The sequence below is a fragment of the Gossypium hirsutum genome, chromosome D06 (genome assembly GCF_007990345.1).
Source record: "Gossypium hirsutum isolate 1008001.06 chromosome D06, Gossypium_hirsutum_v2.1, whole genome shotgun sequence".
In the NCBI taxonomy this organism is placed as follows: Eukaryota; Viridiplantae; Streptophyta; class Magnoliopsida; order Malvales; family Malvaceae; genus Gossypium; species Gossypium hirsutum.
This window is the reverse complement of record NC_053442.1, coordinates 30,794,936-30,867,024: the sequence shown is the minus strand read 5'-3', so window position 1 is coordinate 30,867,024 and position 72,089 is coordinate 30,794,936. Positions and strand designations below refer to the sequence as shown.

At 33.4% G+C, this 72,089-nt stretch overlaps 5 protein-coding genes, 1 long non-coding RNA gene and 1 other non-coding gene across 9 annotated transcripts; 2 read left to right on the top strand and 5 right to left on the bottom strand.

Annotated features, from left to right (window-relative positions):
• Positions 1-16,352: 16,352 nt before the first annotated feature.
• LOC107889638 (uncharacterized) lies at positions 16,353-18,502 on the bottom strand. Its single transcript, XR_001681800.2, has 2 exons — positions 18,068-18,502; positions 16,353-16,946 (listed from the first exon to the last, which is right to left on the bottom strand). It is a non-coding gene; the product is annotated as an uncharacterized lncRNA (long non-coding RNA).
• A 334-nt stretch (positions 18,503-18,836) lies between these two features.
• LOC107904683 (probable serine/threonine-protein kinase At1g54610) lies at positions 18,837-23,296 on the top strand. Its single transcript, XM_016831136.2, has 7 exons — positions 18,837-19,481; positions 19,927-20,211; positions 20,302-20,619; positions 20,706-20,927; positions 21,619-21,704; positions 22,499-22,601; positions 22,750-23,296. Exons 1-7 carry the CDS (start codon positions 19,107-19,109, stop codon positions 23,092-23,094), a joined length of 1,734 nt encoding a protein of 577 aa, XP_016686625.1. The 5' UTR covers positions 18,837-19,106; the 3' UTR covers positions 23,095-23,296.
• A 7,947-nt stretch (positions 23,297-31,243) lies between these two features.
• LOC107889645 (peroxidase 12) lies at positions 31,244-34,690 on the bottom strand. Its single transcript, XM_016814148.2, has 3 exons — positions 34,297-34,690; positions 33,825-34,013; positions 31,244-32,066 (listed from the first exon to the last, which is right to left on the bottom strand). Exons 1-3 carry the CDS (start codon positions 34,540-34,542, stop codon positions 31,452-31,454), a joined length of 1,050 nt encoding a protein of 349 aa, XP_016669637.1. The 5' UTR covers positions 34,543-34,690; the 3' UTR covers positions 31,244-31,451.
• Positions 34,691-42,092: 7,402 nt separating this feature from the next.
• Positions 42,093-42,896, bottom strand: LOC107956146 (uncharacterized). The gene has a single exon (XM_016891882.1). It carries the CDS (start codon positions 42,894-42,896, stop codon positions 42,093-42,095), a length of 804 nt encoding a protein of 267 aa, XP_016747371.1.
• Positions 42,897-49,834: 6,938 nt separating this feature from the next.
• Positions 49,835-62,582, bottom strand: LOC107889653 (putative serine/threonine-protein kinase). Of its 3 annotated transcripts, none has more exons than XR_001681803.2 (3): positions 60,708-62,582; positions 60,334-60,456; positions 49,835-50,101 (listed from the first exon to the last, which is right to left on the bottom strand). XR_001681803.2 is itself a non-coding variant. In XM_016814161.2 (2 exons), exon 1 carries the CDS (start codon positions 61,840-61,842, stop codon positions 60,739-60,741), a length of 1,104 nt encoding a protein of 367 aa, XP_016669650.1. In that variant the 5' UTR covers positions 61,843-62,582; the 3' UTR covers positions 60,015-60,456; positions 60,708-60,738. The 3 variants fall into 3 exon arrangements, 1 of the variants encoding a protein (XP_016669650.1); XR_005914918.1 differs by lacking the exon at positions 49,835-50,101 and adding an exon at positions 60,015-60,205; XM_016814161.2 differs by lacking the exon at positions 49,835-50,101 and having other exon boundaries at positions 60,015-60,456.
• On the bottom strand, positions 52,102-52,208 carry LOC121218870 (small nucleolar RNA R71). The gene has a single exon (XR_005915350.1). It is a non-coding gene; the product is annotated as a small nucleolar RNA R71 (small nucleolar RNA).
• Positions 62,583-63,729: 1,147 nt separating the features above from the next.
• Positions 63,730-64,919, top strand: LOC121218538 (protein MAIN-LIKE 2-like). The gene is made up of 3 exons (XM_041095855.1): positions 63,730-64,423; positions 64,500-64,581; positions 64,665-64,919. The coding sequence occupies exons 1-3, from the start codon at positions 63,870-63,872 to the stop codon at positions 64,782-64,784; spliced, it is 756 nt and encodes a 251-aa protein (XP_040951789.1). The 5' UTR covers positions 63,730-63,869; the 3' UTR covers positions 64,785-64,919.
• The last annotated feature ends 7,170 nt before the right edge of the window (positions 64,920-72,089 follow it).

Here is a 72,089-nt window from a genome sequence, read left to right as displayed (position 1 = left end):
TTATTCTCACTGAATTTTTTGTATACATAATCATCAACAATAATCATCTCAAAATCAAATGAGACAATTACTTGATGAAAATTGTAGTACCATTGACGATAAGTTTGTTTGAGTCCATAATTGAATTTTGTTAATTTGCAACCATATTCTTTGGGTCTCCTGACCCAAAATTTTCTGGTTGTACCATATAAATTGTTTCTTTATTGTCGCCATTGAAAAACACGGTCTTAACATCCATCTAATCTAACTCAAGATCAAAATGAGCAATAAGCACCATGATTGTCTTGAAAGAGTCTTTCGATGAAACTCAAGAGAAAGTATCTGTAAAATCAAATCCTTCTTTCTGAGAATATCCTTTAGCTACAAGATGCACCTTATACCTCTCCACATTACCACTTGCATCCCTCTTGGTTTTAAATATCCATTTACAACCAATTGATTTTGCACCTTCAGGTAATGGGACAAGTTTCCAAACTTTATTGCCTTGCATAGACTTAGGATTAGAATTTTTCATGGTCTAACGAAAGTTGATTGGACCATCTTCCATCATCCCATTGTCATTCTCATATCCTTAGAGAAATACAATATAATCATCTAAAATAACATTTCTCCTCTCTTTCATGGACATCTTTAATGACACTTGTTCTTGAGATTGTTGAGTTTGTTCTTCTGGAATAATTACTTCATCTTGAATAAGGAGTTGTTCAAATATTGTATTGTTGAGGTTCTGGATTTACTTCTTGATCAATGGTAGGTATGAGAACTTAAACATCGTCAAAAGTGATAGCAAGAACTAAGTTAAAATCCAATTCCTCCTCAAAAGCTATGTCTCTAACCTTATTTCTCCCTCCAAACTCAACATCCTCAAAAAAGGTTAGAGTTCCCGTCTCAAAAATATTCCTAATAGTGCGATCATAAAACTTGTATCCCCTAGATCACTCAGAAGAACTAGTAAAGTAGCTGCTCACTATTTTGGAGTCCAATTTTTTTCCATGTGGCCAAGGCCTTGCCTTAATTGGACATCCCAAATTTGAAAGTGCTTTAAACTAGGCTTTTGACCTGTCCAAAGCTCATAAGGTGTTTTTGCAACTGTTTTACTGGGTACTCTATTTAGAATGTAAGTTGTTGTCTTTAGAGGCACTGGCCAAATGTGCACTTTCAGACTTATCATGTTTCAACCTTTCTTTCTCTTGTACACAATGAGAAATGAGCTCATTTAGAGTTCATTTCTCCTTTTGATAGTTGTAACTAATTTTAAATTGGTTAAACTCTACAGGAAGTGATACCAAAACCATAAGAATAAGCAATTCCTCAGAAAGCTTGATCTTAAGTGCCTTAAGTCTTGAAGCAACATGAAACATCTCCATAATATACTCTCTCATGTTTCCTTGACCCTTATACTTCATAGACATCAAAGAAGTCAGAAGTGATGCCATCTCAACCTTATAGTTTTTTGCAAAACATTTCTCAATTTCGTTAAGGGAACCCTTGACCTGAGTAATTTCTTCAAATTCTATGTCCCTAAAGGCTTTTAGACTGCTATGTTAATGATCATTAGACTCATACAGTTTGAACAATCTCACCTCTCAAAATTCCTTTTAGCATCAAGGGTGTTTGCTACAGTGAAAGGTGTGGGTTGTTCTTCTTTTAGTGTAAGGTCTATGTCCCTAAAGCCAAGCACCAGAAGTACTGCATTTTATTCATTGAAATTAGTCCCATTAAGCATAAGTATAGAATTTATATTAGCGGATATTGTGATAACAGAAGATGAACTAGCCGAATATAGAACAAAATAGATAAAAACAAGTTCACATCAATATTCATAAGTAAACAATAAATTCAAAATAATGGCTAATCTCATCTCAAGATACCAAACACAACAATAATATCAAGTCTTTGGACAGTAATATTAACAATAACAATACTCTTATTGTAGCAATCAAACATTGACAATAAATTATTATGCCAAACAATGAATCAATCTTTGGACTAACTTATTGCTCACATAAAGTACCTTATAATTGTCACACATTTATCACCACAGATGTTGAAATTCTTTTAAATATTAACTTACCTTTGGGTCAATTAATAATGGCATGAATCACAAAAACATATAATCATCTTGATATTTTAAATAAACAAATGTACGCAAAATAAATCACTTTGGTAGTATTTTGTTTCAACTAATCTATTTAAAATATTAGCCATCCTTAATCAAAACTCAAAGCCAAAATATGAATTTATTTGTTTCAAAATATTTCAAATTTAAACCAAAATAATTTGAATAAAGGTAAATCTCATCTCAAGATATCAAACACTCCATTAATATTTCATCTTTGGACAAAAATATTAACTTGTAAGTGATATCTTATTGTAGTAATAAAAAACTGACAATAAAAACATGTTGAACAATAAATCTTCCATTGGGTCGATTTATTGCTCACATGTAAAACTAAATAATTGTCACATGTTTATTAGCACAGTTGCACATGTAATTTAGTAAAATATTAACCTCCCTTTGGGTCGATCAATATTAACGTAACTTAAGTTACGTGCACACAACATTTTATATTTTAAAACAAAATAATTTCAATAACAAATATTACTTTGACAACTTATTATTTCAATTAAGTTATTTTAAAAAATATATAAACATACCCATATTCAAATTTAAATTGTTCATAACAATAATTCAAAATAAAATTATCTCATTGGTGAATGAGAAATTAAATACCTTAATCTTTGACAAATTAAAAGCAACCATTAAATTGAACCAAACTTAAAACCAAATTCATATATCATAATTAACATGAGTTTGTATCAAAACATCTAAAAACTGAATAAATATTCATAGCATAAAATTAACAACTTCAACGAATATTCATTAAACTAATTTGGTAAAATATTATAATTTAACTAAATATTTGAAATCATAATAGGTCAAAATCAAATACTCATAAAAATAACCTAAATTCATCCTTAAAATACTACGACCATATATATTTAAAAAAAAAAGCCAAAGCAATATCACTGCCTTCACCTATATTGAATCCCTCCAACAATGCACTAAATCCCAAAGCAATTCTTATGAACTAAAGCAATTGTGCGAAAATCTCATATCAATTCGAATGCTGCCAAATTTGCAGAGCATTTGTGTGAAAAAAAATAAACTATTAGAGAATTTACAAAGTAACTGATGGAAAATTTTAAAATTTAAAGATAATTGCTTTTGTTTTCTCTATCCAACGAGAGATCAAACCAAATAAAATATTCCTTAATCGCATATAAATCAATGGTGATTGACTTGATAAGCGCATTCTTCCAACTTTTTTTAACACATAATAAAATTATAAGATTTATATCGCATAAATACATCCATATAAAACAAACTGATGCACTAACTTAAACCTAAATCCACCACCATCATCTTTCACTTAAAAAGCGTTCATCTATAATACCAATAAACACGGCAGAAATCAGTCAATTTATATTGCTATAAAACCCTAAAAGTTTTAAATCTAAAAGATTTATTAGGTGTATCATGTATGATCAAAACACCAAATTCAGAACAAATTAATTCAAAAAAAACATAGAAAAATCAATTCTTTTTCAATGATTTGACATGATGAGGCTCGGATGCCACTTGTCAAAACCGAAAATAAAATCTAATATAGAACTTTATTAACCAGGATCTATCATGTTAAATCATCAAAAACAAAACAAAATGCGAAAACATACTTGAATTTATTGATTTTTTGGAATCTTCGATCTTGTCGTTTTGATATTCCAAATTAACACACAAGTAATTAAAAGAATATGACTTTCTGTTTTCTAAAGATGATATATTAGAAAAGTTACGTATATGTGTAATTTGGAGACTATAACCTTAATATATATAGCTTTTGCACTAACTCTAATTTCTAATAAACATATCATCAATTAGAAATTAGTTACTAAGATACTGACACATACTTTATTTAATAGCTAAATCTTAATACAACCAAGCTGGATTAGTTTTAATTTAGGCTAATCTTTTATGATAGTAAATAATAATATGTGTACGAGCCCATTTTGCCCGGGCCCATACCAACAAAATAACCCAAAATTTAAACCCAAACAAATTAAAACCCTAAAAGCCCAATCAGCCCACAACCTTAACTAATTTTCAGCAAACAAAAAAAACTAGCCGCTCCTCCCTCTGTCCCCAAGATTCAGTCGCCCCATGCTACCTCTGCCCTTGGCCATCACGTGCACCACCCATACCCGACACACCTGCAACAGAGACAAAAACAACAGCAAAAGGAAGCATGCGAGGGATGGGGGAAAGAATAAACAAAAGAACGAAAACAAAAAATAGGAAATGAATATTTTATAGATCGGCTTTAAAAAAGCCAAAATCGATCACAAAAAGGGGGGGATTTTCTTTGTAAAAGAACCCACATCAGAAATCAAAAAGAATAGAAATTTTAAAGGGTTAAATCCTTGTTATTTACTCTTCGTTTTTTTCTATTTATTTATTTGTTTGTTTTATTCTTTTTTCTTTTCTTTTGCAAATCTATTTTAAATAACTATAAAATCAAAAGCAAAAAAAATAAGGGGAGGAGAAACTCACAGGAGTTGGCCGTGACCGTGCCGCCGGGGGGTCTCTCCTTCATCGTCGGCCGTCGATCTTTGTGGCTGTGGCGGTGGCGCTCCAGGTGTTAAGAAACCCAAGAGTTGGGTGTTTGAAAAAAAGGGGTTTTAAAAAAAAGGGGAGAGACTCTTTCAATTTTTGCTAGAAAAGTAAAAAAAAAAACATTTTGGGTTTTATTAACCATTAATGCGCCGTTTGGTGGGGGATATTGTGCATGCTTTGCCCTAATGGGTAATTTATGCATTTAGTCCCTCCATCTTGCGTGAAGGTGCAATATAACTCTTTATTTCTTTTAGATTTGGGCTGCAAATATGGCGTCTGTTTCAATCTGGTCCTTGGACCATGCGCAGACTCTCACTGCGTTTTGGGATGGGGAATATCTCCCTAAAGGTCCCCCATGTCCTCGGTGCCTTTTATTTCAGTCCCTTTACCACATATTTCATATATTTACAGTTTGGACCCCCGGATTTTGATTTGATTTTAATTTCATCCTTTAGTTCATTTAATTATTTTTTTTAGAAAAGGGGAGTTCCTCTATTATTTATTTTAAGTTATATATATATATATTTATTATTTACCTAATATCTTTCTTTTTATTTGTATTATTTGATTTAAGTCATTATATATGCACATACATATTCTTTTTATAATTTATATACATGTACATATTCTTTATTTATTTTAAATATATATTTTTATATTTCGTATTTTCTACATGCATATATATATACTTATATATTTACATATTTTAATTCATATACTTATAAATGTATGTACACACTTACGTTATTTTATTTTTATAATATACATATTTATATCTTTTTTTGTCTTTATGTAATATATATACACACATGCGCATGTTCTTTATATATATGTAATTATGTTTTCATATTTTATAATTCTTATACATACACATATATATACGTATAGACATACATATTTTCATTATATATATACCTACATAGTTTTTTTTTTGTATTTTAAATTTTTTAAAATTCATACATACATTTTTAAAATGTTTATAATTTTATTCATTTCTTTATTATTATTGTTTTACTTTATGTTTATTTATTTATTTATGTGTCCATTATTATTTTTAAAAAAATGTTTTCATTTTTTATTTTGTTTATTTACTTGTTATTGTATATAATTGATTCTTTTATATATTTATTTTTGTTATTTTCGCTCGTATTATTTTTGCTCGCATTATCGTAATTGTTATTCCGTCACATCAATTTTTACCCAAATTCGTAAAAAAGGAAAATTTTGGAAATAAAGGCAATACTCGATACTTGGGATCTTCGAGAGAATTGGGCCCTAACGTGCCGGGTTCTAATTTTCTGTTGAATCTAAATACTCGAGAATGCTCTTTAATAAACAACATAAATAAAAAAACTCATTATCGGGATTTCAATATGTTGTGTCCTAACGCATTGGATATGACACGTGGTTTTCTCGATATGAGGATTTTTCGAAAGTAAAGGCAATATTCCGTATTTAGAAAGTTCGAGAAAATCGTGCCCTAACTTACTGAGCTTCGATTTTTCTCGTTGATTCTAAGTAATCGAATATCCTTTTAAAATTAAAATAAATGAGGTTTAAATAAAGAAAATGAAAGGCAAGTTTACTCTCAAAAATATGAGGTGTCGTGTCCTAACTTACTGGATATAACATCTTGTTACTTCGAGATAAGGAGGCATTTTCCATTTTGATTTATTCGAGTATTTTTAAAATAACACGATATAAGGAGGGATCATATTTTTAAAATTCTTTTCGAGTTTTTAATTTTCGACATTAAGACACTAACTAATTAACTAGGTACCAATTTTGGGCGTATCGAGGGTGCTAATCCTTCCTCGTGCGTAACCGACTCCCGAACTCATTTTTCTGAATTTCGTAGACCAAACTCATTGTTTTAATAAAATTAAATTGTTTATTAAAAACAACTGCTTTTAAAGGTGACCCGATCACACCTCATCAAAAAAGATTGGTGGCGACTCCCATTTTCGTTTCATTTTTAAAATCCAAGTCGACCCCGTTTTCATCCAAAAAATGGTGTCAACAGCTTGGCGACTCCACTGGGGACAATAAGAGAGTCAAGCCACGTGTTGATTATTTCTTGTCTTTTTGTCAAAAGTTGAAAATTCGATTTAAATTTACGATCCTCTCATTGCATCTCTTTTGTTTTGAGTTATATTTTTTTATCGTGTTCTGTATTTTATTTTATACCTCTGCACATTACATTGCATGACCGCTGGTCATACCCTTTTAAGTGGGAGTGAGAAACTACGCCTTCGTGAGGTTTTCACCTCCGCATGGGATAGTGAATCGCTTTCGGGATACATCCGTACCTATGTCTTCGTGAGATTTTCATCTCCGCATGGCCATAGGGAAATGTATTCCCTTGAACTGAACTCAGTCCGTATGAGCCTATAATGGGTGAGGATCGAGGAATCTGCTGGTTCAGGTACCCTTACTTTAGAACTAAACCTCATGTAGTGAACCTTAGGAGCCCACCCTAGGTAGAACCACCTCGAACCCCTAGTATTCACCCAAATAGGTGTTCTATTTATTCTTGCTTGCTTTTGCTTTGTACTAACATGTTTTCTTTTTGTTATGATTGCATTGCATTTTCATCATAAAAAGAGGTGTTGATTCACGTTCGGTTTTCTTGTCTTTTAGTCGAAAGTTGAAAATTCGATTTAAATTTACGATCCTCTCATTGCATCTCTTTTGTTTTGAGTTATATTTTTTTATCGTGTTCTGTATTTTATTTTATACCTCTGCACATTACATTGCATGACCGCTGGTCATACCCTTTTAAGTGGGAGTGAGAAACTACGCCTTCGTGAGGTTTTCACCTCCGCATGGGATAGTGAATCGCTTTCGGGATACATCCGTACCTATGTCTTCGTGAGATTTTCATCTCCGCATGGCCATAGGGAAATGTATTCCCCTGAACTGAACTCAGTCCGTATGAGCCTATAATGGGTGAGGATCGAGGAATCTGCTGGTTCAGGTACCCTTACTTTAGAACTAAACCTCATGTAGTGAACCTTAGGAGCCCACCCTAGGTAGAACCACCTCGAACCCCTAGTATTCACCCAAATAGGTGTTCTATTTATTCTTACTTGCTTTTGCTTTGTACTAACATGTTTTCTTTTTGTTATGATTGCATTGCATTTTCATCATAAAAAGAGGTGTTGATTCATGTTCGGTTGTTAAATAGAGAGCTTGTCATAAGGAAATGAGTTTCTTGATAAAGTGGATAATAATACGGTTGTCCGAATATGGTCTAAGAAAACATGATAAGAGAAGGATGGTAATTTAATGGAGGACTACACAACCATTGCTCCGTTGCCTGAGAATTCAAGATGACAAAGATTATTTGAGAGCTGCTGAACTTTCTTAAAAAGAGAAGCCAACGAGGATCACGAGATTGAGTGAGCAACGAGTCACGGCCCGAATCAAGTAAAACGGAGATAGAAGCGACGTCCCTTTTGAAGAATTCGTGAGACTTACCTTAACGCTCGATTGAAGAAGAGGATCGAAGGACTCCGCCTACGAGGGCAAAACTGTATATATCCATTTTATGTAAAGAGATTTATTTTCTAGTAAAGTTGTTCTAATAGAATTGAATCAAGAATCAGCGTCTCTTTTTGCATCCATGCATCTGCATTACATTTCATTGCATGCATCTTTTCATTCATTAACATTACATTTCATTGCACACAATAAATTTCCTAAAATCCAAAAGTGCTTTGAGTTCAGAACTCTAGTACAGAGCCAGATGGAGGAAAAAGAATTAGAATTCTTTGGAGATATCTATGGTATGGAAAGGAAAGATGTTCGCGCCTTTGAAGAAAGAACTTAAAAAACCTATTAGGGATTTGTTTCTACATCCCTAGAGGTGTTCTAAACAACCGGACTGTGAAGGATATTCTTGTAATTTTTAGGACCATTTTAGAGTAATATTCATAACACTCTTATTGCTCTAAGCCTGGGAGCAATAGAAAATCCTTTTGTGAAAAAGGCACGTGTCCATTATTCTTTATTTCAATGAAATGCATCTTTGTGTCTTGTTTTGGAAAACATTCTTTTTGTTCATTCTATTTCATTCATATTCATACCACACAGAAAATTACCCTTTGATTCATTTGTTCTTTGAGTCTTCTTTCATTCCTATAACAGGTCTCTAGATATCAATGATATGAGCGACACTGCTATTGACTAAGAATCTCCTTTTGAGCAAGATATGTGTCTAGAGGTACCTCAGGACTTTGAAGACGACCGAGATTATGGTTTATCTCCTGATTTGTTAAGGATGGTAGAACAAGTCGAAACAGACCCTGCCTTAAAAAAAATTAGTTTGAAATTATGAGCTTAGGAGAAGAGAAAAAGGTGAAAATCAGAGCTTGTATCACCGCAGAGACAAAGCAGGACATAATTGAGTTACTCTGAGAATTCAAAGATATTTTCGTATGATCAAGATATGCCTGAGCTACCAAGACATGTGGATGCTATTGAGGCTAAGAAAGTATTAGAAAATATCCATAAGGGTATCCGAGGAACCCATGCATTGATTTTGCAATGGCCAAGTGAATCATGAGATATGGGTACAGCTGGCCCACCATGAAAGAGGATTGCATCAGTTATACCAAGAAACGCCACAAGGGCCAAATTTACGGGGACAAAATTCAGGTACCTCCATCTATTCATGTTATGACTTTTCCATGACCTTTCTCTATGTGGGGGCATGGAGGTCATTGGGCTAATCTCGCCAAAAGCTTCTAGCGGTCATCGAGTCATCTTTGTAGTCATCGATTATTTCGTAAAGTGGGTAGAGGTTGTTTCATATGCCAATATCACAAAGCTGACAATCAGCAAATTTCTTGAAGAATCATATGTCAATATGGAATGCCAAAAATGCTCATATCAGACAATGCATTGAATTTGAACAACGACACGACATCAGAAGTTTGCAGTCTATTAACACCATGCCGCCCAAAATGAACAGTTCAGTGGAGGCAAAAAAATAAAAAAAATAAAAAGCAAAAAAAAACAAAAAAACCAAATAAAAGAAAAACCTCTACTGGAGCAACTCAGTTCTCACTAGTATATGGAATAGAGGTAGTTTTACCAATCAAAGTTGATATTTCTACCCTTTAAGTCTTGTCAGAGCTGAATCTGGATGAAGCAAATCCAAGCCCGATATGATCAGTTAAATTTGATTGAAGAGGAAAGATTCAAGGTTATCCGTCTTGGTCAAAAGTACCAAAAATAAAATACGCGAGCTCACCAAAAAAGGTTCGCCCCAGAGAATTCCAAGAAGGAGACCTGATATCGAAGAATATTCTTGCCATACAAAAGGACTTCAGAAGAAAATGGATGCCGAACTGGAAAGGACCTTATGTGGAAGGCCTTATCTGAAAAAGCGTTGATATTGACAGGATGGATGGCAAGAACCTGCCTAATCTCGAGAATTCTGATTCAAGAAATAAATACTTCACTTGAAAAAAAACGAAAAGAAAAATGAAAAAATGAAAAAGAAAAGAAAAAAGAAAAAGAAAAAGGAGAGGCCAATGTGAAAACCCGCAAAGGGCGCCTTGAGACCAAAGGGTTTTGAATTGAAAACCCATGAATGGGCAGTTCAAATTTTGTTCAAAGGTGGGGCATGCGGTAGTCTTGCCCTTTCTGAATTAATAAGAAGGAGAGATGCTACATCTTGGGGCATCAACAAAGCCTTCTAGGACTTCTAAACACATATCAAGTTCAAAAGGGTCCTTAAGAAGTTTGGGGCAGAGAAGCTCATGCTGCGATATCTGGGGCACCTGTTTTTATCTTATTTACATCTTAGCAAAATTTACTATCTGAGCTCTGCTCTCAATAAAGTTCCATCTTATTCATTGTAATAATCTTTTTCATCATATCTCAGCAAAAGTTGCTATTTTGATTGATTTATTCATTTCGAGCTTTGCTCTCAGCAAAATTTTATTTTGTCCATTTTGATAATCTTTTTAAGCATTTTTCATTGAAATAATGATTAATGGATTGACAATACACATGCAGAAGGAGTTCTGCATATTACTCTGAAAGTTTCTAAATAATACGAGGACCTGAAACAGGACTATTGTTTAGAACTAACCAAACCTAAGGGTTGGAAACATTTGAGAAATGATAGTCTAAATAGCGTCTATTTCTTTGGGTTTTCTGTCAAACTGGCTGAACAAGAAGGCATCAGTGATAGAACCTTGATGAACAATAAGGAATGACAACCTAAGCATTAAAAATGGATCATTCTCATGACATTCTACAAATATAATACATACACATCTAGTTAGGAGCATTTGATTCATTCTGATCATGTCATCCTAAACACTAGGCATAAATAGGTCCATGAAATGGATTTTGCAGGTCATGTTCCCCAGAGAACAGATCAAAGAAACAAATTCTATACCCCTGAAGTTACAGTGGGATGGATTGAAGTCATTAAAGCAGATCTTGCCTTCATGTATTGGCGTGAAGTAGATCGAAGGAAGCAGATTCTGTCTTCCTATATTGGTAGGAAGTAGATCGAAGATACAGATTCTGTCTTCCTGTATTGGTAGGAAGTAGATCGAAGAAAGCAGATCTTGTCTTCATGTATTGACGTGAAGTAGATCAAAGATAACAGGTCCGGTCTTCCTATATTGGTAGGAAGTGGATCGACGATGCAGATCTTGTCTTCCCATACTGGTGGCGAAGTAGATCGAAGAAAGCAGATTTTACCTTCATGTATTGGCGTGAAGTAGATCGAAGATGCAGATCTTGTCTTTCCATATTGGTGGCGAAGTAGATCGAAGAAATCAGATCTTGTCTTCATGTATTGGCGTGAAGTAGATCAAAGATAACAGGTCCGGTCTTCCTATATTGGTAGGAAGTGGATCGACGATGCAGATCTTGTCTTCCCATACTGGTGGCGAAGTAGATCGAAGAAAGCAGATCTTATCTTCATGTATTAGCGTGAAGTAGATCAAAGATAGTAGGTCTTGTCTTCCTATATTGGTAGGAAGTGGATCGAAGATGCAGATCTTGTCTTCCTATATTGGTAGGAAGTAGATCGAAGAAAGCAGATATTGTCTTCATGTATTGGCGTGAAGTAGATCAAATATAGTAGGTCTTGTCTTCCTATATTGGTAGGAAGTGGATCGAAGATGCAGATCTTGTCTTCCTATATTGGTAGGAAGTAGATCGAAGAAAGCAGATATTGTCTTCATGTATTAGCGTGAAGTAGATCAAAGATAACAGGTCCTGTCTTCCTATATTGGTAGGAAGTGGATCGACGATGCAGACCTTGTCTTCCCATATTGGTAGCGAAGTAGATCGAAGAAAGTGGATCTTATCTTCATGTATTGGCGTGAAGTAGATCAAAGATAACAGGTCCTATCTTCCTATATTGGTAGGAAATGGATCGAAGAACCAGACCTTGTCTTCCCATATTGGTGGCGAAGTAGATCTAAGAAAATGAATCTTATCTTCATGTATTGGCGTGAAGTAGATCAAAGATAACAGGTCCTATCTTCCTATATTGGTAGGAAATGGATCGAAGATGCAGATCTTGTCTTCCTATATTGGTAGGAAGTAGATCGAAGAAAGCAAATCTTGTCTTCATGTATTGGCGTGAAGTAGATCAAAGATAACAGGTCCTATCTTCCTATATTGGTAGGAAGTGGATCGATGATGCAGATCTTGTCTTCCCATATTGGTGGCGAAGTAGATCGTAGAAAGCAGATCTTGTCTTCATTTATTGGCGTGAAGTAGATCGAAGATAGCAGGTCCTATTTTCCTATATTGGTAGGAAGTGGATCGAAGATACAGATCTTGTCTTCCCATACTGGTGGTGAAGTAGATCGAAGAAAGCAGATCTTATCTTCATGTATTGGCGTGAAGTAGATTGAAGATTGCAGATCTTGCCTTCCTGTATTTGGCAGCGAAGCAGATCGAAGATGGCAGATTTTACCTCCCTGACTACAGTGGAGTACATTGAAGCCGATAACTCTATCTCCCTGTATTTGGCAGTGGAATAGATTGAAGATTGCAGATCTTGCCTTCCTGTATTTGGCAGCGAAGCAGATCGAAGATGGCAGATTTTACCTCCCTGACTAAAGTGGAGTACATTGAAGCCGATAATTCTATCTCCCTGTATTTGGCAGTGGAATAGATTGAAGATCGCAGATCTTGCCTTCCTGTATTTGGCAGCGAAGCAGATCGAAGATGGCAGATTTTACCTCCCTGACTACAATGGAGTACATTGAAGCCGATAATTCTATCTCCCTGTATTTGGCAGTGGAATAGATTGAAGATTGCAGATCTTGCCTTCCTGTATTTGGCAGCGAAGCAGATCAAAGATGGCAGATTTTACCTCCCTGACTACAGTGGAGTACATTGAAGCCGATAACTCTATCTCCCTGTATTTGGCAGTGGAATAGATTGAAGATTGCAGATCTTGCCTTCTTGTATTTGGCAGAGAAGCAGATCGAAGATGGCAGATTTTACCTCCCTGACTACAGTGGAGTACATTAAAGCCGATAACTCTATCTCCCTGTATTTGGCAGTGGAATAGATTGAAGATTGCAGATCTTGCCTTCCTGTATTTGGTAAAGAAGCAGATTGATGATGGCAGATTTTACCTCACTGATTACAGTGGAGTACATTGAAGCCAGTAATCTTACTTCCCTGGGCAACAGTGGAATAGAGTGAAGATTACAGATCTTATCTCCCTAAGCAATAGTGGAGCAGATCGCATCAAGTCTTATCTCCCTAAGCAGTAGTGGAGCAGACTAAAAACACAGATCTCATCCCCATGGAGTCGTAACAAAGTAGATTGAAGCTACAAGGCGTATCTGAAGTTGCCGTGAAGTGGATCAAAGCAAGAAGACGCAGTGGACTGAAATGAGGTTACTTGAAGAAGATAAGCACCATAAAATCAAGACTCGGTGAGACCCGGCAAAATTGGCCTTCTTAGTCTTTGCTCTGTTCTCGTTACACGACAACAAGCAAAGAGGGGCAGCTGTACGAGCCCATTTTGCCCGGGCCCATACCAACAAAATAACCCAAAATTTAAACCCAAACAAATTAAAACCCTAAAAGCCCAATCAGCCCACAACCTTAACTAATTTTCAGCAAACAAAAAAAACTAGCCGCTCCTCCCTCTGTCCCCAAGATTCAGTCGCCCCATGCTACCTCTGCCCTTGGCCATCACGTGCACCACCCATACCCGACACACCTGCAACAGAGACAAAAACAACAGCAAAAGGAAGCATGCGAGGGATGGGGGAAAGAATAAACAAAAGAACGAAAACAAAAAATAGGAAATGAATATTTTATAGATCGGCTTTAAAAAAGCCAAAATCGATCACAAAAAGGGGGGGATTTTCTTTGTAAAAGAACCCACATCAGAAATAAAAAAGAATAGAAATTTTAAAGGGTTAAATCCTTGTTATTTACTCTTCGTTTTTTTCTATTTATTTATTTGTTTGTTTTATTCTTTTTTCTTTTCTTTTGCAAATCTATTTTAAATAACTATAAAATCAAAAGCAAAAAAAATAAGGGGAGGAGAAACTCACAGGAGTTGGCCGTGACCGTGCCGCCGGGGGGTCTCTCCTTCATCGTCGGCCGTCGATCTTTGTGGCTGTGGCGGTGGCGCTCCAGGTGTTAAGAAACCCAAGAGTTGGGTGTTTGAAAAAAAGGGGTTTTAAAAAAAAGGGGAGAGACTCTTTCAATTTTTGCTAGAAAAGTAAAAAAAAAAACATTTTGGGTTTTATTAACCATTAATGCGCCGTTTGGTGGGGGATATTGTGCATGCTTTGCCCTAATGGGTAATTTATGCATTTAGTCCCTCCATCTTGCGTGAAGGTGCAATATAACTCTTTATTTCTTTTAGATTTGGGCTGCAAATATGGCGTCTGTTTCAATCTGGTCCTTGGACCATGCGCAGACTCTCACTGCGTTTTGGGATGGGGAATATCTCCCTAAAGGTCCCCCATGTCCTCGGTGCCTTTTATTTCAGTCCCTTTACCACATATTTCATATATTTACAGTTTGGACCCCCGGATTTTGATTTGATTTTAATTTCATCCTTTAGTTCATTTAATTATTTTTTTTAGAAAAGGGGAGTTCCTCTATTATTTATTTTAAGTTATATATATATATATATTTATTATTTACCTAATATCTTTCTTTTTATTTGTATTATTTGATTTAAGTCATTATATATGCACATACATATTCTTTTTATAATTTATATACATGTACATATTCTTTATTTATTTTAAATATATATTTTTATATTTCGTATTTTCTACATGCATATATATATACTTATATATTTACATATTTTAATTCATATACTTATAAATGTATGTACACACTTACGTTATTTTATTTTTATAATATACATATTTATATCTTTTTTTGTCTTTATGTAATATATATACACACATGCGCATGTTCTTTATATATATGTAATTATGTTTTCATATTTTATAATTCTTATACATACACATATATATACGTATAGACATACATATTTTCATTATATATATACCTACATAGTTTTTTTTTTGTATTTTAAATTTTTTAAAATTCATACATACATTTTTAAAATGTTTATAATTTTATTCATTTCTTTATTATTATTGTTTTACTTTATGTTTATTTATTTATTTATGTGTCCATTATTATTTTTAAAAAATGTTTTCATTTTTTATTTTGTTTATTTACTTGTTATTGTATATAATTGATTCTTTTATATATTTATTTTTGTTATTTTCGCTCGTATTATTTTTGCTCGCATTATCGTAATTGTTATTCCGTCACATCAATTTTTACCCAAATTCGTAAAAAAGGAAAATTTTGGAAATAAAGGCAATACTCGATACTTGGGATCTTCGAGAGAATTGGGCCCTAACGTGCCGGGTTCTAATTTTCTGTTGAATCTAAATACTCGAGAATGCTCTTTAATAAACAACATAAATAAAAAAACTCATTATCGGGATTTCAATATGTTGTGTCCTAACGCATTGGATATGACACGTGGTTTTCTCGATATGAGGATTTTTCGAAAGTAAAGGCAATATTCCGTATTTAGAAAGTTCGAGAAAATCGTGCCCTAACTTACTGAGCTTCGATTTTTCTCGTTGATTCTAAGTAATCGAATATCCTTTTAAAATTAAAATAAATGAGGTTTAAATAAAGAAAATGAAAGGCAAGTTTACTCTCAAAAATATGAGGTGTCGTGTCCTAACTTACTGGATATAACATCTTGTTACTTCGAGATAAGGAGGCATTTTCCATTTTGATTTATTCGAGTATTTTTAAAATAACACGATATAAGGAGGGATCATATTTTTAAAATTCTTTTCGAGTTTTTAATTTTCGACATTAAGACACTAACTAATTAACTAGGTACCAATTTTGGGCGTATCGAGGGTGCTAATCCTTCCTCGTGCGTAACCGACTCCCGAACTCATTTTTCTGAATTTCGTAGACCAAACTCATTGTTTTAATAAAATTAAATTGTTTATTAAAAACAACTGCTTTTAAAGGTGACCCGATCACACCTCATCAAAAAAGATTGGTGGCGACTCCCATTTTCGTTTCATTTTTAAAATCCAAGTCGACCCCGTTTTCATCCAAAAAATGGTGTCAACAATATGTAATTATTCTTACAATATATATGTGATGAACATATATTCTAACAATTGCTTAAATAATTGTTTTGACAAAAAGGATTTCATACTAGAAAATGGAAAAAGGAGAAAAATTGGAAAATCATAGTGATGATATATCATAAAGACCAACAAAACATGGTTGTGACAATCATCTGTAGACAGACAAAGAACAACAAGTTGACAAAATTTAAGTAGCTTGTTTCCTCCTTGTTAGCTTCTGTTTGACTTCTGCAGTGCAAAAATCGCGTCACATGAGATGGCGAGCTAAGTCCACATCTAAGTAGAGCTGTACAACATTACAGCTTCAACAGTTTTATCATCCCTCACATTCATTTCCATATGGCATATGCAAGAGTAACCAAAAACAGCAAAGATATGATCCGCAGTGCCTTCTGCTGATAAAACATCCTTGTTTCAAGACCGTCAAGTCGAACCTCAATCCTTGCTATCCGTGCCTCTAACATTGCTATTCTGGTTTCCCATGGATGCCATCCAGTTGCCACAGTGTTTGTGACATTTCTGGTCCTTGGTTCACGATCTTCACTTGAAGGTGAATCATCTTCCCATGGTTGATAATTACACATCTTAAGTAACTCAGCTTGCTGCAGTAACAAGCAAAATTCTAACATAGTGGTAAAACAATATAAAAAGTTCACCAAATTAAGTTTCTCGAATAGCTCAATATTCCATAATTCATGTTGCATGTAGAAGATTATAAGGTAAAGATCAAGGTTGAATCCTTTATTTGTTGATGTCTATCCAATAAGGTTAGCCCAGGGTTAGGTTACTGTCACTCAGACTTCTCTTTGCCTGCATTGATTAACTCACAAATGCAAATTCAAACATTGATACCTCAAATTCTGTCATAAAGATCAGATATACTTCTTGAGCCTTAAAAATCTATCCTACTGAAACACCTTATTTTAGGAAAAAGTGAAGTGTATGAATGTATATGAGACACCTTAGTTTTGACAAGGGACTATAGGATTAGGATAGTAACAGAAGCTTCCTGAGCTGACATATAATCGCCAAAAGATAAGATAGAATAACCAGCTTGAGTTATAGAAATGGTATTTGCTGCAGATATCAGCTTCTTCAACTGACACCAGGAAATGCATATAAGCTCATAATACTCAAGTTCTAGCATCTGGCTCTGATGGAGTCAAGGGTGGTATGAAACACAAGGAATGTAAATGCCAGACATTTCCAGAATTGGTTTTAACAAGAGCAAACCATCAAACTGCTTTTCAACAAGGAAATTCGCTTGGGAAATCAGATACGTACTCAACCTAAACATTACTAATATATCACATGCATTTTCATGATTACTTTTTAACTTTTAAGTAACAATAATTCAGGACAGCTCACACTTATTTTCAGTGCTTCTACTGTTGTTGCACTATTAAGGAGGCTGTTCAACTAAGGATTTGCATCTCCCCTCAGCTAGCTATCTATACTAGGAGCAATAGTCTCTGTTGTTCTTAGAGTCTTACTGGATAAGTTCTGTTGTTTTGATGTTGGATGTTGATGATTTTCTATTTTCTATATTTTGGAACTGGCTGATGTTGTTGTTGCTGCTATTCCACTAGAAAGAAGAGATAAAGAATCATCCTTAATTATTGTTCCACTAATTCATTTATTAGAACCAACAAAACCTATTATTATCATGAACTCCCTTTTACACTGCTGCAAATATCTCAGCCAAGCCAATAAAGAACCTAACCTAAGAATCTTGGATTGGACCCATATGATTCTTTCCCTTGTTTGACGCAGCCGAAGGAAAAAGCTTTAAAATGATACCCTAAAAGTTAAATAAACCAAGCAAACAAATTCAAGTGCTCAATTTTTGGCTAAAACAAAGAAAATGCTCAGAACCCAAAACCATTAAAAAGAAAATAAAGGAAAAAAAGACGTGCCTGGAAGAAAGAAAAGTCGTTGTCCTAGAAGCCCAAGGCCTGAATGTCCCCAAGCAAAGGTTAAGGTGAGGCATACAAGCTTCAACAAGTAAAGGAGGAGAGAAAGATAAGGCACAACAAAGCATAAATTTCTTTTGGCTTGGACATTATAGAGGAGCTCAGGGTAGTAATAGCAGCTGCAGCAGTGCAGGTGAGAGAGAAATCTGTATCCTCCCTTCCCCCAACAGCTATAGCAGCTGCCGATTGACAAGTCATCCAGATAAGATGGTTGGCACCCTTTCTGTGGTCCCCATAGTCATGACATGACATGGCAAAACCCTATTGGACAGTTTTGCTGTAGATTCCATGATCAAGATCCTTTTAAGTTCAATTTGTCACGTGACCTTGCATCTTCCAGGTGGCAAAATGCATTGGTTCACTCATTCCAGTAGCAACACTTGAGCTTTCAAGTTTCAACTATTTGTCTCCCGCCTTAAACAGTTATGATAAATACATTTGGCAATTCCATGAATGGGGGTTTCAAGTTTCACTATTTTTGTCTCAATGAGCGGCAAAAGCGAGACAAAAAGGAATTCCAAAAGGAAATATTCGAATGAAACAAAAAAAGAAAAAGAAAAGAAGAGATCCTTTTGGTTTCACCCATACAGCAAACTTCCAACAATGCCGGCTTAGGACGGCCATTTTTGTCACCTTCTTCTTCTTCTATTTCCTTCTTTTCCTTCTTTAAACTCTTCCAAGTGTCATCTTTTCCCTTTTTATTCTCTTCTTCTTGGCCTTTTCTCTACTTTGTTTCTCATTATTAAACCATCAAGAAGGAGAAGCCTTTTTGGTTGCTGAAACAAAGAAATGGGTTGTGTTCAAGGCAAGAACCCAATGAAATCACCACCTAGGGGCTTAGAGAAGCTAAAAATGGAAAATGGGTATAAAGGAAAAGGAGCATTTGCGGCTCATAGAAGGTCGACTGGTCAGAGGTATACTGATCCAGATCGGGTTCATAGGCCCGAACCGCCAAAAAAGCTTAATGGATTTGGTAGTGCTGATGGTGTTGTTGCCGGTAAAGAAAAAGAGAGTAGCAATGAAACTGTTGAAAGGAGAAATGTTTTGGTTGCTGGAGATGAAATGGTTGACGGATGGCCTAAATGGCTAATTGACAATATCCCTAAAGAGGTTTTGGCTGGTTTGGTTCCAAAAAGTGCCGAGTCGTATGATAAGCTTGATAAGGTAAATCTCTGAGTCTGAACTTTGATGTTACATCTAATTACTCTGGTAACAATGGCTGGCTGACTATCAAATAACTGTAATAAGTAGAATTTGGATTTTCAATAACTTGTTTACAATCTGAAAACGTATGTCCTTTTGTTTAATATGAAATTCCTTGGCTGACATCATTTGGTTGCCAAGAAAGTGATGGAAAGAAAAAGCAATCACTACTATCTTTGATGCTATCCTTCTCTGCTCCAACCTTGCTGAGAATGTTGAACAATCTCAACTTGACAAGGCCAAGTTGGTTGTATTAGGATCATCTGAGTTGCTCTCATTATATTATTATTATGGTCATCATTATCGTCTTTGATTCCGTGAGTAACTGATGCAACTTAAAACATTATAGACTTATATGGTAAGAAATGCAAATGATGTAAAATTTCTTTATGTTGTTTGGTTATAGATAGGCCAGGGTACCTACAGCAATGTGTATAAAGCTCGAGATAAGGTAACTGGAAAGATAGTTGCCTTGAAGAAGGTCCGTTTTGACACATCAGAACCTGAGAGTGTGAAATTTATGGCACGAGAGATAATGATATTACAGAAGTTGGATCATCCCAATGTAGTGAAGCTTGAGGGATTGGCAACATCAAGAATGCAATATAGTCTTTATCTAGTTTTTGACTTCATGCATTCGGATCTGGCAAGAATCATGTTTCGTCCTGAGGAAAAGCTTACTGAGCCACAGGTTGGATTTCTTTGCCTCTTTACTCTTTCTGGGACTTCAGGAATTGGAGACACTAGTTCAATCAGTTTCTATCTTGAATCCTTGGTGCAGATAAAATGTTACATGCATCAGCTGCTTTCGGGTTTGCAACACTGCCACGAGAGGGGCATTTTACATCGGGATATTAAAGGATCAAATTTGCTGATTGACAAAAGCGGGATGCTAAAGATTGCTGACTTTGGGCTTGCAAATTATTTTTCTCCAAACCGGAAATGTCCTCTCACAAGCCGAGTTGTGACACTATGGTATAGAGCCCCTGAGCTGTTGTTAGGTTCAACAGATTATGGAGTTGGAATTGATCTTTGGAGTGCTGGATGCCTTTTGGGTGAGATGTTTGCAGGGAGGCCAATCATGCCAGGTAGAACAGAGGTAAGGCGTTCTAATATTCTTCTCTAATCTGTATAATTCTTGGTGTTACTAGTTTCTCATATTAGAATTTGTTTTGGGGCATCCAGGTTGAGCAACTTCACAAGATTTTCAAGTTGTGCGGTACTCCATCAGAGGCATATTGGAAAAAGTTGAGGCTGTCAACAACTTTCCGACCTCCGCAATCATGCAAACCTAGTTTAGCGGGTGCTTTCAGGAACTTTCCTCGGTCTTCCTTGGGTCTTTTAAGCACCCTTCTTGCTTTAGATCCTGCATATCGTGGTTCTGCATCTTCAGCGCTTCAAAATGAAGTATGAATTGGAAACTTATTTAGTACCATTCTATTTTTCTTTTTCTTTCTCTGCCGATGAAAAGGATGGCCTTTGAATCTTTACTCATCTTTATTTTTGTATTGTATCTAGCTTTGTTAGTTTCATTCCATCAGTGCGTTGTGACTAACAACACTTGTCGAAATCAGTCTTCAGTATGCAGAAGTTCCTTCTTTCAATGTTGGAAAATAATGATATTACTTTTTCTGCTTCTTTTATATGGTAGAATTGCCAATTCAAAAAATTTATAGAGCTAATGATTTATCAATGGTTAATCAATGTTTGATGATTAAGTTCAACACAAGTTTGATGTGTTAAAGGAGCCAATGATTCATGTATTCACTCTGTGTTTTAGCCTTAAGAAACACATATGAATTGACTTTGCATTCGCCAAATAAACTTTTCCTTTTCGTCCCCTCTGACTGTTTCTTTCTCTTAAACTAGTTGTCTGGCATTTACCCTTTTATTATGTTGTCTAATTAATTCTGCCATATTATTTTATTATTTGTACCATTTTGTCAGTTGGGATTTCTATACTCGTATATGTAATGACCATATAAGGTCCTACTCTTTAGTATGATTATGCCGCTGTTCTTGAGCTCTTGTTGCAATTATCAGATTACATCCGAACCTTATTCTTAACCTTGAGCTAAGAAATACTTTGTATTTGCAGTTTTTTCTCACAAGTCCACTAGCGTGCGACCTTTCTGGTCTTCCTGTTGTTTATAACAAGGATGATGAAGCCAATGAGCAGAGAAAGTAAGTTTCTTCTTCACAGATTGATTAGGAATCTTTTTGTACCAATCATGTTCAGATGCTTCTGCCTTCCAAGAGAAAAATTGGCAATTAATGTGGGGAGTTGCAATCAGAAGGGTGAATATGTTTTTGCATCATTTTGCTCATGATTTGATGCTACATCATCATTGGCTTGAATTTAAGAGCACTGTCAAGGTGCATGACTTGGTAGTAGACAAGTAAGAAGCTTTTGCATATCTAGGATTCCGAAAGAACTAGATTAAAAGTCTAAGATACAGTTTTTGCATGAAAAGATATGAATGAAGAATTTCAAAATAAGGATATTTCTAATTAAAAGTCTAAGATACAGTTTTTGCATGAAAAGATATGAATGAAGAATTTCAAAATAAGGATATTTCTATCTGCATAATCATGTTAGCGTAATAGAAATATACTGCCTGCATGCTAATCTGCCCCAAAATTTCTTGCTTGTCACAATGAAATCCAGATCCTACGTTTTGTAAGTCTGACGGCACACAAGAAACTTTGCACAAACACTCTACATTCAACCTTGACATGTATTACCAAGTACTTACAGTTAAATACAATGATAAATATGAAATTTCAAGTTTTTGGTCATGATTTATATAGTATTGTCACTTCCTAAGACGCGTGGAAAGTGGCTTTTCCATTTGGTCATAGCAATAAGTAAAATTTGTGGTATTCAATTCAATCTTAATGCAAGTGTAGTTATATTTTGTTTTCCACGAAGGTAGAGCTTGCCATGCAGTACCTAATCACTTTTCTCATTTTTATAGGCATAGAAATCCAAATATAAGACAACGGTCTCGAGCGCTTCGTGAACAGAGGAAACAGGATGAGGTGGGTGAAGAAAACGAAGATGACAACGTTCGTAGGGAGGTAAGGAATTTGGAACAAAGAGATGCGCATGTTATAATCAGACATCTGTCAAATCTATTCTAGTTTTCTATTATGTTTAAGCAAGTAGATGATGTTAGTAGTAGTTCTTGTCCCATAATAGTAGTACATCAACTTTTGATTGTTTCAGGACAGTAAGACTCCTGAGCCAAATGTGCAAGTTCAAGAGGCTGGGAGTAGTACCACCAGCACCTCATCAGGTTCAAAGCAGACCCAGGTGGAGAGTCCTTCCCTATTGCTCTCTCCATTTGCTTCTTCTGGCCAAAAGACATCTCCAAACACCAATGTTTATTCTAATGGTAGTAAGAAAATCAGAAACCGTCCCCCTTTACCCAAATCACAAACACGAGCCAAAAACTATCAGAAGAACAATGATAACACGTACAGAATAAGTCAAGTCAGTAGGTCTGCATCCACAAGGGAATTCAGTACTTCGAATGAAGGGAAGCAATTACCATATGCTTCTTATGATTAGGCCATGCAAAATGACCAGGTGCTGCTGAGATTTTGCCTTCTTTTCTTTTCTTTTCTTGAAGTACTCTGTCTTCTAAAGGTTTTCACTGATATATTCTTTCTCCCTAAACTTATCTTCGAGCAATAAAACATAACCATTGATGCAGAATTTTTGTCGTACTCAGATTAGTAATTAATAAGTTCCGTACATATCGGGATTGACTAACTAGCCTGCTTTCCAACGTAAAAGTTGGAATTTTAATGTTACATAAATAATAATTTTAATATATTTATGATAATATGATTTTCATCAAAATATATAAGGTTATTTGATACGAAATTGCTGATTGGATTTGAGGAAAAAAATATTATAATAAATTGACATAAACCCTAATGATAGAGGATGTATTTTTTATATAGTTTTATGTGTGCAGCCTAAGTATCAATTTATGTAGGACAACTTTTACTCTGACCATGTCCATTAACTAACCAAATGAATTTATAGGATATAATTTTCTGTTAAAGGAAATAAAACCAATTACCTTAAATTGGTTAACAATTACTTTAAATGGGTACACTTAATTTTAGCTTTAATGGAATCTATAAAATAGGTTAAAATTTTGCATTAATGTAATAAAACATAAACTCACAAGACAAAATATAATATTAATCATTATTGCCTGAATTGTAATATGAGTTATGATGGTTGCTAGTAGTTTAATTCAGAAGCTTACTTTTATTATATTATTATGAGTCAATATGATAGGTCCTTAAGTAATATCATTGTTACAACGATATCTTATAAAGACATTTCTATTTTAAATAATTTTGAGTAAATTATGTGCACACAATTATTGAAAACAAAAAATACATTAAACACAATAATTGAGCTTAGAGTATCACATTGTTATAAAGTATTGTTCATAAATACAACCAAGACACCTTCTATATATATGTTCTTTAAATATCTTTGGTTGTGAGCCTTTAGTTAATGGATCTACAATTATAAAATCAATTCAAAATGTGTTTTATAACCATTCTTTGTTTTTAAACTTCATTCTCAATGGAAAAATATTTAATTTCATATGTTCTACACCTCTAGAGTAGTTGTCATTCTTAGAGAAAAAATTGTTGCAAAATTATCACAATAAATTTTCAATGGCTTGGTAATGATGTTGATTACCGCAAGTCTGAAATAAATTTTTGCAACCATAATGCATGAATAGTGGCCTCAAAATATGCCACAAATTTCGCTTCCATTGTAGATGATGCAATGGTTGACTGTTTAACATTTTTCATAATATGACTCCTTCAGCAAGTAAAAACAAATAGCCAAAAGTGGATATTCAACTATCAGAACATCTAGTAGAATGTATGTATGAAAATCTAATCACTTCCAACAATTTAGATATCCTATAATGATATTATAATTCTTTATGAACTACCCACAATAGAAGCATAAGAAATTGGTTTCATTCTTTTTCATTCTACATTATTCTTTAAACATTACTTAAGAATAAATTTGTCCCCTTTTGCAATAAGAATAATTTTTACTAAAAAAATATGTATATTAAATCTCTTTAGAACTTTTTCGATACAGATTTTCTAAGAAAATACTAAAAATGGTTGTGATCAATCACATAATACTTCAATTCCCATCACATAGGATGCCTTTTTCCATATAATTCATTTCAAAGTTATTCATCGTTTACAACAAATAAAGTATCATCAACTTAAAAGAACTAAGAAATTGAACTTTTTCCCTTTGATCTATTGATATACATTAATCAATGACGTTTTTCTTGAAAACCAAAAACTTTATGATATCATTGAACTTAATGTATCATTGCCTTGAAGTTTGTTTAAGCCCATATATTAACTTTTTAAGCTTACACATAATATGACATTTTAATTCAATTAAGAAACCTTCATGTTGACACATATAATTTTTTTCCTCAATATCTTCATTTAAAAAAGTTGTTTTCACATGAATTTAGTTTAACTCTAAATCACAATAAACCTCTAACGCCATAATAATTCTTCAAGAGTACTAGAGACTAGTGAGAAATTCTCTTTATAATCAATACAATCATTTTGAGTATAACATTTATTAACAAGTCTAGCTTTATGTCGTTTGATATTGTTATTTGAGTTGCGCTTAGTTTTAAGAATATGCTTGCATATAACGCACTTTGAACATTTTGACAATTTGATGAGATCCTATACTTTGTTTTTTTATATAGATTTTACCTCATCGAACCATTTGGCTTGTGAAAATGCAATTGGATTATTATTGTGTAACAACCCTAAAACCCCATTGCTAATAAGAAGTGTTAATTTGAGAAAATATGAGTTGGTTTTTTAGAATAAATAAAATTTGATTTATCAGTGTTAGTAGAGAAGGTAGTTGGATATCAGAGGAAGTTGAAGAGACTAATATATAAGAAATATTTATTTGAGGTATAGACTAAATTATAAGGATTTAAAAGGTATTAGGGTCAAAGTGTGAAATTTAAAGCATAAAAGGATTAAATTGAATTTGAGAGAAAGAGTGGAAGGATAAGGAGTGTAAATTTTACCAAAAGTGGACCACGACTCAATGGAAGAATTTTAGAGATTTTTAGAGGCAAAAGGGTCATTGTTGGAAATGGATAATTATGGAATTTGTAAATAAGATCCAATGGATGTTAATTATGATGTTGAGATTTTTATTAATATTTTATTTATTTTATTTATTTTATTTATTTTATAATAGATCATAATTATTTTTTTATATATAATATTAGGAGTAGGGGATGGGGGTAACATGCTTCGGATTCGTTCCAAACAAATATTTGACAAGAGCTTTAATCACCGCTCCATTCAAGTCAAAACTAGATAATTATTTTAGAAAGATGGAAAAATGTCTCTATACTTTTCCATTTGCTTCCAATGTGCAAGAGAAGGAAGAAGAGAGAAATTTTGGTTTTTTTATCAATTGGTCATTTTTCATTAAATCCCATCATTCCACCTCAAAATCTTGAGAATTTTCATAGCCACCTAAGAGGAAAAGTAAGCTAAAGACCCTAGAGAAGAAATTTAGAGTTGGAAGTGAAAAAAGTTAAAAGAAAATTGAAGAGGTTAAAGAGATAACATAAGAATCTAAGTGTTTTCTTATGAGTTTTATGTTTAATTGAAGTAGAAATATGAGAAAGTGATCCCTAGTGTAGATTTTAGTTATTTTCTTGATGTGTTCTTGAAGAGAAAAGAGAAGTAATGAAAATATTATAAACAAAGGAATAAAAGTGACAAAAGTGAGAAAGGAAGATAAGTGAAGCAAAATAAGTGATATTTAGCCAAGAGAGGTAAGTACTCATGAGAACTCTATTTAGCCAAGAGAGGTAAGTATTCAAAAATGTTAAGTGTAGAGAAAATGATTTTAAAAAAATATATTAGTATGAAAGAATCCATGAGAGATTATATTTGGAACTTATAAGAATTTAAGTAAAAAAGTGAATTATTATGTGACATGAGAAGTGTAACTCTAAATAAATTAAGTATACATAAAATGCTTGAAAAGGGGACTAAAGTGAATAAGTAAAAGTATGGTGTGTAACACCCCAAACCCGGCCTAGATGTTACAGTCGGATTGTGAATGTTACATCGTACGTGAGAACAATGTTGCTTAATTTTGGTGAAAAACTCATTTTTAACTTAAAGAAAAACATAATTGAATAACACATTGATAACATAACTACTTCGAAAAACACGTGAGTACTTTGACGAAAATCGCTTTTTATTAGCTTTATTAAAACAGATCTCATTTACTCTAATCGTTTGCGTGATAAAAACATTGTATCAGATTTCAAATAAAAACTTGGCAGCAGAAAATCATTTTTAAATTGTGTCTTATAAACCATAGTGTATTCCTAGTTACGACATCTTGTATAATATTTCGATTATGAATATCATGTTTGTAAAAATAAGACCAAAACCAACAATAATGTCCAAACAAAATTAAAAGTCCAAAAAGTCCATAAAATTAGTCCAAAACATACTAAACCAATAATGTGCAAACCGAGCTCTAGAGTCGCCGTCCAATCCTAAGCTTGAAGATCACCTAAAACGAAACAAAACAGACGGGTGAGCTTGACGCCCAGTGTGTGACTTGGCCCACATATATCATTTACTTATAGAGTTTGCATATACAAATAATCAGATCGAAATTATCATATCATATAACATATCAGAGCCATATTATATAACATATATATCAAAGCATATCCTACCCCCATTCGCTACACACAAACTCCATCCAACCAATCAGACCAATTAGGACTACAAGATTCCATCCATCCAATCACACTGATACGTGGCGGTATGCCATTCATAAATATGAAGCTAAGATGCTTGTAAAAAATTACGGTTTAATTGCCATAATTGCAGTTAAAACTAAAGATTACACTTTCTCCATCAAAACATAACCCACCTCAATGCGTATACATAAACTGTATGGCATGCATACCCAAAACATACATATTTATAGAGCATACCATATCACATTTTAAACATAACATAACTTACTTAACATGCTTTATGAGCTTACCCATGAGCAAACATACCGAATCTTACACTTTTCTATGCCTACAAAATACACACAGACCCAATTTTTGAATTCCTTATTCGGCCTTTAATCGGGCCTTAAAATTGACCAAAAAGGCCTATACGGCCCAATAAGCTAGCCCATGTGGTCCACACATCCTACCTACACTGGTTGTGTAATCACATACGGTCTGTCATACGGCCAGGTAACGCTGGACAATTTCAAATAGCCCCTATTTTGCAATTTTTTCGAGTTTTAGTCAAAATTTCGGGTTAGTTTCACACACCTGATAGTAAATTTGATTGACCACACAATTGGAAACTCATGAGTCCTACAATCATTCATCAAATCACACCAATTAACTATTGAAAACACATCCAAAATAACATCCTTAAATCAAAATTTCAATCCCTAAGACAAAGTTCAAACACTTACTTCTCTGAAACAGCGTCAAAAACTATATTTACTCTATTGGAGGGTTTTGATTTTCACCTCTTTCGCATAACAAGAAAACTAACACAATATTTATCATACTATTTTACGAGAATTAAACTCATAATTTCACCCTTGCGCAACGAATGAATTAACACCAAAATCACAACAAAATAACTTAAATAACTTACACTATCCTTAAATGTAATCAAACACGGAGGTCAACAAAAGTCCCGCAAAAAAGAATAACAGTAGCAACAAGATTCAACGCAAAAGAAAAAGGAAGAACTCAAGAGAGAAAAAGAAAGAAAGAAGAGATGAAAAATACAATAAAAAGGAAAAGGAGAAAAGAGAAAAACAACGTGAGAAGAGTAGGGGCTTGGACGGTTTGTTAGGACAAAATTAGGGAAATTGAAATTTAATCCAAAAGTAAAAATAGAATATTCTGATATTATCCCAACCTACCAGATTATTTAAAATTTCAATTTAACACAACTACTAACCTATGCCTAAGAAACAAAAATAATTCCCAATTTGTACACATAAAGATTCGAACACAAAACCAAAAGGTACACTAACACATTACCACTAAATCAGTAAGCTCATTCTATCATAACTTGTGAGAAAATAAGATTTAAGTCAAAAGATCAAAAGTAACAAAATTTCAAAGGAACGACTCGAACCCCATACCTCACGCACACAACCACAACACTAAAACACTTAAACACCGAACCAAATTAAATTATTTAACATAATTTAACATTCCATATTTAAGAAATTTAGGGCGTGACGTAGTGAGTCAAGCCTAGAACAAGCAACTTTGATTAAGTCTTTTCTCAGTTTTGTCTTTTTTTTAGGCACAAAATTAATTATTCTAAGACTCATGTTTTCTTTTTGCCTAATACTGATCATACACTTGCTAACAACATTGTGAATATGATAGGTTTCCAAGATGCTTCAGATTTGGGTATCCCACTTTTTCATCAACCTGTCTCTTCCTCTACTTTTTAATACAATGTGCGAGATAAGTTAAATGGTTGGGATGCGAAGCTTATTTTGATGGTAGGACAAGTCATGTTGGCTAAATTAATCATTCTTGTTATCCCCAATAATTGTATACGAATCTCTATTACATAAGTCATTGTCCCAATTGCTCCTTACATCCTTTTGTTTTTTAGTAAATTAAAATTCAATAGAGATTGCACTTTTACAATTAAGTCCCTACACTATAATTGGTGATTTTTTTGATTAAATTTCTTGACCATATATTTTCAGTTAAGCATATAAATTCTTTTATTCATAATTTCACTAACTTGGTTTATGAAATTGAGTTTCAAAATCACATTTTTTAACACCGTCTAAAATTGGGTTGTTACAAGAAGAGTCCAAGTATATTCGCGAACTTAAAAGCTCAATTCATGATGAAAATAATTAGCTGTTACACTTCAAAGAACCCAATTAGGCCTATACACCTAGCCCATGTTATAATCAGTTGACTTGCGATGCATTTTTGGAAGGGATCCAGGAATTTCTGGGTCAATATGTCTCATGTCGATTGGATAATTATCTCTTAACTTCAAAATGCACTTTTATTCACTCGATTTCGAGTCTGGGAACTCAAGTTATGGTCGTTGTAGTGAATACTGCACGAGCAAAATTTCTGGATGAGATTGTTTTGAAAAATTATGAGCTTCGAGCTTTAAGTCAAGTTTAATTCATATTGGGTGCTATTTTAAGGCTTAATTTTGATTATATATGATCCCAATATTGTATCTATTAGGTTTTATATTTTTATTATTTGTTTTAGAATTTTAGGATACTTTTAAATATTTTAAGTTGTTCAAGAGTTTTACTCTTAGTCAACAAGAAATTTTAGTTCCACTAGAACTACGTCTTGTTTAGATTAATTAGAGTTTCATTCTACTTAGAAGTTTTATTTTGATATAATTAGCTAGCCTATATAAAGGTCTCTTCATTATTCATTAAAGACATCCTTCATTATTTTGATTTATACAACTCTTTGAGTTTTTATCTTTGCAAGATATCTTTCTTGTGTATTTTAGTAGCTTTCTTCTTGAAACTGTGGGAAGCACTCTTCACATTCTAATTTACTAGAGTTCAGCCTTAGCGGGTTGGTTAGAGTCATTGCTTGAGCTTGTTGGGAAATCTTCCTCGAAGAGTTCAATCAAACATTTATCATTCTATTCATATCCATCAATTTATTCGGTCCATCCTCCACCTTTTAATTTATGTTTTCTTTATTTATCTTGTTTCTTAGTTTTGTTTTAATCATTATACTTGTTGTTTTTGTGTTCTTAGGTATCAATAAAGCTTCTTTGAAAGTCAGTTTTCTTCCTAAGAGGCTTCCAGACATTCAATCATTCTTTCCGCCTCAAATTGACTCTATTCTTTCCTTTTTCTTCACTTTTCTTAGTATTTTCTTTGCTTCAACTATTGATCTTAAATCTCACTTTTTATTTGTTATTTTCAAACTTAGAACATCATTGCTCATTGTTAAAATCATAAGAGTCGGTCTAGAGCTTCCTGAATCGAATCAAGCCTTCTCTTTCAAAACAATTTCGAATCATGGACTTTTAAGATTGTGTAGATGTTGTGCTCTTATCAATTTGATTATCTTTGTGAAATAAAATTATTTAAAATTAATAATAGAAGTAAATTTCAACTAGATTGCATAAAATACTTAATTTAAGTGAGTTTTATTAAAAAAATAATTTGAAGTTCATTTACATATAAAATTAAATTATTTGAAATATATTTTTTGTAATACTAATGTTTTTTTTTATGTCCTTTCCATGAAGGTCAATTCTTTCAAGATGTTGCTCCATTTCCAACAATGGCATCTTACCAATTTGATTATAAATTATCTCTTTAGAAATATAATGTGTCTTACCAATATAACTTTTTCTAAAATTATTGTATTGCCACGTCTGTATAGGTATCAAAGAGAGAACATACGCGGATATACATAAAATACGTACTGAATCAACTTCCTCTATACGGCATTAGGTTCAGTACAGAGTGCTCAACATCTAATATATCTTTAGCTGCTGCAATTCCTACTTGTATCTATATAAAAGAACAAAGATGTGCATAGTTAGGCCTGGATTAAGTTAGATTCTCCATGCAACTTAGAAGCTAATCCCATGGCTGATATTATTAACTTGAGCTCTAATTTGTAAAGCTCCTTGTCTGGTTGATTTCAGACTTGGTCTGGTTTTCATCAAAGTTTGGATACTTTTATTAAAAGTTAACACTGGATACAAACCCCGTCACCCCAACTTAAGCAAGCAAATACACTGACAAAGAAAAGATGTGATACAAAAACATAGTTAAGATTTAAGTCCTTAATATTCAGACCTAGCTTCCTCTTCCACCACAGACGCTAAGAGGGAGTTGTTATTGGCATTCCTTACGGAGCAATTGGCACGAATTTCACCGGCCTTGCCTGTCAAGACACTCAACTGACTCATCTTTACCATGGCCGCCACAAACTTCTCAAAGAAGAGAGTCTGGTTAACAGCAAAGCTAGTAACAATGCCCCTGGTCCTACTATTTGTGTACAAGTCTTGGTCGGAGGTGAAAAGACCCTGGCGGTTCATGAGATCAATGTAATACTTGTTATCGAATTTGTTAGGGGTCCTTATATCTAACACCGTGGTGTTTGAAGAATTTGCAGTAGGACAAACTTGCTTGAGGTTTTTGGCAAAGGTTTGATCCATGGTGGGGTCTTGAGTAGGGTAAAGGCGGCCGGTGAAAGAGCTGCAATGGCTGATGCCGATGGTGTGGCCACCAGAGAGAGCCACAACATCTGTGGGGTCAAAGTTTTTGGTAGCGAGACTGGAGAGGATGGCGGTAGCATTGGCGAAGGGTGCGGGCAAGTTCTGCAATGTAGCATTTCTTGTGGCGAAGCTCAGTCCATCCCGCCTTCCCAATGGCACGTCATAGTCCGGACCTCCAGACTGCAGCAATCAAGAAAAAATCATTAGAGCGTTGTGATTGAAGGTAATCTATGAGCTCCCTAGAATGAAATTCGATTTCTTTTATATAACATTTTGAATTGAAAGAAAATAGGAGAGTTTATCTTCTTTTAGAGTCCAATTCGATTTACCATATTCAATCAAAATTTAGTAGGAGATTTTGTTGGGACAATGCATGATTTGTATAAACAAATCTAATTTAATTTAATAATTTTGTGAATATAACAAGTTTATGCAGAAGTTTCTTTAACTGCGGTAAGCAAAAAAGGAAAATCTTTTAAATCAAATCATTTATCTATTTATCAAAAAATAAACCTAACCTCCAACCATTTTTGAACTTTACCTTTGAAAGTTTTACCTATTTACTTAACCTTTAAATATCACTTTTTAACATTTTTTTAATTATAAAATAATATATTTAAAATTATTTCTTAAAATTTATAAAATTTATTAAAAAAAATTATAAACTCGTACTTGTGATGTTTGATAAAGTGTTAAAAAAAACTCAAGGCACTATTGAAAAAACTCAATCAACTAAAAATTAGTTTTTTAAGCAACTTAATTTTTTAAACAGGTTTGATAACACATGAAAACTATTATATAGAATTTTTCTAAAAAAAAAGAAGTATAGAAGATAATAAAAAGATAGGCATCACTTAATAGCCAATAAATTCAATAATTTTTTATTTTATCTTACTTTATTTTATTTATGATTATATTTATCTTTTAACAAATAATTTAATTATATTTTATATTTAATTTTAAATAAAATACTAAAAATATTTTATAATTTAAATTCAACACTCAATTTATCAAATATAATATAATTTAACCACCAATCCCATTCGTTGTTGCAATTAGAAAGTTTTATAAAAGCAAAGCTGGGGAGTAATAATGAAATTTGGGGAGTGGAATAAGAAATAAAGAATCATAATTTTATATTTTCTAATCGGCATTAGCACTTAGCAGGTTCATCGGATTTGTCGCATTTTAATATGGATTCGTCATTTTTTTCAATTTCTTAATTGTTAATAATTTTATTAGAAAAACATTGTTACTTTTATTTTAAATTAATTCAAATTGTAATTAATAAGATTTTTTCTTCTTCTTTCTAATGTAAAAATTACTATTGATTTTTCACTTGATAATATCTATAATTTTATGATTTAAAATGGATATCTTTTAATGGAATGACTGGAATTATTTAAAATTTTTCATTATGGTTATCACCCTTGTTAATGATGATTCCTTTTTTTTAAGTATGGGATATGTAGCAAACGTATTAAAAATTAAATAAACTAACAAATATATTTATTCCATACTCTAATCTTTAATAAATTTAAGCTTTATCGCACCAAAAAGTTGACTTTTCCTTCCTTTGAACTTTCAATTTCTAATATGAAGTAGACCCATAAATCAATAAATTGAAATACCATATTCAAATCATAAATCTTTTAACTAAAATATATAATTTTATTTTACCTAATATATAACCTCTTATAACTTTTAAATAGGATATAAAAATATTTTTAGAGCGTTGAAACTCCGTTAAATTAATACTCAATCGATATTAATATTTAAATTTAATTGTTAGCTGATATTTTCTAATTTCATTACCATATATCTCTAAAAAAATCATTATTTATTATGTTTAATTAATACTAAACTTGTATACTCGAAGAATCAAATAAGTTGAAGTAATTTAAATATTTAAGAAAATTGAGTGGTAAAAGAATATACCAGGTAAACAGAGTCACGAGCAGCAAGAGCAGCGATATCAGCACAAGAGACGACTCTTCCACACTCCTTGTGGACACGCGCACGCAGGTCATTGATGATTTCGAATCCTCTCAAGGTCAGGTTCGGCGGAGCATCCTGCTCGCTTGGTCCACTCGCTGATCCATCCAGCAGCACCGATGCATCACATCCCTGCAATATTTATTCATTATTATTATATATAAATCATGACCTGATCATATTCAATTTTCCATTAAAAATTCACCAACTCACTGTAGCCACATTAAAGTGTCTTTTAATGAAGCAGATTCTTGTTAGTGAAAACTGAAAATGGTAGGATTTGAAGCAATATTTCTTCTTTTAGTTGTAACTCAAGCTGTGAGTAATATTCAGAATACTCTAGCAAGAAGAATATTCAGAATACAATAACTATTACTCCAAGAGACTCTGTGTTTGCATATTAATTAACCGGCACCTGAACAAAGCAGTCATGGAAATGAAGACGGAGCAAGCCAGCAGCTTGGCCTATGTCCTTCTTGAAAACCTTCTGCAGTTGTTTTCTAATAATGGATTCTACTTTGGGACATGAAGTTTTGTAGAAAGTCCATGAGAGACCACTCACTATGGGAGCGGAGTTGTCTGCTTTTGAGACAGAAAAGTGAGAAGAAAGAAATAGAGAAGACATCAAAAGGAAAGCAGTAAAAGATGTAGCTTTAGCCATGCCTACTTGTTGTTTCTTGTGTTTCGGATAGACCACAACAGTCTGATTTATAGCCTGAGCAACCCATTCTTTATCTCTTTATTTCTATTTTCCACATATCTCCCCTTTTCTTCACGCGTGTCCAAGGTAAAGATTTAAAAGAAGAAAAAAAAAAACATTTTGACAAAGACCTTTATTCTTTCTATAAATAGGAGACAATGAAATAGGAAATGGCATGTGGTGAACACATTTTCCCTTATCAGTAACATAATAGTAGGATTTTTTTTTACCCAAATGCTATTAAAAAATAACAAATTACCAAATTAAGACAATTTTAGAACAAATTTTAAATTTTTCAGCCAAAATCGATTTTACTAGAATGATTTATACCTAAAATAATATTTAGAATATCTCGGATCATATCAGTTATAAAAAGAACCTTATTTGGATGCAATGAAAAATTGATTGATAAGAAAGTGAAATGGCTTGTTCTTTAGGACCAACCAGCTCAACATTCCATCTACTGGAATATTATCTTGTTAGATATAGTGCTCTTAGTGTAATATTTTCGTCTTTGTATACTTGTGTTTTTCAAATAAATTAGTTTAATAAAATATCAATTAATTACATTAATATCCTTTGTATATTATTCTCAATAGTTTTTTGTGCACAAAGCAAAATGGAAGTAAATATTGGCCCATTGGTTATCTAACGTTTAATTAATACTAAGAGGTATTATGTAGTTGGATCATATTACAGAAAGACAACTTATATTAGTAGATAATCTAAACATATTTTTTAATTTTAATCGGAAATAAGCAAACCAATTTGAAAGACTAATATGTCATCTATCTAGTCTCATAGGGAGATATCTTGTCTTGAGTATTAGAGCGAATGACTCCTAAAAGATAAAGACATAGATGTGACTAACTATACTGACATAGAGGTGCTCATGGGCCGGGCGGCCCGCCTGAAATATGGGAGGGTTTGGGTAAAAATATAGGCTCGAAATATGGGCTTGGGCAAAAAAACGAGGCCTGTTTAGAAAACGGGCCGGGCCTCGGGCACTACTTTTTTGGCCCGAGCCCGACCCAGCCCGATATAATGAATATATTTATTTTTTAAATTTTAAAATTTTAAAATATTTTTAAAATACTTTTTAAAATTTTTTTAATTTTTAAAATAAACTTTTGGTATTTATTAAAAAAATGGGCCGGGCCTGGGCTTATGATTTTTTTCCCGGGCCGGGCCTGGGCAAAATTTCAATCCCATATTTTGGGCCAGGCCTAGGACTCGGGCCGAAATTTTTTTATGGGCCCGACCCGAACCTGGCCCGGCCCGGCCCATGAGCACCTCTATACTGACAGTATAACAGATAGGACCCAAATAGAATAGATCTTAGATTCGTTTATGGATTTATTCACTTGTGACATTCATAGTATGGTATACATTAATCTTGAGTGGACGATTAGCTATGTATGTGTGACTTGTATACTTTGATGTGTTAGATCTGGTGCCCTAAGTGTAGTATTTTCATCTAAGTTCACTTGTAATTTTTTTTAGCAGATTGGTTAATAAAATTATTCATAAATTACATTAATATACATTGTATTATTTTCCTGAAATGATTTTTTCACGTAAAGCAAAATAGAAGCAAATGTCACTCATTGGTTGTCTATTGTTTAAACTGATGCTAAGCGGTATTACATGGTCGGATCGTAGTACGGAAAGACAGCTTGTATTAGTAGATGAACCTAAATATGTCCTTAGTCTAATCAGAAATGAGCAAACTAATTGAAAGACTAATATGTCGTCTATCAAGTCCAAATGGGAGATGCCTTGTCTTAGGCATCAGAGCGAATGTCTCCCAGAAGATAGAGACAAAGATGTGACTGACTGGCTGACTGGATTGATAGTACATCAGACATAACCCAAGCAGAATAGATCCTAAATTCGTTTATGGATTTATTCACTTATGATGTTCATAGTGTGGCATACCTAAATCCTGAGTGGATGGCAGACTATGTATGCATGACTTGTACACTTTAATGTAAGTAAAAGTCTAAGTTCAAATAGATAAGGAACTGAAAGTTGGTGCATTGGATGTACAACTTTTGTAGTATGTAACGTCATTCACAATAGTGGAATTCATAACCCAAAACACAGGTAAATGATATGCTCTCATTGACATTACATGGTTGATGAAAAGTAAATGTGGCCACGGTTGTCCGTATTTGTGATGGATGACTTGATCGCTATTTGATAGTGATTGACTTTTCATGAAGGAATATGTAATTGTTACCGTGAGATAAAATAGGATCATATTGGAAGAATAGATATTATCTAAAAGAGATCAAGGATATCCTATGAAGGTAACACACTTATGACAAGGTCATTGGACGAGCACTGAATAGTTGCTTTCATAATGGTATGTCGTTGGGAAGAGCTCAGTCACGATACTATAATGGAATGACTTTGTGACTAAATGAGTTTATAATTAATAGGAGAAAAGCCAGAACTTAATTATAAATCATTTGATCCTCAACTACATATGTTCAATCGGTCCCTCCGCTAGCTCGTTGAAACCATAAATGAATTGTATGTTTGAATAGAAATGAAAGGAATAAATATGAAAAGAGAAATTAGAAACATTCAGAAATGATTATGGTTTTCTTCGAGATGGAGAAATGGAATCATTTGAAAATGAATGTAAGTTTCCAAAAATGAAAATGAAAATGAAAATGATCCATTTGCAATCCTATATAGATTACTTAAAAAATGACCGGAAGAATGAGTTTATATTTTTGGATTATTTTGAAGCTCGAAAATGAAAATAAACCATTCGATCATAGTGAACATATTGAGTTGTGAAATACTGAACATATTTTCTTGAAATTTTACTAGGTGCAAAATTGTCAAAATTTTGCTGGGTAAAATAGGGATGAGAAAATTGTTTTATATAAATATTAATGTTTATTTTGGGAAATAGAATAACTTGATCAAGTTGGATCATATTACAGAGTATTGGGTCAAAAAGGCTCAAGAAGTATTCGTAATTGGACTTGATGTGAGAGAGGCCCAAAAACCTCTCATGGACATGAAGGGTGTGACAACCCTAGTAGGAATACTAGGGTGTGTTGTCCACCCTAGTCATATTCTAAGTAGAATTTTTTTTTATTTGAAATAAACCATTACAACTCAACAAGGGTTTTATCTTCTCTTCCTATAAATAGATGGCACCGGTAGAGCTATTAACACAATTTTGAGATATTGTTATTCTGCCTAAAAATAGAGAGAATTTATTCTCAACTATTATATATATTTTTTCGAAATAACAATTCTACCAGTTTCTATTAAGAAGAAAGAATTTTCGTTTTCAACCTAAAAGGAGAGAACTTTTTCTATCTCTGTGTTTTGATTCAATTGGTTCGAGTCCACATTCGAAGAAGTTGTGGTACGAGAATAGCGGAGAAGATCATTTAGTTGAAAGTTGGGAACAACGAACGTTCGCTAAGCTGAAAACACAGGTACAAATTCAGTTAAGGTTATTGCTATAAATATCACAAACCGAGTCGATTTTCAAAATTTTAATTTTTCGCTGTGAAAGAAAACCATTTTCAAATCGAGATTTTTCCAACATGATGTAAGTAAAAGCCTATGTTCAAATAGGTAAGAAAATAAAAGTTGATGTGTTGGGTATATGACTTTTGTAGTATGTGGCATCAGTCACAATAGTGGAATTCATTGCCCAAGAAATGGGTAAGTGATGCTCTCTCAATTGCATTACATGATAGATGAAAAGTAAATATGGTCACAAACCATTTGTCTTTGTGGTAAATGACTTAATTACTATTTGATAGTAATTTAATTTTCATGAAGGAAGATATAATGGTTACCATGAGATAAAATAGGATCATATTGGGAGAACGTATTTATCCCAAAGAGATTAAGAATACCCTATGAGGGTAACACACTTATGACAAGATCATTGGACGAGTAATTATTAAATAGCTTTCGTAATGGTATATAATAAGAGAGAGCTCAGTCACAATACTTTAGAGGAATGACTTCGTGACTACATAATATTATATTTAATAGATGAAAAAATGGAACATAATTATAAATTATTTGAGCCGTAATTATATGTATTCAATTGACTCCTCCTCTAGCTTAAGATAACCATAAATGATTGCATGTAGAACCAATGAATGAAAATGATGAATTAAGAGAAATAGTTAAATTTATCGCTATTCGCAATGAATGTGTTTTTCCATTAAAGCACAAAAATTACTTGGGAATAAATTCAATGCTCTTTGAATTATTATTTAATTAATCGTAATTAAATAATTGAAATTTGAAGATAGAAATAGATTAATTGGACATTATGGATTTATTGAATAAGGAAATTAAATATATTTCCTCATATATTCTACTACGGTAAAATTGTTATGACTTTAACAGAATTAGAATTGGATTGAAAAAATTATTTAATTGAGAAATTAATTTAGTGGATTAAATTAATTGAATAAATAATATTTATTTTGGGTAATAAAAATAGATTAAACATCATTTCATTAGAGATCGTGTCCAAAAAGGAGACATAGGTCTAAAATATATTGACACTTTGCATCAATTAGCTGATATTTTTACCAAACCTTTAGATAAAGAAAATTTTTGGACACTTAGGAGAGAACTAGTTATTACTACCTTGTCTTGGTTTTGTGTTCAAATAAATTTATACACTTTGTTGTTTTCAAAATATTTTTATGACTTGAAATTGTTTGAAAAAGCATTAACAAATTATTTCAATCACTCTCATATGCAATTAGTTAGAGGGAGTTGATATTGCATGTCTAGTCTATTTTTGACCTATTTGGTTTAGTTTACATGATTTTTAAATGCCTCTGAGTATGCTCAATTAGACTTTATTTGATGTAAATGTTTAATTTTTACATATTTTATGATCTTCTATGATTTATATACATCATGCTTTTGTTCTATACAATTAGGTGTATGAAATTATTAAAAAGGACCAAAATGATTACATCCTTTGAGTTATTTTTTCTTTTCCTATTTCTATGTGATTGCACTTTAATGTTTATTTGGTATTTTAAGATACTTTAATGATTATTTTGTAAATTTTAGTTCACTTGTTCTTTATTTTTAAATATCTATCTTTGGACTAACCATTTTATTTTCCTTTTAAGCTTTATTTGTTTATTTTTTATATAACAAAGAGGGGAGAAAGAAAGGAAAATTTAATTGGTATTTGGTTGATTATTTTTTAAAGACTAATATTTTAATGCCAACACCTAGATGATCAGTTTTTCACACTCAAGTCTTTGTTTCAAAATTATAAATCCAAGTTTTTGTTTCAAAATCATAACATCAACTCTTTGATTCAAATTGAACTTTAAGAAAGGGGAGTTGCAAATTCAAAAATAAATTTACCAAAATGTTTTGTTATATAAAAAAGGAGGAGATTGTTAAACTAGTTTTATTTGATAAATTGTTTTGATATGACAAACAAAAATGTTTTCGAATAAAGTTTGTTTTTGAACAAATAAATTATAAAGTTCAAAGCATAAATATCATTTTAAGACTTCTAAACATCTTAGAAAATGTTTTGAACACTTAGAAAAATGGACAAAGTTCAAAAAACAGTTTAAACTTTTTTAACTCAATTGAAACATTTTTAAATCAATTGAAAAACTACTCCCTACAAAAAAGTATTGATACCCATACAATTTTTATCGATACCTTTTTCAAGATCTATACCAAAATTTCTTATTAACTTGAAACAAAATTGAACATAAGCAAAAAGTATCAATGCATTTCAAAAAGTATCTATACCTATCGTATTTTTATCAATACCATCTTTGATATCGATACCGTTTTTGCATTCTAACTTCATGCTTTTTCAAACAATCACAAAAAGTATTAATATATTTTCAAAAATTATTGATACCTTTTACCAAGTATCGATAAAATGTCTTTGGTACCGCTATAAACTAACTTTAATGGTCATTGAATCATGCATTAAATGCTAATAGTATCAATAATCATAGATAAGTATCAATACCTTTTGTTGCAGGTGAATTTAACGATTTAGTATTTTCATCCCCAATGGCTCTATTCGATTCCTCAACAACCACAACAATTGAAAATCAATTAGAGGGTATAAATATCAGCTTCTAAAGGTTCTACTACAACAAGTGAGATTACGATAGATCAAGTGCTTCAAGATACATTAAAAATCCATTACCAATCACTTTGTGCTTCAATTCTTTATTTTCTTCTTGTAAACACTTGTGAGCATTGGTAGAAACCTTAAGGGAGTTATGATCTTAAGATTTGGGTAGAAATCTTAAGAGAATTGTAATGTTAAACTTTATCCTCAAATGTTGTCAAATTAGTGAATTTGGGAAAATGCTTAATTGTGGAAAGCTAAAGTAGTGGAGTAGGCAATTAGGACCGAACCATTGTATATTGTCATGTTTTTAAAAGGTCAATTCACCCCCTCATGGCTATTTCTGATAACTAATTGAGCTAACACAATGTAATTGGGTGCTTCAATTACATCTAATTTAATGGGACCCACTAATTATAATAGTTACTCAAACGTGTCAGTGATGTATAATTACAAGAAATTATAGCAATTATACTCAAATTCAATTACTAAGTGGTTTTTCAAATACTATTCAAATATATTCTTTCCTTTCCTTTCCTTTCCTTTCCTTTCCTTTAATTATATTTATCCAAACACAAGCTTAAAGAAAAATACACTACTCATCCTAAGTTTTATTTAGTAAATAAATTTTTATTTAATAAAAAATCTTGCTCCTATGGTTTGAAAAATATTTATTTACCCATTGAAATTTGATGAAAAATACATTAATAAAATGATTTTTAAATAAAGGAACAACTTTATTGTTCATTAATTAATTATTATTTTATTTATTTATGTTGTCTTCAATTTTGACATTCAATAATTTTCAATTTAAAATAATAAAAATATAATTAATTATAAAATTATTTCAATTATTATTAAAATAAATTATAAATTGTATTATATCTTAATATAATCATATGTTAAATATAATATATTTTCATTTGATATATGTATGTTTTTTTTAAAAGTTACAAGGATAGTCACAAATGCAATTATCAAAGAATACATTCAAATAACTATAACTAATTTTTTTTTGAAATTCCAGATTGGGCTTTTATTGATTAAAACATTCAAACTATTTAGAATAGTCCAAAACAAACAAAAGTAAAGCAAAAGTAAAAAAACAAAAGGAATGGGCACAAAGTAATCAGCCCAAAAACAAATACCCTCACCTAACAAAATATCTAGATATTAAAAGAAAACTCTAGAACCAGCAATTAATGCGCCGATCCGTTGCCCAATCAGAAGCTACTGAAATCTGTCATCCCTTCGCCCTGTCATTTCAATATCCTTTTGACGATTCCATATTTCAAAATTGCCTAGCAGATCATTTCTGTTCCTTAATTGCTCTGAAAACCTTCTCTCTTCCAAACTCCAAACTCCATCTCTCAAGGCTTCCCTAATCTGGTTCGCTCAGCTCATCATGCCGTGCTTGGGTCTCTGCATAATCAGGAACGCCCATTTCCAGGTAAAATTCCTCTCCTCTTCTTAGCGACTCTGTTGCAAGGATATGTGCAAGGTTGTTTGCAGATCTTGGTGTGTGAAGAAATCTGATATTTTTAACTTCTAGCATTTTCTGTTGGATATCGTAAATATATGCCCCTACCATAGATCTATCCTGATCCTTTTTGTTGCATTTCTTGATTATTGCGAGGGAATCTCCTTCAAAAATGAGTGCTTGCCAACCATGGTCAACTCCGACTTGGACTGCTTTCTGACAGGCAATTGCTTCAGTAGCAAAAGCAGATGGAACTCCATTGTGAATTTCTAAACAGGATAAAAGGATTTTTCCGTCCGAGTCTCTAGCCACAACACTTGAGGCTGACCGGTTCTGAAACTGATTATATGCACCATCAAAATTAATCTTTATGGAATCCCACTGTGGGTGTGTCCATCTCTTATTTTCTTTCATTATTTCTGAGCTTCTTTGTTCAAGACCAGTTAACTCAATGATATAGTTACTAACAAAGTTTGCAACTTCTATGCCATTACTAACTATGCCTTCATGTATATTTCTGTTTCTGTCTCCCCATATAGCCCATAGTGCACAGCAAAAGAGTCGACTTTGATTTGGATTTAACTGCTCTAGCGCCCAGGTGAGCCATTGTACAAAATCCTCGCTTTGATACATCATAATGTTCTGAAATGATAACGTTTTCCATACCTCTCTTGTAACAGCACAGTCACGGAATAAGTGGTTCATCGTTTCAGCTCCTTCTCCACATCGGGGACACCTTGTGTTGGCTGCTAATTTCCTGTGTTGTAGATTTACCTTTGTAGGCAGATAGTTCCATGATAGCCGCCATATTGTGATCTTTATTTTTTATGGTATATTCAGGCTCCAAAGTGTTTTGTAAAATTTTCTGTAGAGGTTTTGTAAAGCATAAGCTCTAGGATTATCAATTAATCTCTGTAATAGTTGATAGGCACTTCTAACCGTGAATTCACCCGACTTCTCCCCTCCCCAAATAAGAAAATCTTCATGCGGTGATCGTGCCAGCGGGATCCTGAAGATTCTTTCAGCATCAGCTTCAGTGAAGGTATTGTTAATCAACTCTACATTCCAGCTTCTACTATTACTGTCGATTAACTCCTTTACTTTAGAAACGCGCATAAAATTAACTCTTGACGACAATTTGAAATTATCAGAATCTGGAATCCAAGCATCAGTAATGGATATACTAGAATCCGTTCCCACCTTCCAACAGTGCCCTGTTATCAATAAGGCTTTGGCTGCCCAAACACTTTTCCACACATAAGAACAAGAGTTCCCTAGCTGGGAGTTTAAAAAATCATTTTCTGGGAAGTATTTGGCTTTAAAAACTTGCGCAACAAGAGAACCCTGATTATTCATAATCCGCCATCCTTGTTTAGCCAATAATGAGATATTGAATTGCACCATATTACGGAAACCCATACCTCCCTCCTCTTTAGGCTTACACATATATTCCCACCGACACCAATGTATCCCTTTTTTGCCTTTTCCTTTCTGCCTCCAGAATCTGGCAAACAGTTTTTCTATCTCCTCACAGAAAGATTTTGGTAGCAAAAAACATGTCATCGCATAAATAGGGATTGCTTGAAGTACTGTTTTAATGAAAACTTCTTTACCTCCTTGAGATAAGAAACGTGTACTCCAATTATCAATCTTCTGTTTAATTCTAACCTTTAGATTCTGAAAGGCTTCCTTCTTCTTTCTTCCTACCATGCTTGGCAGTCCAAGATACTTTTCTATATTAGTCGAGCATCTTATCCCCAATTCAGCCGAGATGCTAATTTTATCTGCTTCTTTTGTATTTGAGCTGAAAAAAATTGAGGACTTGTTAAAATTCACACATTGACCAGAACTAATCTCATATTCCGTCAAAATCTCCTTTAAGATTCTTATCCTGTCTTTAGTCGCTTCACCAAACAACATGCAGTCGTTTGCAAATAATAAATGTGAAATTGTCGGACCTCTTCTGCTGGCCTTTACTCAATTTATTAGTCCTTCACGTGTTGCGATTCTGATTAAAGAGGAAAGTCCTTCGCTGCAAATAAGAAAAAGGAAAGGACTAAGCGGATCACCTTGTCGGAGTCCTCTAGTAGGTTTAAAAACTCTGCCTCTTTTACCATTTATGGAAACAACATAAGATACTGTAGAGATACATCGCATAATTAGTGATACCCATTCCTCTGCAAAACCCATACTGACCATAACTACCTTCAAAAAACCCCATTCAACTCTATCATAAGCTTTACTCATATCCAGCTTTAACGCCATGAGACTTTTTTTACCGTTACGCTTTTGACGAAGTGTATGTAAAACTTCATAGGCTATTAAGATATTGTCCGAAATAAGCCGCCCAGGAACAAAAGCACTTTGAGCACTATCAATACACCTTCCAATAACTGTCTGCATACGATTGGCAATAGATTTGGCAATGATTTTATATACTACAGTGCATAGGCTAATGGGTCTGAAATTGGCGAGAGTGGTAGGATTGGAATTCTTCGGAATGAGAACAATCTCTGTTAAATTTAGATCTTCAATATCCTTTCCATTGTTCAAAAACTCCAAACAAAACTTCCCAACATCTTTACCCACAATATCCCAGTATTTTTGAAAAAATAATGCCGGAAAACCATCATAACCAGGTGCTTTAGTAGGTCCCATACTTTTAACTGCACTGAAAATCTCTTCTTCCGAAAACTTTTCTAAAAGAGCCATATTAATATCTGAAGAAATGTTGTTGTTTATACCTGAGAGGAGATGAGATAGGTCTCCTATTCCATTAGTTGAAAAGAGTTCCTGGAAATACTTTGTTGCACTTGCATTTATTTCTGATTCCTCATAGATCCCCTCCCCATCATCTGTATCCAACCTACTAATTGTGTTGATTCGTTTTCGCATAGAGGCATATTTGTGGAAGAAAGCCGTATTTTTATCCCCCAGCTTAAGCCAGTTAGCCCGTGCTCTTTGCTCCCAGTACATTTCTTCTTTGTCAATCTCCATATTCAGATGTATTCTCTTATCAATAATCTGCGCCATCGTATCATCATTTCGTTCATCCTCCAATAATCGTTCAAGCTCTTTTGTAAGTTTACCGGTCAATCCCTTTTGTTTTTTCTTTATTGAATTGGCCCATCTTGTCAGATTGGTCTGTAATCTTTCTAACTTTTCGAAAATGGATCCATTTGATGATTCCCATGAACTCTTTATCTCCTCTTCAATCGTTTTCTCTGTAGTCCACCATGCTTCAAATTTAAAAACTGGGATTCTCTTCATATTACTTTCAGTGCTGGTACTAATTAAAAGAGGACAATGATCCGAAAAAGAAGACGTTAAGTGGTGTACATTGCCTGTTGGAAAAATTTCCATCCATTTTTCATTTGCTACACTCCTGTCAAGTCTTTCTCTAATATTTGTTTCCGGTAAATTTCCCCTTTCCCATGTATACCATTTACCCGAGTATCCCACATCAATAAGAGAACATTCTCTTAAAACCTCACGGAACACTTCCATCCTTTTTTCCTCCCTCGGTTGACCACCCATTTTTTCAAAGGAATAAGAAATTTTATTGCTGATCAAAACAACAAACAACCCAATTTTCAGGGACTAATCAACAATTTTGGCTTTTCCTCGATTATCACCGGTTTGATTCAATTCTTGATCCTTTCTTTAATTTATCGTAGATATTAAAATTGTGCTTAATTAACTAGGTTTTAATAACTTAATCATAATTTTTTAACTTAATCAATCATTAACATTTATAAGTGGAATTTTACATCATATTCCACTAACACATATTATACTATGGTTTAATTTCCATTTTGATTGTCTCGCTAATTGCAATTTAAGTCCTTAAGTCTTTGGCCTATTACAAATTAATAGCAATAAAACTTTTACAACTTAGTCGTTGTACCCTAATTAATCAATTAATAGACAAAATTGAAAGACTAAACTTTAATATTCCATTATATCAACTACGTAAATATTTATATTTAATATTTACAGACCCAATTTATGAAAATGGGGTTTCAAAATTCTTTTTCGGTACCACTAAAAATCAGGCTATTATAACCTACCTCATTAAGAAAATTTTTCCTCGAAATTTACCTAAGAAAAGATGAGGGTATTAGGATTTCATAGTTTTTTCCAGATCCCATGTAGCCTGTTTTGTACCATGACGGTGCCACATCACCTGCAGTAATGTTACCCATTTATTTCTCAATTGTTTTACCTCTTAGCCAAAATTTTAACCAGTTCTTCACTATATGTCAAATCAGGCTGCAACTCAATTTCATTGAAAGATAAACACATGGGAGGGGTCAAATCTATATCTTCATAACATCAATATGTGAAATATATTATGACTCTTATCTAATTCTAGAGGCAAAGCTATTTTATAAGCAATAGGTCCAATTCTCTCAAGAATCTCATACGACCCAAAACACAACCTTTTTCTAGAGCGAAACTTTCAAAAAGACTTTATTTCCAATATCAAATTCAATGTCTTTTATTTTCAAGTCAACATAGTGTTCGGAAATGTGTCAATATTGTAGTAAATATGTAAATGCTTTCTATTTATTTGAACGGTGAATAATTAAAGTTAAGTTCACATTTCACTATTATATCTTTTGTGATTCTATATTTTATATTTTACATATATAGCAAAATTGTGACTAGAAAATATTAGCTCATTAATTATCTAAGTTCGAATTCATGATAAGTGACATTGTAAGAATGTTTACATTAAGAGAATGGCAACTTACTTTTGTAGATAATCTAAACAAGTCTGTAATCTCATAAAAGAATCAAAGTGAGCATTTGATTTAAATACTCAGAAGAATTATTATGTCATTTACGATTCCAATTAGGGAGATGGTTAGTCTTGGCTATAGGAGCAGTTGACTCCACAGGTAGAGACTTAAATGTACTCATTGGAAGAATGATACATTGGACTGGACCCAAGTTGAATTTATTTTGAATCCGTTTGTGAATTAATTCACTTGTGATGTTCATGGTGTGACTTACCTAAATCTTGAGTTAGTCATTGACCATGCGTATGTAACTCATGTGCTTTGATATAAGTGGAGGCTTATGCTCTAAAAATGATTGAGCTGATAGCCGGTAAGTTGGGAACATGACTTGTGTATGGCATGACTTCACTAACAACAATGAAATTCACAGCTCCATTAAAGAGTTAACGATATCCTCTCATTGGCATTGTGTGGATTGATAAATATGCAATGTCGACACGAGTTGCTTACTCTCGAACGAGCAATTTATCACAGTCATTAGTTGGCACTGACAATATTAATCATTAAGAAGACACAATGGTAACAATGAGATAAAATCAGATTGTATTGAGTGAACGGGTTCAACTCAAAGGAATCAAGAATATCATATGAGGGTAACACACACATGGCGAGGTTATTGGACAAAGTAGTTAGATGTTTTGCTTTCTTAAAGAATATACAATAAGGAGTTTCCAATCATAATACTTATTGTGGACTAACTCCAGGATTAAGTATATTGCATATTATCAGAACGATGTTTCTGGATATAATTGTAATTAACTTGAGCCTAATTGTATATGTTTAATTGGTCCATCCGTTAGCTCAACCAAAACTCGACTGAACTGTATTTTAATCAAAAGAAAATTCTACGACTTTAGAAATAATTTAATTAGGTTAATTTATTCGATGTGGAATTAAATTTTTTTTAGTTAACTATTTGCATATTTTTGTTATTTTTATTATTCTTAGTGGCCTTGTGAACTATTTTAATTTAATCATGGATGATGATAAATGCAAGTGGTGTGACGAATGGTACGTACACGAATGAGGATCGAGTTGGTTAAACGGGGCCTCGACAAACCAATTAAGTTACAATGATGAAGATGATAAGCATGAGCACTCGGACGAACCTTTACATAAGCACTCAGATGTGGATAGAATCAGTCGAGAATGCCAAGATATGTTCAAGCAAATCTAAAACCATGGTCGATGGATTCATTACTCACTAACTAAGCTAATAAACCTATACCAATTATATTTTTTGTCACTTTTAGCTAGGATTCTCCTCTCGACCACATCCTAGACTAAAAGATACCACCTACGCTCTCCTCTCGGTCTCACCTAGGCATATAGATCTCCTCTCGATCTCACAATTCAACACAATTATATTGAACTATTTAAGGATAAACCCTCCCCTCGGTCTCATTTATCTAGATTTTTCACTAAATGTGTCAATTCTAGCGTATTAAGCATTTCAATAATCAAACAATCAATTAATTAAGCATAAACTTCAACTTAAACTAACAAATAACCAATCAACCAACCATCAACAAATTTAATACATAATCAAATTTAAATTCCAAATAAACATTTTAACAAACACATGGTAGGCATAAAGTAAAAGTAAAGAATTTGAGAAATGGTCATTTAATTGATTGGAAACCAACGAAGCCCAAGAGTTTCATCATCTGCCTTTTACATAGCCTTCAATAATGAGAAAGAAATAAAATTAAAAAAATAAAATCTATCCTAAAAAGAAAAGAGAAAACTTAATTTAAAATGAAAAGAAAAGAAAAACCTAACCTAAAACTATGAAAACTAAGGAGAGATAATTTTTTTCAACCACTAATTCTGAAAATACAAAGCTTATATAGTATTTATAGTCTACTAACATTTAACCTAACATTAATAATTATTCCCTTAAATGAAAACAAAGACTTAAGCTTGCTTGGACATAAAATTGTCCCTACAGTGTTTTCACCTATTAGGTAGCGGTATCGCGATACCCAAACAAGTGTTGAACTTGGGGGACTTGGGGACCTCGTTATCGGGATACCCATGCTCTAGTATCACGATATCACTGTAGTTGGCCTCAATTTTTCTCACTTCAGAATTGTCAAAGGTATCACAACTTTTATGCTTCGATATTGCGATACCTACATTCTGAGTGATGCTTTCTTCAAGTTCATGTCATTATAGACTCTCTACACCACTCAAGTACATTGTTAGGTTTCTCATGGCATGTTGGCCAATTTGGGTCTCAAAAGAGCATAAAACTCACAAAAAAATAATTTATTAATAACAAAAATTAGAAATGGAAAAAAGTAAAAAAAGACACCTAAATTGCTTGAGCATAAGCTTTTTAAATGTAATAGAGATTGTAATTTGACGTATCAAATTATGACAGATCACCACCACGGGTCTCCAGTATCACCACCGTTGTCGATTGTTTGACTAATACTGGTTGAACCACCACCGACCCCTGCCAACTTTTGCTGGTTATCTAGGTTGGGTTTGTGCTGTCCCAATTGATTTTGGATATGTCTTGGTTCTTTGGGTTTCGTAGAAAAATTAGGTTACAAAAACCCTAAGTCCATTTCTAACTCACATGAATAATTATAAAAAAATAAAATAAAACCTATCTGGAAATGATAGTCCACGATCTAATTACATATCCCTAAATTTATTAAAATCTAAAATTACATAGTCTAATTTCTAGGAAACACAACTTTGAAAAAAATTACTTTATCATATATATAATAAAATAATTAAACACATTTATTCACATTCATAACCTAAAACATGCATATAATTAAAAGAATGTCACATCTTATCAAAATTAACCAAACATGAAGAAGAGAAAAAAATTGATATCAGTTTATAATATAAACATAGCATAACCTAAATCTAACACCAATAGTTCAAAAAATCCAGTTAAGAAAACTATTTAAAGTTATAGCGAAAGTTTAAAATTTTCAAAACCGAGTCGATTTGTGCTATTTATAGCAATAAAGTTTTTATTGAAAAGTAAATATGCTTTGCGTGAGACGAATTCGAGTCAATAATGACATTCAAACAAACGACCTTCTTCACTATCCTCGTACCACAAGTAGCGTTGAGTGTAGGCTTGACCAGTATGCACCGAACACATAAAAAGAAACAATATTATTACTTTTAGTAGGAAAACAATTCTCTCAATAAAATCCAATAAAGACCGTAATTCTTAGAAAATAAAATTAATTCTAAGTAAATAAATTATCACTATTTTCTAACATAATAATGATAACTCAATAATTAAGAAGTGTGTATTAGGTCAATTGGTTCTATATATTTAGAAGGAAAGATAGAAGAATCTTGGTTGGACAAGCTCTAAACAAATAATATTTATTTAATAGAAAATACAATCCTACTCTAATTAGAATGAGGGTGGGTGTGCCACCCTAGTTAATAATACTAACCCCTCTTATCTATCATAAAAGGTTTTGGGCCTCTCATGTTTTCAGTTCAATTATATGTGATTCGTGGACTTTTGATCTAATATTTTATAATTTTATCCACCACAATATTTTTTTTCTACTTCCCAAATAAAAATTATCTATTCAATTAATTTAATTAACTACATTAATTTTCTAATCAAATAATTTTCCCAACTTAATTCTAATTTCGCTAAAGTCATAACAACTTTATCGTAAAAGATTCTATGATGAAATATATTTAATTTTTCTTGTTTAATGGATTCATAATAACTAATTAATTTAATTTAATTTTTTAACTACATTTATTTAATTATGATTAATGAAATAATAATTGAAAACCTAAAATTGATTTTTATGTCATTTCTATATTTAGTGAGAAAACACATTCATTTGTGAATGCGGCCCATTTCTCTAACTTCATCATTTCAATTCATTTATGTTAATTTGGTTCAACTTGTAATTCATTTCTAGTTTCAACAAGTTAGAAGAGAGACCGATTGGACATATATAATGAGGTCTCAAATAATCTATAATTAAATTTTATCTTTTCAACTATTAATTATAAATTTATTTAGTAACGAAGTCATTTCATTACAATACCATGACTGAGCTCTCCCTAATTGCATATCATTATGAAAGCTACTTATTAAGTGCTCGTCCAATGACCTTCTCATAAGTGTGTTACCCTCATAGAATATCCTTAATCTATTTGGGATAAATTTGTTCTCCCAATATTATCCTATTTTATTTCATGGTAACTATTACACATTCCTGCATGAAAAGTCAATTATTATCAAATAGTAATTAATTCATTCATCACTAAGATAAATGACCCATGAATTTGCTACTTTCCATTTACCATGTAATGCTGATGAAAGGACACCATTTACCCTTTGTTGGGCTATGAATTCCACTACTGCAAATGAAGCTATTTCATTTAAAAGATTGTATACTCCAACATACCAACTTTCTGCTCTATTATCAATTGAACATAAGCTATCAATATATCAAATGAGATGAGTCATGCACAGAGTCAATCACTTACTCAAGTATAGGATCTATTCTACTCGAGTCTTGTATGATACACTATCAGTTCAGTCAGTCACATCTATGTCTCTATCTTTTGAGAGTCGTCCGCTCCGATACCCAAAACAAAGTATCTCCCAATTTGAACTTGATAATGACATATTAGTATTTTAGTTGATTTGCTCAATTTCTATTAGACTAAGCACATGTTTAGATTATCTACTAATATAAGGTGTCTTCTCACACTATGTTTTGATCACGTAGTGTCACTTAATGTTAGTTTAAACGTTAAATAATTAGTGAGTCAATATTTGCTTTCATTTTTCTTTGTGTGCAAAAACAATTGAGGAAAATATACAAGAGATATTAATGATAATGATGGATTTTTATTAAATCAATTTGTTTGAAAATTACAAGTACATACACAAAATCACTACAACAAGGGAACTAGATCCCAAAATAATGGGGGTATTCGATGAGGCAATCAGACCCCAATTATTCACATTTTCTCTAGATGGGAGAGCGAAGGATTGACTCAAATCTTTTCCCCAAGCCTCTATTACCTCATGAGATTAATTAGTGTAGAAATTTTTGGGTAGATATTTACCCCTCACGAAGATGGCTAGACTTTTGAAGGATATTCAAACTTTCACTCAATAGGATGAGGATACTTTGTACGATGCATGAGAAAGGTACAAGGAACCTTTTAAAAAGTGCCCACACCATGGTTTAGAAAGTGCTCAATAGATATTATTTTTTATAATGGGCTAGATGTTGCAATGAAAATTCAAGTTAATTGTGCATTTGCAGGTTCATTGGTGCAAAAGTTTCTAGAATATGCATATGCAATTTTAGAAGAATTAACCTTCCAAAATTATGAGGTTTATTAGTGCATCGCACCAAAGAAACTAGTGGGAGTTAATGAACTCGATCAAGCTTCAAACCTTTTGGCACAATTAATGACACGGTTGAATGCGATAAACAAGAGGTTAAATTCTTTATCTTTACAACAAACTCGAATGAGTCATTCAGTGAATAGTACGATGACTATTTTGGAGGTTCCCATCTTACCGAGCAATATTATGGATATGTTGAAGAGGTAAATTACATGTGTAATTAGAGCCATCAACAAAACAATGCTTTTGCCAACATCTGTAATCCTAAATGGAGGAATCACCCAAAATTCTCATAAAGGAATAATCAATAAGGAATTAATGCGCCGTTCAAATAGAATGCTTTGTTCGGGTTTCAAAAAAGACAACCACAATTCCAATAAGTTCCACATAAGGAAACAACTAAAGATCTATTGTTGGAAAAAAATTGATGCGTGAATCTCGAGTCAAGGAGCTACTGTTCGACTATTGGAAGCATAAATAGGCCAACCTACAATTTATTTAAGTAGTTGGCAACAAGAAACTTTATCGACTGACACACAACTGAATCCCAAGATAGATGATCAGAATGAACACTGTAAGTAAATTATTCTTAGAAGGATAGAGAGATTCTTAATGGTTGTGAGTTGACTAAAAAGGTTATTCTATATGAGAAACAAAGTGTATACTTAAGAATGAAGTGGAATAGACTCGGTCTCACATCCCAAATTTCACAAATCCGGGAGCAAGGAGAATAAATGTGAAGGTTATCTATCTTGGCACACTTTGGTAGTTAGTCCACCAATTTATAAACTTCTAGCGAATTGATGTCTGGTGTATAGAGTACCCGCCCATAGAAGCTTCTCAAGATTTATTTCTTGTAGTATTCTTCAATTGAAGGAGTACAACAAACTAAGAGTATGCCTTGGAAGTTCTTGTTGAGCATAACATATCATAAATGAGTTACCGCCAATAGGTATAGTTTGCTAAGCTTACTCGAATGATGTGCAGAAGAGGTTCTGTAATGTGATTGGTTGGGAGTCAACTGAAGGGATTTACTGGTCAAATAGCAACAATATCAGATTTCCTTTTATATTTCTTTCGGGTTTTGTAGGACATTAAAGAGACAACTTATGTATGCATTAGACATTTGTCAAGATCCATTAAAAGGTACTGGGGGATATATATATGTTGAGAAGGGAATGAATGTTTTTTTTCTTCCTTCAATATCACCCTCTGGTTTTTCTTCTTAAACTTAAATGTTTTATTCTTCTTTATTAAGTTTGAAGCTAAGGATTTGAGTTAATCAGTGGATGTTCCATCTCCTGGTAAGTCTGATAACTTTACATGTTGAGTATTTGAATGAGTAAAGAAGTTATAAAGCATAAACAATAAGATATGAATAAGAGACCCTGCATGGGGGTTGTCTATAATTGAGATGTATTAGCAATCTGTCTGTAAATGAGTTTTAATGGTAGTTTTATGTTCTTTAAGTAGGTATTGTTGTTGCTGGTTCGAGAAGAATGTTAGAGTCTAGGGTCTCCAAGCTACAACAGGTGAGTTTCAAGTGAGTCCTTATCTTAACTCATGCATGTTAAATTTACAAGGGAAGTGCTTATGTTGATGCAATCTTAAATGTTCGGTAAGATGTGAGAAGTATCATCAAATTGCTGCATGTTATGAATGAAATATATTTGTTACTGTATGAATAAGAAGAGTGTGAATCACTAAGATGAGTGCACGAATCTGGGTAAGTACATGTGGTGTTAAGTAAGTCAATCTTCCATTTGTGATGTTTCCAGTAGGGCAGCTACATTGTTGACCACAAAGACCTTAATGGTGTAGTCTCCGGTGAAATGTAAACCGAACTGACAGAACATGACATAAGGATCTGTAAGTTCATGAGCCTAAGACCCATGGCATTGTATGTCAACAAAAACACTCATGGTGATCCCTTCAGTGAGATATGGACTAGACTGACAGATCACGACATGAAGTTATGTATAAGACTATGAGGCAGAAACCCCATGGCAACCTCTGAGATAGTTCGACAGGACAGTAAAAATGTAATTCCCTGTGACGCCTATGTGGCGTGTTCTGTAAGGCCTTTATGGTGTATTCAGTGAAGCCTGTAAGGCTTAAACTATGGTATTCTTGTGACATTATGTAACACCCTTGAGGCAAAGCCTGGAAAAACGTTTCGGTGTCATGATCTGGGTAAGTTTTGAGACTTTTCTGCTAATTGATGCTATGCTAAAAATCTGGTAAGTTTGAATATAGCTCTGTTTGGTTAGTTTTATGACAAAGAGTAAATATGACCTAAGGGAAACTTTTGAAGGGATTTCCAGAGGTGTAATTTGAAAGGTAAATCTGCCATATGAATTTGCCAATACAAGAGATTTGGCGTATTCAAAATTATGAGTAGTATGTGTTTGTCAGATTTGAGTTTGGTAATGCTATGTATGAAAGATATCTAAATTCTATGGTATCGGCCAAATTGTGTATTCCAGGCTATAAAGAGGTTATAAAAATGTATATTGTCCGCCAATAATTGGTGCTCTTATGGATTGTGTTATGATTGTTTGGGATTTCCTAGGTTGACTTAGAGCATTGCCTCTATCAGAATATGGTGAGAATTGGACTGTTTCACGTTATGGTTGATTGTTGTTCTGATAGTTATCAAACTTAGTATGAGAATTTGCCAAATGTAAGATCAATAGGGAGTTCATTATAAAAGATTAGTTTGTTAATTATTCGCTAAAGAATAGTATCTGTGAGTAACCATCCTAGGGAAAATATTTAATGTTTGTTTGAAGAAGAATCCATTGAAAATGGGCTTTGTATAGATATTCTTCTGAGAGGTACCTTGGTTATTCTAAGAAGGAATAAGATATGTATTATGTGATAAGATCTAGAGTTAGCCAATTAGTGAAGTGAGAGTAGATATTTAAGTATGGAAGTCGGCATATAGGTATATATATGATATTATGAAAGTATCCGCCAAAGATAGAGATGTAGTCTGAAAATTTCAAGATAAGGAGTTCAAATAGAAAAGGTTCTAAGGTATTCTGTATTAAAACTCACTAAGTTCGCGTGAACTTACAAAGTGTTTGTTCATGCTTCAAGCCCTACTATGAAAATAGGTGTCCTATGAGGGGTCAAACCAAGAATGCATCAGGAAAGCGACAAGTTGGGTTATTACGCGTACAGAGAACATCTTAGAAGAAGGGCGTATAGTATACCACGCCTTAAAGAGTGTTTTAATAAAATTTTATGTTGGAATGTTGTATACTGTTTAATACCTTAATGTAATTATTTGATGTTCTCTTATATACTATAGAACAGTACAAATTAATATGAAGTATGTTTAGATATAGTTTACACCTACTGTATAAATTTTTATTAAGTGTTTTGTGTTGTAACATCCAATATCTAGATTCAGTGATTCTAGTCGGGTAGAGGGCGTTACACTATAAGTTAAAACAAAGGTTCCGGTTTATCCATCTTTTTTTCCTAAAGCAATTGCAAAAGAGGAAATTGGATGAACAGTTTCAACAGTTCTTAGATATGTTCAAAAAACTGACTGAATATTCCATTTGTCGTAGCCTTAGAGAAGATGCCAAGCTATGTCATGTTTATAAAGGACATTTGTCGAAAAAGAGGCATCTTGGAGATTATGAGACCGTGGCTTTAACTGAGGAGTGTAGTGTTATCTTACAACATAATTTACCTCCAAAGCTTAAGGATCTAGGTAGCTTCAATATCCCTTACTCCATCGATGTTAACTCTTACTCTAAAGGTTTGTGTGATCTGGGATCATGTCACATCCTGGAATAGGGCTTAAATGGAACAATGGTTGTGAAACCACGAATTCGAGATAGAAAAGTTTATTGTGATTAATTTTTATGATTTATCGATTGATTAAATGCATGTGTTGGAATACCGATAAGAAATTTCAATGATTGCATGTCTGAATTGCATATTAGGGATTAATTGCAAAAGTGGGTAAATATGAGCTTTAGATGATAAAGGGTTTAATAGAAGTGCATAATTGAAGTAGAGGTCCTTAAATGGTAATTAGACCATTAGATTTTCATGGAAAAAAATGGACATGCATAGATAAAAATAACTAAAGTTTTAATGAAGGGCATTTTAGTCATTTGGTAATAAAAAGAATTAAAAGGGAAAAAGATGGCAAAATGTGCTCATCTTCTCCATAAGATTCGAAACTTCAAGGGACTCCATAGCTAGGGTTTCTTCACTTTCTCAAGCTCATAGTAAGTGCATCCAAGCCCCGTTTTTAATGTTTTTTTACGTTTTTGGAGGCTTCATAGCTCGGTTTAGCTTATTCTACCATTAATTCATGTTAGGGTTCATATTTGGAAAAATACCCATAGGTGAAATGTGTTTATTTTGATGTTTTATGGTAGAATATGAAGCTTGAAATTATGTTAAACAACTTTTGCTAGGCAATTTTAAGTGAAAACGAGTAAAACGACATAATTAGTAAAAATACCTAATGTTCATAAGTAAATGTTAGAGTGAGAATTTGATGTTGCCATAGAAGGGAAAGATGTTCAGCATGTCATAAAACATAAGAATAAGAGATGAAATTTAATTTCTGAGCTTTGGGGCATAAGTGTAAATATGTAAAAGTTTAGGGAAAAATTGCAATTTTGCCAAAGTTCGAGTCAATGACTGTTTTGATGAATGTGAGTATTAAATAAGTTAAATTTGCTATTATAGATCAAGAGGAACGAAATCTGGAGTTAGACTGGAGAAAGAAAAAGGTTGAGGACTAAGTTGCTAGATTTGATCGTATTTTGTACCGAGATAAGTTTATGGTAAATAAATGAAATATTTTAATAATTATTATTAATTTTGTTATTTTCCATCAATTATGTACTTATTTTATGAAATTATTTAATGTTGACTCAAGTATGAGATGATAGAGAATTAGTGTTAAAAAGTCTCGTTGAAACATTAGGAATGTATCGGATACAAATATCATGACATTAAGGGAATGAGATCCCATGTAAGACCATGTCTGAGACATGGCATTGGCATTATTGAGGTTATGAGAGGTCCCACGTAAGACCATGTCTGGGACATGGCGTTGGCACCGAGATGAGAGGTCTCCCGTAAGACCGTGTCTTGGACATGGCATGGGCACCGATATGAGAACTCTCATGTAAAACCATATCTGGGATATGGCATTTGCAGTATAGGAAACATCCCATGTAAGACCATGTCTGGGACATGGCTTTGGCATGTTATTATCTGATAGAAGACCCGAGTATCCTTAGTATTCCAAGTGGTTCAACGGGTTAATAAATAGACTATGTTACATGAAAGTTCAGGTAAAAGCATAATAAATAGATTTAGGTGAGTTATAAGGGTTAAGAATATCTCAGTTATCAGTTGAGAAAGAAAATTTAGCAAGGGAGGAGTAAGTTATAATCATGAGTTATTTAAGTAAGTAAACAAGTAAGAGAGTAAGTAAAGAAGAAAGTAAAGATCATGATACTTGATGATAATTTATGAGTATAATTATTTATGATAAATGTTGTTATTTATTTTCTTGTAAACTTACTAAGCTTTATGCTTACCTCCTTTATTTTTCTTTTTTTTATAGTACCCCCAAGCAAATTCAGGGATCATAAGGACGCCGGAGATTGTTTCACACTATCAACAGATCATCTTGGTATTTTGTGATTTGAAACGTTTTAAGTTATGACATGTATAGGGACTTAGTCATTTTGTGTGTATCTTTATGATGTGACTAATAAATAGCATGTAAATACTCGATAATGATTAGCTATTGAAATGACTATTAAGAACATGTTTGGTGTATGTATGCCTAAATGATAGTTAACACAAAGAATTATAAAAGAGAAAAAATTTGCAATGGAACAGTTTTTGGGCAGCAGCATTAACGTGATTTTGAAAAATCACCAAGGATAGTAGAAATGAAATTAGAGAGTGAATGAGATATAGAATTAAATCTTATCAAGTCTATTTTCATATGAAAGAAACGGTGTAGGTAAAAGAATTTTATATTTTGTAATATTTGAATTTTAGTGAGACAATGTCAGAATGATTTTTAAAGTCCTCTGTTCTGACTTTAGGAAATCATTAAAAATTTTACAGAAAGAATTATGAGTTATAATTTATGTGTAGATTCCTTAGTGAGTCTATTTTCAAAAGAAACAAACCAGAACATTATACGAATTCTATACAATGAGATAATTGATTTATAATGAATAGGGGTCAGAACCGTCGGACAGTGAAATATGGGAGACTTTAACGAATAAACTGTACTATTTGGCTAACCCAAAAATTCTGAAAATTTTATGAAAAGAAGATATATGAGTCTAGTTTCAGGGAAAATTTACGGATCTAAATTTCGATTTTCGTAACTAGTTATAATTAAATTAGTGACTGTTACGCAAGTGGACAGTTTTATTGTGAGTAGTGAAATAAATTATTTTGATTTATTTAAGTATTCGAAAAATTTTTAATGTTCCCGATTTGGACCCAAACTGTTTTCATTGCATGTTTTAGGGTCTCGAGGGTCCTTTTTAGGGACATATTGATTGAACGTGAACAAATTAATTTTAAAAGCAAATTTTTATGCTCCAAACTAGTAAGTTAAGTTAGGTAACGCCTCGTGCTCGACTCCGGCAACGGTCTCGGGATAAATACTCCTAAAGGGCTTAACATTAATAACTGGATAGGACCGGTACGATTATCCTTATATCATTACTGACCTCATCGAGCACATTAGTTCCTTATATGCGTAGGTCGGTGACTTGTCCGAGAATGTTATAGTTCCGACTTGGGAGCACCGCATCACCATTCAAGCTTTTAAGGTTGTATTCTAGCTATGTTGGTTGTCTTTTGTATTAGAATATTGACATGCACGTAGATCTTTAGATAGAATTTGTATTTGTAAATGTGAAATAAAAATTTGAATCCTTTTTGGTATTCTTAAATAAGCTTTGATCCGTGTTTAATTTGAATGTGTTCATGACATGTATTTAAGCTTAAATGGGTTTACATTTTGTTCTATAATGTCTTGAGAGTTGTTGAAATGATATGAAAGTGTTTAGATATATTTTTTTAATGTTTTGGGACTAGATTTCAACCTTAGGAGTTTGTGTTCTGGTGCCAATACTATAAGTATCGGAACATTACAAGACAATAACTAAAAAGCTACAATTTTTGGCACATAGGACCTATGTATCAGAACCTTATCCCAAGTACCGGTTCACATATCATTTGTACCGATACATATCCCCTGAACTTGGGCTACTCCACTATTTTTTGAGTCTTAAGCCCACTGAAGCTTGTTTTTGGTCCCAGACACTTCCAATCATCCACGAAACAAATCTAAAGGATTTGTAGATTGTTTCAGAACATTGAAATTGATTCTTTCAAAGTTTTATGATTTAATTAAATTGTTCAAAGATTGATTTCTTAAATGATTTTCGAGATTTTTGTTCCATAAGTGCTCTAGTAACATCTCTCATTCATAATGCCAAGATGGGTGAATTGTTAGAATATTATTACATTTCATCAACCAAACAACAAAATTTTATATTGCAATCAAATTAGCCAAACAAAAAAATGCAACATAATTGATAAGTGCTAAGTAGTCATAGATTCTGATAATAATGTGCTAAGTAATCATAGATTCTGATAATCCAATTACCAAAGCAACACTCCAAAAAGTATAAAAAAGTTAGCTTATTCTGGAAATATATTACCTATCCTTAAACTAAATTGCGGTAACAATTTCCAAATCCAAGCCTAGGTTTCCTTTGCTATTTTATTATATGATAGTGTTGTAGCAGCTGGAAATAAGGAATCAAGTCAACATATTTTTAAAAAAGCATTGTAGAAATGGCTAGCTAAAGATTTATAGGTTAGTTTCAATGAATAAGTATTAGTGCAATTCAGAGTTCGTATTTAGAATCCTTACCATGAATAATTTATGATACGAGGAGGCTTCCCTTAGTTTATTGGAGAATTCAGTGCCAATTTAGAAGTAAAATGCAAAAGAAACCCTTACCGGCAAAGTAAATAAAGATGGCAAACTGAACCTCTGCAACAAAGTCGATAAAAAAAAGGTTAGATTTTGTTGTTTCACTCATGAAGTCAAAGATAAATACGTAATGCCATGTGCAATGGTTAAAACGTAAATTTCACTATAAAATGCAGATTTACAAACATCAACTACGAAGTTGTCCACTCCATATATAAATATACAAATATATTGCCTAAATGTTTATAAGCTACTTACAATATTTCTCATGATAGCAAAAATAATACATTCTTATAAAGGGAAAATATTACCAAGACAATCATCATTTTCCCCATTGCAAGTTCACGAAGAAATTCGACTCAACAGCTCAACAACTTGGCTCATGACAGGCCTTTCTTTGGAAAGTTCATTAGTACACATACATGCAATTCGGAAATACTCCTTAACCTCATCCTCGATTAATTCTTTATTTGGGATCTTTTGATATATCATTTCGATTTGTCGATTTTGGGCCACCATTTTTCTAGCCCACTCCACTAGTCCCACGTCTTTCCCCTCGAACCTCACCGGCCAATTGGGACGGTTTTGGGTGGCAATCTCGATCATTAATATCCCGAAACTATAAACATCGGCCATCACTGTCGCAGCAGTGTTTCCTTCACGGTACTCGGGCGGCATGTATCCCATAGTCCCAGCGACTTGTGTGGATACGTGTGAATGGGCCTCTTTGACTTGCCGAGCGAGTCCGAAATCAGCGATATGGGGCTCAAAATCGCTATCCAGCAAGACATTGCTAGCCTTGATATCTCTGTGGATAATGGGCGTATCAAGGCCATGTAAATATGCCAGACCATTAGCTATCCCATTCACTATCTTCTTCCTCGTATCCCAAGATAACGTTAAACGGCCAACCGAGTTTTCTTGTTCCTCATCGTACAACCATTGGTCCAAGCTTCCTCTCTCAATGAATTCATATATCAAAACCCGATCCACACCCGAAGAGCAGAACCCGAGGATCTTGATGATGTTGTCGTGACGCAGCTTGCCTAGGGTTTCCATCTCAGCTCGGAACTCCCGGAGCCCCTGAAAGGCATTTGGGTCGAGTTTTTTAATTGCGACGGTGACACCGTAAGAGAGGGTAGCTTTGTAAACTATTCCGAAGCTGCCGTCGCCAATGATGAGGTCGGAGGAGAAGTTCTTCGTGGCGGCAGCGAGTTCCGCCATGTCGAGACGTTTGAGAGAGGGGTCGAAGGCGGCGCTGTCGCATGTGGTGAGATCCGGAGGATTAGGGGCGGGTTGGGTTCGGTTTAAGGACCGGATTTGAGGAGGGTTTGGGCGGGTGGACTTTTTAGTTGATTTGCAGATTAAGATGAGGAAAGCTAAGACTACAGAGACTAAAAAGAAGCTTAAGATTGCTGCAATAACTGCTTGAAGACTTCGATCCATTTAGCGAATAAGAAAAGAACCGCTATGAAATTAGATGAAGAAAAGAAGAGCGAAAGGAGGGAGAAGAAGAAAGCGACCGTCCGGTTTTGTTTTTCAATGATTGACGGGAGAGGGGAGGTTTGGGTCGTGGAAATTGTGGACGAATCAACGGTAGCGAGAGGACGGATACAGTGGGGCTGATCTTAGGATAAGAAAAAAAACTGTCTGACTTCAAAATTAGCCTCACTCATTTTCCGTTTTGGGTCCTATTTTTATCTTTCCATCAATTAGGTTTGTTTTGAAATTGTAGGTTAATTTTTGGGTTTTTTACACCAATAGGGTGAAAAAAAAATTTACTGAAATAAAGTGTCAGAAAAAATATTTACCAAAATGAGTTATTTTTTTCATTGGAGCCTATTAGATAGGCGCCAATGAATAAAAAAAATAATAATTTTTTTTGAATAAAATATAATTTTATATATTTTTTAATATTTTTTAAAAAAATACGGGTCAAAATACGGTCAAAGGGTCGGGTCGGGTCGGGTGGCGCCTATAAGGTAGGCGCCAATGAAGGTGCCTAATAGAGAGGCGCCAATGAAGGTGCCTCATAGAGAGGCGCCAATGGTGGCCTTCTGCCCACCGCTGCACCGCTGCATGTGTTGTCCCTTCATGCATGTTTTTTTTTGCCTATAAGTAAATGTAAATGGTCCCAACATGCCACACGGTAGAGAAAAAAAAAAGAGAGAAAGGAGAAGAAGAGAAGGAGAAGAAGAAGAAAGAAAGAAAGAAAAAGGTAATGTATTTTTTTAGTAAATAATTTTGTTTATAATTTAAAAAGTTTATAGTTTGTGAATATTTTAGAAGATATTGTGAATTTTTTGTTATTAATTATTAATTATAAATTATCTATATTTAGTGTATATAGTTTAGATTAGAATTTTGTATGAATATTCTAACTTTTTTGTATGAATATTGTAATTTTTTATGAATATTGTAATGTTGTATGAATATTGTAATTATTTTATAATTAAATTTGTATTTATAGTTTTGGATTAGTAATTTGTATGAATATTGTAATTTTTTGTATGAATATTGTAATTTTGTATGAATATTGTAATTTTTTGTATGAATATTGTAATATTATAGTTTTGTATGAATATTGCAATTTTTTTGTATGAATATTGTAATATTGTAATTTTGTATGAATATTGTAATTTTTTTGTATGAATATTGTAATATTTTAATTTTGTATGAATATTGCAATTTTTTTGTATGAATATTGTAATATTGTAATTTTGTATGAATATTGTAATGTCGGGATATATTGTAATATTGTAATTTTTTGTATGAATATTGTAATTATTTTATAATTAATTTGTTAGTAATTTGGGATTATGTTATAAATTTTTATATTTGTAATTATTTAAAAATTTAATTTATTAGTAATTTAGGATTAAGCTATAAGTTGTTGTGTTTAGTTTAGTATTTGGTGAGTTTAACATATAAAGTTTATAAAAAAATTAAAAATCATTTCATTAAAAGTTTAATTATAAAAAAATTAAAAATCATTTTATTAAAAGTTTAATTATAACTGACTTTTTTAATCATATAGTTGTTGTTAACTCATTTAATTTATATATAATGTAACTTTTATATAATTAAATTTTATTTGATTTTGTATTTATTTAACAGTAATTATTGATTTTTTGAAACAAATTAACTGAATTCATTTTTTTATTGCAGATTTGCAGGAAATGGGTTCTCTAATTAATAATAATAATCACATATCAAGTACTATTAATGAGATGGTAATAAAATTTGTTTTTGATATTCATGTTATTTGTTGAATTAAATTATATTGTATTAACTATTTTGCTAATTTAATAATGTCAGGGTCCGTACCGCACATTGAGGGGCCGTGTTAATAGTGTAGGGTTTCAGCCAGATGAACGCCTAATACCATACTTAGAGTTAGTCGGGTTCGGATCAGCAGCATTGATTCAGACTTTTGATCTGCGATACGACTTGATTTCCGCTTTAGTCGAGCGATGGCGTCCAGAGACCCACACATTTCATTTGCCGTGCGGAGAGTGTACCGTCACTCTAGAGGATGTTGCAATACAGCTCGGGCTTCCCATAGACGGGAATACGGTCACGGCGTAAGTTCAATCTCTAGGCCGGCTACCCTTTGCAATGAATTACTTGGACGCTCGCCAAGTCAGGGGAAATTTACCAGTTTGAGATTTTCATGGCTACATGCCAATTTTGAGCATTTGCCAAGTATTGCTAATGAATGGGAGGTGATGCAGGCTGTTCGAGCTTACATTATGCACCTTATAGGGGGTGTACTCATGCCGGATGCAAACGGCAGTAAGGTCCACTTGATGTACTTACCCTTATTATCCAATTTGGATAACACTCGTTCATACAGTTGGGGGTCCGCAGTTTTAGCCATGCTGTATCGCGAACTTTGTCGGACAATAGATCCTTCTGCGGTTGACATAGGCGGATGCCTCATACTGCTGCAGTCGTGGGCACCTTACCGGATGCCATTCTTGGCATCCATTAGTCATCAATCATATGTTTTTCCACTCGTTAATAGGTGATGAATTTTTACTCATTATAATAATTAGTTGAGTTTTTTTATATTATATTATTCTAACAATTTGTTTTCGTAGGTGGAGTACTAATCCGGGTATCGGGAGGTCACCGACGGTTCCGATATATCGTCTAATGATTGAGAATCATGCTGAAGAGGGGGTAAGTTTTTCGAATATAAACTTAATTTTATTATTTTATCTCACTCGATCCGCGTTAACATAACAACGTTATTAACTGTGCAGTTCATTTGGATGCCGTATTCTGCTTCGAAAATTATGGCAATTATGCCATCATTTGCCCACGTCCACTCAAACCTATGGTGCATTAGCGCACCCAGTATCAATTTTAACGTAGTGGACTAGTATCATGGCAATCGAGTACTCCGGCATTTCGGTTGCATACAGTATATCTCGACACTGCCAGTACAATTGGGAGAGATCCATAGGATGAGCATGAGGGGGAGGTATGGAGATAATTGGGGAGAAGTGCACGAAGAATATATTACGATACGGAACAACCGATTCGGGAGGGTACCTCAGATGGATCGTGCTCTGAATTTGCAGCCCTCGTTAGAGTACATACAGTGGTATTGTGAGACAGGGAAACCATTTTTGTTTGGTGGGCGGTCGATTGTAGTCCCTCCGCATACGACACGAATTACGCAACCCCTTCCAGATCTGCATCATGCACCAGAGCCAGAGCCAGAGCCAGAGCCAGAGCCAGAGCCAGAGACAGAGACAGAACTACATTCTAGGGATAGTTCTTATCATCTAGAATTAGGGGGCGATGACTATTTCGCGGCCTCGTATCCACCTCAGTACTCCGCTCCTTCCGGTCAATATCCGCCGTCGTACTCCTCTCCTCCCGGATCAAGTTCATCGATGGCATTTGAGACATATGATTATTCATCTATGTTTCACACACCCCAACATACTATTGAGTAGAATGTTGATAACCGTAATCGCTCACAACGTGAGCGTCGAGCTCCACAAAAATATACCCCTAGAACCACACCATCAAACCATCAATTTTAGGGGTTTTTGTAATAAACAACCTCATATTTATGTAATGATAGTTCTTATGTAAATAAAATTATAATGGTTTAAAAATGTAAATAAAATTATAATGTTTTTTATTTTATTTTACAATTTCAAATTGCTCCATAACTGCAACAAATTGTAGACAATTTTATGATTCAAACCATCTTTATGTAATGAAGTACATATCAATTTCTACCCGATTGAGACGATTGTCCAACATGGTAGTTTCGGAGAGGGCATTTACTCCGATTATGACCAGGTAATCTGCATACGCCACACAAATTCCCGTCAGATTTCTCCTTAATGTCCATCTCGTTATGGATTCTGGATGGTTGCGGACGACCTTTCAGGTTTCTACGCAACCTTATGTCTGGGACTAGCTCGAAGGTCGTTGGAGGTACCTCCCAAGTAGATAGGTCAGGAAGCACGGGGAACTCGTTGTCCCATACACAACGTGCGTTCGATGGTGTAAACTTCATCGATAAATTGTTCTACATTGAGCCCAACTTTAGCACAAGCTGCCACGACGTGTGCACATGGAAAATGAAGTGTTTGAAACCTCCTGCAATCGCACCGTCTATTTCGGAGATCAACTCCGTAGGACCTAGGTGGTATACTGGGTCGACAACCGATGGTCTCTGTAACTCAAAATGTTTCATTATGTCGTGAATATACTTCTACTGTCATCGACCTCGCCATTCGACGGCTTACAACCATTGCATCCCTAATGCCTTCGACAAAGACATGTCCCGCCTCCATCTGGTTCACTTGTTGCTGACCCATTCTTGGCATCAAGGTAGCCAACCTATAGAACGTTGCCGAGAAGACAGATGAAATTGGAAGATGTCGTGTTTTTAATAACACAGCATTGATCCCCTCCACTAAGTTTGTAGTCATTTGACCATAACGAAAACCCTCGTCAAAACATTGAGCCCATTGCCACGGCTCCATGGTACCCAGCTACTGCCGGAAAGATGTGTTGGTTTGACCCTCCATGTCACTCTCAAGCCAGGCCATTCTTTGGCAAAAAATGTGTGGCTCTAGCTCATACGCTGCATATGTATTAAAAAAAATTAAGTTACAGTATTGCTCTAAAACATTAAAACTTATATTTAAAAGATAAGGTAATTCTTTACCCATTCTTACAACTTGTCTCTTCTAGTCTGCATTCTTATAATCTTGCTGGAAGTTAGCCGCGATGTGCCGGATGCAGTAAAAAGATCTCCATGGTACACCAGAACGCCTAATGGCTGCAATTAATCCTTTCCTTTTATCGGAAGGTTGGTAAGAAAGAACTCCCACGATTTCATGTTCTCCTTATCGACGATGGCAAATGCTATCGGGAGTACGTTCCTGTTGCCGTTTTGAGCAACCGCAAAAAGTAAGATCTGTGTGTATTTTCCATATAGCCAGGTTCCATCTACTTGCACAAATGGTTTGCAGTGGGGAAATGCGCGCACACATTAATCAAAAGTCCAGAACATCCAATGGAAAATTCTTTTTCTCGATTGTAGTTGGTCATTTGGCCCGTAATAAGATCGTGTCTGCAACTCAATTACAGTCCACGGCACGTGTTCCCTCATGGCGGCTATCCATCCCTGTAATTCATTGTACGATGCATCGAAATCTCCGTACAATTTCTCCATTTCCATCTGTTTAGCTATCCATGCCTTCCAGTATGATACTCGATACTGGAATCGTGCTTGTATTTCAGCAATCAGTACCGAAACTTTAATGGTCGGCATGTCTTTCACCATTGGCATGGTGCATGTACAGATAGTTTTGGAGTCAAGTTTTTGATGATCTTCTGTCATACGTGTTGAAGTGCGTGTGTGGGGCTGAACAAATTTTCGTATCTCCCACATCTGCGACTTTTGCATAAATGTAGCTCGTATCTGCCAATTGCAACCTTCTGCTGACCTCCAACACTCTCCAATATAAAATGTTGGTTTAGACTCGATGACTTTGTAATCTACTGATATATTCAAGCTATACCGCTTAATGGCAAACATGCATTCTTCCTTACTTTCAAATCTCTGGCCCACGCATAACTCCTCTGCATCAGAATATACACCCATTCGGTTAGCTTGTGGTATTTCAGGGTACTCTGAAAACTCAGCTGCCCGTGCCGCATCGAGGTCTATCCGAGACATGTGTGCCCCAGGATTATTGTGTATCACAGTACGACGAATCTGGTTTCCGACTGAAGACGCATTAACGTTTCCATCCTCATTCACGCCTTCGTCGTCAATATCATCCGGGACCTTGTCTACGTCGGGATCACTCTCACTATCCACTTCGTAATCAACAGGATCACTACTATAGTATACATCATCACCAACCACATCAGTCTCGGCTGCAGCATTAAGATCAATATTTATCCCATGTATAGTTGATTGACTATCAACATACGATACCGGAACCACCATACACGGCGCTTCAACTCCATCTTCTTCACCTAATGGAGTGGGATCTTCAGTTGCCTCCACACTAGCTAACTCAGCAAATAACTGAATCGGTGCATTTTTGTTACTCTGAGTCCCACAATAAAGAGCGACCATTGTCTCCACGTCTTCATCGTCTACAAGTTCCATTTCGGTAAATTTTATTGGATCTGTTGAAACTGGAAACTTGTAGAAAACTTTTGATATCCTTCTCCTACAACGTCTATAAATTTTTTCACTAATTTTTTCCTTTATATCATTAAACGAGATATTTCTATCAAATCTCATTGCTACTTGTTTACAACATTCAAATATACATCCCACAGTTGTTATCAAAATTTCTCCATCGAAATAAACGTATACAAAAAACTAATTCTCCATTTTCAATACTAGATCTGTTAAAAAGAATTTCAAATTTCTTAAAACAGTTTCAAAATGTAAACAAATTACATAAAAATTTTAATGCAAAATTTTTCATTCAGAAGCTAACAAAATTAATAACCTGACAAAATAACTTTCAAATAATAAAATTACTAACAAGACTCTACATTCTATTTAAAAAGAAATAAACCAAAATACCTTATTTTTTTATTCTTTTCCTTCCTTCTTTTCTTCTGCTTCCTTCCTTCTTATTTCTTCCGTTTCTGTAGTAAAATTTATGTCTGTGTTGGGGGTATTTATAGGGAAAATCAAAGCATTGGCGCCTCTTAGTATGGCACTAATAATGGCGCCTCCCAAATAGGCACCACCATTGGCGCCTCTTAGATAGGCGTCAATACTATGTATTATACGGGTTATATACTGACCCGGGAAAATATAAAATTATATTTTATTCAAAAAAATATTATTATTTTATTCATTAGCTCCTATCTAATAGGCTCCAATGAAAAAGTAACCTATTTTGGTAAATTCTTTTTCTGACACCCTATTTCAGTATTTTTTTGTAGTATTTGTGTAAAAAACCCCTAATTTTTTTAATGGCAAAAAACACTTCTTTCTCTATGTTAGACTTTATTCTAATGTCTAAGTTGGTAACTAAAGTATTTTTCTCTTAATTATTACCATACTTTACTCTAATTTTGGTGAGGTGGAATGCGAGCTAATGGGGTGAAAATATGTGGCAATTTTTTGACTAAAAGTTTAAACATCTCTTAACAACAATTCCAAATGTGCTTTTACTAAAAACTAAACTAAAAAAAATTACATTTGAATAAATTAATACCAAACCTTATTATCAAAATAAAGATAAAATACAAAACCGTTTTGCTAGCTTCATTTTCTTAATATTTCCACTAAAACATACTCATTCAAGTTCTTTTTATTTTTTATTTATAGAATATTCAAGGCCTAGAAGTGAATAATCTAGCCTCATGGCTTCTCTGCATCTGTTCTCTCTAAACCACCCAAAGTTTACCCTACATGTTGCTACATTTCAATTTAGTCTCTTAACAAAATACAACTTGAATCAGAATCCAACAATCTTTACTTCCAAAAGGGCATCAAATGCTCAACATCCTTGTCAAGTTTAACCTCACCAATAGAGGAAACTTTAGCTTTAGAACAAGAGGATGAGTGACCACTTCTCCAAATCTAAGTTTAAACTTTAGTTTTAGTTCTAGGTTCACAATAAAAAACACAATCATGGAATGAAAAGATTAAAATTGTAACAACCTTAGTTTGCTCTTTATCCAACTTGATGTTCAAACAATATGTTTTGACAATATGTTCAAACCAATGTTTGAACAAAACATAGGTAATATGCAAAGAAGAGAATGAGAGAAGTAAACGAAAGAGATTTATTAACACAGTTCAGATTTACCAATCTTACTCTACGAAGCCTTGCTCAATGAATGATTTTATTCAACAATTGATCCAACTACCTATTGGCTAAAGCAAAATCTACCCTTACACAAGAAGCAATTGCAACCCTCATAGACAGAGGCAACTTGTTATAAATCACTCACCCAAAACATTACTTGCAATCAAATTCAACACTAAAAAATAATGCTTATGAAACGAGTGGAAAAAAACAATGAAAGTCGATAGTATATAAACTAACAAAATCAACACAAGCACTCTCTGAAAGATGGATCTATTCATACCAATAAGCTTCCTATTTATTGGCACGATATGGAAGCCTAACTTATTAGTACAAGTAGAGATAAACACATCGTTGTGATGAGGAGTCTTCCCGCGTCACGATGACGCGACAAAGACAGGCCAAAATATGGTTAATTCCTTGGACAACACTTTTGGGATATTTCCTTATTTGGACCCCAAGCATTTATCAAATATTGCATTAATTAGAACCCCCAAAGTGTATCGAGGTTAAATGGTCACCAAGTAGCCGGTAGCCTATATAAGTCACCTTAGGGTCATTGGGATTGATATATAGATTCAGACAGACAGTTTTTACTATTCAGTTTTCTTTGTATTTTATTTTTATGTTCGCTTAGTCAGAAATTTTCTATTCTAATTTGAAGATAATTGCGAGCGGAAATTACTCCAGAATCGCGCCTTAATATATTATCAATGAACATTCTCTCTACTCTTATATTTTATTATTTTATTTATACTTAGTTAACCTGATCAATTAATTGTCGTATGAATATTAGAATAATTTCTCTTGTTTTATTCATACCTCGCATGATTCATTTATTGAATTGATTAATTAATTAAGTCGATTAATTAACAAAAGAATAAGAGTTCATCATAGAATTAGTTGATATAAATTATGTGTTCTTAAAGCCTAGACTTGACAACCCTAGGAAGTAATCAAAGGTTAAATGAGGTCAGGAGACAAGTTTGCTAAGTAAATATATATACATGCCCAATAAAGCAAAATTGATTGTAATAACTTTAATCTAAGAACCTTAGTACTTGTATTATAGAAAATTTATTTGAAGTTTAATTTTTGAAATATGTTGTTATCTAATAAATTAGAATAAAGTTATACGACAAAGAAGGATTAAATCTGGCATTGTTTAAGTTGTAAATAAGTCAAGTAAAAAAATGTTGTTAAGTAATACGGTTTAATAGTGACATTTGCTACTTGAACCCAACAATCGGGTAGGGTATAGGGTGTTACAATACGGGTCAAATTGTAGTATAGTAAAGTGTTACAACGAAACACGCCGAGAAGTATTCTGAGGATCGTACCCAAGTGATTGCGAATTGGAGAAATTTATTATTAAATTAATTATAGAAAATAATTACTAATCTAATTGAATAACCAATTAGTAGTGTTGGTGTAAAATTAAAATATTAATTAACATAAAATAACATAATTGAATGTAATTAACCTAAGATATCCTAATGGAATTTCCTATTCTTAGTGTTAACGATGCAATTTCCTGGCCTATGATAGATTAAATCCCTAATTGTTAATTAAGTCACTAATCACCCTCAACTGAGTTATTTACCACCCTTAGTTAAGAATACCCTTTAGGTCTCATCTTCACTATGGATTACCACCTAAGTCACCCTTTCGGTCTCTTCCTAGGCATACGGATACCCATTCGGTCTCACCATTTGGCATAAGTTATACTCGATAGGATACCCTCTCGATTTCACATGTCTAGATATTCTACTATAGGTGTCATTTCCTAATATACTAAGCACTATTGAATAAACAACCAATTTTAAGTAGATAATTACTTAATTAATAAATCAGATTCATAACCATAACATGCAAGATATGAAATATGCGCATGATTTTATCTCAATATTCATACAAACATTAGTTGGTCGGGCTAATGAAAAATAAATAACAAAATAAAAGATTAAATTAAAAGAGAATGCTCATTGATGAATAATAGAAAAGTTCCGACTAAGCAAACATAAAACTAAAACTAAGTGAAAACAAAGTAAATAAAATTGTCTAAGTCTAACTAGGTCTAACTAAGTCTAACCCATCTAACCCCTTCTCAGATGACTCTACGACGACTTATATAGGCTAAATGTTGCTTGGTGCCCACACTACCCTAGATACATTTTAATTCTAATTGATACAATTGTAACACCCCTTACACGGCCCGATCGTCGAACCCGAGTAATAGGATACTACAAATAAATACAGAATAATTGCATACCATTCATAGTTCAAAATCTCAATTGAATATCAATTTATCACATATGATCAAGTATAACATGAAATGCAACCAAATTTAGGTTTAAATCAAGC

What these genes read in the sequence shown, in the direction of transcription:
- LOC107904683 (XM_016831136.2), top strand. Translation starts at nt 19,107, where the DNA reads ATGGGTTGTGTTCAAGGCAAGAACCCAATGAAATCACCACCTAGGGGC. An exon ending in CGTATGATAAGCTTGATAAG is followed by an intron (nt 19,482 to 19,926) that starts GTAAATCTCTGA and finishes GTTTGGTTATAG; the next exon opens with ATAGGCCAGGGTACCTACAG. An exon ending in GAAGCCAATGAGCAGAGAAA is followed by an intron (nt 21,705 to 22,498) that starts GTAAGTTTCTTC and finishes TCATTTTTATAG; the next exon opens with GCATAGAAATCCAAATATAA.
- LOC107956146 (XM_016891882.1), bottom strand. Translation starts at nt 42,896, where the DNA reads ATGAACCACTTATTCCGTGACTGTGCTGTTACAAGAGAGGTATGGAAA.
- LOC121218538 (XM_041095855.1), top strand. Translation starts at nt 63,870, where the DNA reads ATGGCGTCCAGAGACCCACACATTTCATTTGCCGTGCGGAGAGTGTAC. An exon ending in GTTTTTCCACTCGTTAATAG is followed by an intron (nt 64,424 to 64,499) that starts GTGATGAATTTT and finishes TTGTTTTCGTAG; the next exon opens with GTGGAGTACTAATCCGGGTA. An exon ending in AGAATCATGCTGAAGAGGGG is followed by an intron (nt 64,582 to 64,664) that starts GTAAGTTTTTCG and finishes TTAACTGTGCAG; the next exon opens with TTCATTTGGATGCCGTATTC.
- LOC107889653 (XM_016814161.2), bottom strand. Translation starts at nt 61,842, where the DNA reads ATGGATCGAAGTCTTCAAGCAGTTATTGCAGCAATCTTAAGCTTCTTT.
- LOC107889645 (XM_016814148.2), bottom strand. Translation starts at nt 34,542, where the DNA reads ATGGCTAAAGCTACATCTTTTACTGCTTTCCTTTTGATGTCTTCTCTA. An exon ending in TCCATGACTGCTTTGTTCAG is followed by an intron (nt 34,014 to 34,296) that starts GTGCCGGTTAAT and finishes TAAATATTGCAG; the next exon opens with GGATGTGATGCATCGGTGCT. An exon ending in CTCGTGACTCTGTTTACCTG is followed by an intron (nt 32,067 to 33,824) that starts GTATATTCTTTT and finishes TGATTGCTGCAG; the next exon opens with TCTGGAGGTCCGGACTATGA.